Source organism: Tachypleus tridentatus, chromosome 10 (assembly GCF_004210375.1).
Source record: "Tachypleus tridentatus isolate NWPU-2018 chromosome 10, ASM421037v1, whole genome shotgun sequence".
In the NCBI taxonomy this organism is placed as follows: Eukaryota; Metazoa; Arthropoda; class Merostomata; order Xiphosura; family Limulidae; genus Tachypleus; species Tachypleus tridentatus.
Genome location: NC_134834.1, coordinates 121,858,186 through 121,930,274, shown reverse-complemented (window position 1 = coordinate 121,930,274; position 72,089 = coordinate 121,858,186). Strand labels below are relative to the sequence as shown.

The 72,089-nt window shown below is 34.0% G+C and overlaps 3 protein-coding genes across 3 annotated transcripts; 2 read left to right on the top strand and 1 right to left on the bottom strand.

Moving 5' to 3' along the window:
* Positions 1-31,015: 31,015 nt before the first annotated feature.
* Positions 31,016-33,380, top strand: LOC143228199 (uncharacterized). The gene is made up of 2 exons (XM_076459507.1): positions 31,016-31,361; positions 31,817-33,380. The coding sequence occupies exons 1-2, from the start codon at positions 31,347-31,349 to the stop codon at positions 32,933-32,935; spliced, it is 1,134 nt and encodes a 377-aa protein (XP_076315622.1). The 5' UTR covers positions 31,016-31,346; the 3' UTR covers positions 32,936-33,380.
* A 2,332-nt stretch (positions 33,381-35,712) lies between these two features.
* LOC143228198 (uncharacterized) lies at positions 35,713-40,155 on the top strand. Its single transcript, XM_076459506.1, has 2 exons — positions 35,713-35,886; positions 38,683-40,155. The coding sequence occupies exons 1-2, from the start codon at positions 35,851-35,853 to the stop codon at positions 39,487-39,489; spliced, it is 843 nt and encodes a 280-aa protein (XP_076315621.1). The 5' UTR covers positions 35,713-35,850; the 3' UTR covers positions 39,490-40,155.
* A 23,102-nt stretch (positions 40,156-63,257) lies between these two features.
* Positions 63,258-64,750, bottom strand: LOC143228197 (uncharacterized). Its single transcript, XM_076459505.1, has 3 exons — positions 64,712-64,750; positions 63,983-64,584; positions 63,258-63,583 (listed from the first exon to the last, which is right to left on the bottom strand). Exons 1-2 carry the CDS (start codon positions 64,739-64,741, stop codon positions 63,991-63,993), a joined length of 624 nt encoding a protein of 207 aa, XP_076315620.1. The 5' UTR covers positions 64,742-64,750; the 3' UTR covers positions 63,258-63,583; positions 63,983-63,990.
* Positions 64,751-72,089: the final 7,339 nt, after the last annotated feature.

The window sequence follows — 72,089 nt, the reverse complement described above, 5'->3', positions numbered from 1 at the left end:
TAATGTATGCATGTCATCCTGATAGACACTACAAGTGAAGGTATTTTAGTAATGTATGCATGTCATCCTGATAGACACTACAAGTGAAGGTATTTTAGTAATGTATGCATGTCATCCTGATAGACACTACAAGTGAAGGTATTTTAGTAATGTATGCATGTCATCCTGATAGACACTACAAGTGAAGGTATTTTAGTAATGTATGCATGTCATCCTGATAGACACTACAAGTGAAGGTATTTTAGTAATGTATGCATGTCATCCTGATAGACACTACAAGTGAAGGTATTTTAGTAATGTATGCATGTCATCCTGATAGACACTACAAGTGAAGGTATTTTAGTAATGTATGCATGTCATCCTGATAGACACTACAAGTGAAGGTATTTTAGTAATGTATGCATGTCATCCTGATAGACACTACAAGTGAAGGTATTTTAGTAATGTATGCATGTCATCCTGATAGACACTACAAGAAGGTATTTTGAAGGTATTTTAGTAATGTATGCATGTCATCCTGATAGACACTACAAGTGAAGGTATTTTAGTAATGTATGCATGTCATCCTGATAGACACTACAAGTGAAGGTATTTTAGTAATGTATACATGTCATCCTGATAGACACTACAAGTGAAGGTATTTTAGTAATGTATGCATGTCATCCTGATAGACACTACAAGTGAAGGTATTTTAGTAATGTATGCATGTCATCCTGATAGACACTACAAGTGAAGGTATTTTAGTAATGTATGCATGTCATCCTGATAGACACTACAAGTGAAGGTATTTTAGTAATGTATGCATGTCATCCTGATAGACACTACAAGTGAAGGTATTTTAGTAATGTATGCATGTCATCCTGATAGACACTACAAGTGAAGGTATTTTAGTAATGTATGCATGTCATCCTGATAGACACTACAAGTGAAGGTATTTTAGTAATGTATACATGTCATCCTGATAGACACTACAAGTGAAGGTATTTTAGTAATGTATGCATGTCATCCTGATAGACACTACAAGTGAAGGTATTTTAGTAATGTATACATGTCATCCTGATAGACACTACAAGTGAAGGTATTTTAGTAATGTATGCATGTCATCCTGATAGACACTACAAGTGAAGGTATTTTAGTAATGTATACATGTCATCCTGATAGACACTACAAGTGAAGGTATTTTAGTAATGTATGCATGTCATCCTGATAGACACTACAAGTGAAGGTATTTTAGTAATGTATGCATGTCATCCTGATAGACACTACAAGTGAAGGTATTTTAGTAATGTATGCATGTCATCCTGATAGACACTACAAGTGAAGGTATTTTAGTAATGTATACATGTCATCCTGATAGACACTACAAGTGAAGGTATTTTAGTAATGTATGCATGTCATCCTGATAGACACTACAAGTGAAGGTATTTTAGTAATGTATGCATGTCATCCTGATAGACACTACAAGTGAAGGTATTTTAGTAATGTATGCATGTCATCCTGATAGACACTACAAGTGAAGGTATTTTAGTAATGTATTTTAGTAATGTATGTCATCCTGATAGACACTACAAGTGAAGGTATTTTAGTAATGTATGCATGTCATCCTGATAGACACTACAAGTGAAGGTATTTTAGTAATGTATGCATGTCATCCTGATAGACACTACAACAAGTGAAGGTATTTTAGTAATGTATGCATGTCATCCTGATAGACACTACAAGTGAAGGTATTTTAGTAATGTATGCATGTCATCCTGATAGACACTACAAGTGAAGGTATTTTAGTAATGTATGCATGTCATCCTGATAGACACTACAAGTGAAGGTATTTTAGTAATGTATGCATGTCATCCTGATAGACACTACAAGTGAAGGTATTTTAGTAATGTATGCATGTCATCCTGATAGACACTACAAGTGAAGGTATTTTAGTAATGTATGCATGTCATCCTGATAGACACTACAAGTGAAGGTATTTTAGTAATGTATGCATGTCATCCTGATAGACACTACAAGTGAAGGTATTTTAGTAATGTATGCATGTCATCCTGATAGACACTACAAGTGAAGGTATTTTAGTAATGTATGCATGTCATCCTGATAGACACTACAAGTGAAGGTATTTTAGTAATGTATGCATGTCATCCTGATAGACACTACAAGTGAAGGTATTTTAGTAATGTATACATGTCATCCTGATAGACACTACAAGTGAAGGTATTTTAGTAATGTATGCATGTCATCCTGATAGACACTACAAGTGAAGGTATTTTAGTAATGTATACATGTCATCCTGATAGACACTACAAGTGAAGGTATTTTAGTAATGTATGCATGTCATCCTGATAGACACTACAAGTGAAGGTATTTTAGTAATGTATGCATGTCATCCTGATAGACACTACAAGTGAAGGTATTTTAGTAATGTATGCATGTCATCCTGATAGACACTACAAGTGAAGGTATTTTAGTAATGTATGCATGTCATCCTGATAGACACTACAAGTGAAGGTATTTTAGTAATGTATACATGTCATCCTGATAGACACTACAAGTGAAGGTATTTTAGTAATGTATGCATGTCATCCTGATAGACACTACAAGTGAAGGTATTTTAGTAATGTATGCATGTCATCCTGATAGACACTACAAGTGAAGGTATTTTAGTAATGTATGCATGTCATCCTGATAGACACTACAAGTGAAGGTATTTTAGTAATGTATACATGTCATCCTGATAGACACTACAAGTGAAGGTATTTTAGTAATGTATGCATGTCATCCTGATAGACACTACAAGTGAAGGTATTTTAGTAATGTATACATGTCATCCTGATAGACACTACAAGTGAAGGTATTTTAGTAATGTATGCATGTCATCCTGATAGACACTACAAGTGAAGGTATTTTAGTAATGTATACATGTCATCCTGATAGACACTACAAGTGAAGGTATTTTAGTAATGTATGCATGTCATCCTGATAGACACTACAAGTGAAGGTATTTTAGTAATGTATGCATGTCATCCTGATAGACACTACAAGTGAAGGTATTTTAGTAATGTATGCATGTCATCCTGATAGACACTACAAGTGAAGGTATTTTATCATGTCATCCTGATAGACACTACAAGTGAAGGTATTTTAGTATGTATGCATGTCATCCTGATAGACACTACAAGTGAAGGTATTTTAGTAATGTATGCATGTCATCCTGATAGACACTACAAGTGAAGGTATTTTAGTAATGTATGCATGTCATCCTGATAGACACTACAAGTGAAGGTATTTTAGTAATGTATGCATGTCATCCTGATAGACACTACAAGTGAAGGTATTTTAGTAATGTATGCATGTCATCCTGATAGACACTACAAGTGAAGGTATTTTAGTAATGTATGCATGTCATCCTGATAGACACTACAAGTGAAGGTATTTTAGTAATGTATGCATGTCATCCTGATAGACACTACAAGTGAAGGTATTTTAGTAATGTATGCATGTCATCCTGATAGACACTACAAGTGAAGGTATTTTAGTAATGTATGTCATCCTGATAGACACTAGTGAAGGTATTTTAGTAATGCATGTCATCCTGATAGACACTACAAGTGAAGGTATTTTAGTAATGTATGCATGTCATCCTGATAGACACTACAAGTGAAGGTATTTTAGTAATGTATACATGTCATCCTGATAGACACTACAAGTGAAGGTATTTTAGTAATGTATGCATGTCATCCTGATAGACACTACAAGTGAAGGTATTTTAGTAATGTATGCATGTCATCCTGATAGACACTACAAGTGAAGGTATTTTAGTAATGTATACATGTCATCCTGATAGACACTACAAGTGAAGGTATTTTAGTAATGTATGCATGTCATCCTGATAGACACTACAAGTGAAGGTATTTTAGTAATGTATGCATGTCATCCTGATAGACACTACAAGTGAAGGTATTTTAGTAATGTATGCATGTCATCCTGATAGACACTACAAGTGAAGGTATTTTAGTAATGTATACATGTCATCCTGATAGACACTACAAGTGAAGGTATTTTAGTAATGTATACATGTCATCCTGATAGACACTACAAGTGAAGGTATTTTAGTAATGTATGCATGTCATCCTGATAGACACTACAAGTGAAGGTATTTTAGTAATGTATGCATGTCATCCTGATAGACACTACAAGTGAAGGTATTTTAGTAATGTATGCATGTCATCCTGATAGACACTACAAGTGAAGGTATTTTAGTAATGTATACATGTCATCCTGATAGACACTACAAGTGAAGGTATTTTAGTAATGTATGCATGTCATCCTGATAGACACTACAAGTGAAGGTATTTTAGTAATGTATGCATGTCATCCTGATAGACACTACAAGTGAAGGTATTTTAGTAATGTATGCATGTCATCCTGATAGACACTACAAGTGAAGGTATTTTAGTAATGTATGCATGTCATCCTGATAGACACTACAAGTGAAGGTATTTTAGTAATGTATGCATGTCATCCTGATAGACACTACAAGTGAAGGTATTTTAGTAATGTATGCATGTCATCCTGATAGACACTACAAGTGAAGGTATTTTAGTAATGTATGCATGTCATCCTGATAGACACTACAAGTGAAGGTATTTTAGTAATGTATGCATGTCATCCTGATAGACACTACAAGTGAAGGTATTTTAGTAATGTATGCATGTCATCCTGATAGACACTACAAGTGAAGGTATTTTAGTAATGTATGCATGTCATCCTGATAGACACTACAAGTGAAGGTATTTTAGTAATGTATACATGTCATCCTGATAGACACTACAAGTGAAGGTATTTTAGTAATGTATGCATGTCATCCTGATAGACACTACAAGTGAAGGTATTTTAGTAATGTATGCATGTCATCCTGATAGACACTACAAGTGAAGGTATTTTAGTAATGTATGCATGTCATCCTGATAGACACTACAAGTGAAGGTATTTTAGTAATGTATGCATGTCATCCTGATAGACACTACAAGTGAAGTGAAGGTATTTTAGTAATGTATACATGTCATCCTGATAGACACTACAAGTGAAGGTATTTTAGTAATGTATACATGTCATCCTGATAGACACTACAAGTGAAGGTATTTTAGTAATGTATGCATGTCATCCTGATAGACACTACAAGTGAAGGTATTTTAGTAATGTATGCATGTCATCCTGATAGACACTACAAGTGAAGGTATTTTAGTAATGTATGCATGTCATCCTGATAGACACTACAAGTGAAGGTATTTTAGTAAGTATGCATGTCATCCTGATAGACACTACAAGTGAAGGTATTTTAGTAATGTATGCATGTCATCCTGATAGACACTACAAGTGAAGGTATTTTAGTAATGTATGCATGTCATCCTGATAGACACTACAAGTGAAGGTATTTTAGTAATGTATGCATGTCATCCTGATAGACACTACAAGTGAAGGTATTTTAGTAATGTATGCATGTCATCCTGATAGACACTACAAGTGAAGGTATTTTAGTAATGTATGCATGTCATCCTGATAGACACTACAAGTGAAGGTATTTTAGTAATGTATACATGTCATCCTGATAGACACTACAAGTGAAGGTATTTTAGTAATGTATGCATGTCATCCTGATAGACACTACAAGTGAAGGTATTTTAGTAATGTATGCATGTCATCCTGATAGACACTACAAGTGAAGGTATTTTAGTAATGTATGCATGTCATCCTGATAGACACTACAAGTGAAGGTATTTTAGTAATGTATACATGTCATCCTGATAGACACTACAAGTGAAGGTATTTTAGTAATGTATGCATGTCATCCTGATAGACACTACAAGTGAAGGTATTTTAGTAATGTATGCATGTCATCCTGATAGACACTACAAGTGAAGGTATTTTAGTAATGTATGCATGTCATCCTGATAGACACTACAAGTGAAGGTATTTTAGTAATGTATGCATGTCATCCTGATAGACACTACAAGTGAAGGTATTTTAGTAATGTATGCATGTCATCCTGATAGACACTACAAGTGAAGGTATTTTAGTAATGTATGCATGTCATCCTGATAGACACTACAAGTGAAGTGAATGTATGCATGTCATCCTGATAGACACTACAAGTGAAGGTATTTTAGTAATGTATACATGTCATCCTGATAGACACTACAAGTGAAGGTATTTTAGTATGCATGTCATCCTGATAGACACTACAAGTGAAGGTATTTTAGTAATGTGTACATGTCATCCTGATAGACACTACAAGTGAAGGTATTTTAGTAATGTATGCATGTCATCCTGATAGACACTACAAGTGAAGGTATTTTAGTAATGTATGCATGTCATCCTGATAGACACTACAAGTGAAGGTATTTTAGTAATGTATACATGTCATCCTGATAGACACTACAAGTGAAGGTATTTTAGTAATGTAATGTATGCATGTCATCCTGATAGACACTACAAGTGAAGGTATTTTAGTAATGTATGCATGTCATCCTGATAGACACTACAAGTGAAGGTATTTTAGTAATGTATACATGTCATCCTGATAGACACTACAAGTGAAGGTATTTTTTACATGTCATCCTGATAGACACTACAAGTGAAGGTATTTTAGTAATGTATGCATGTCATCCTGATAGACACTACAAGTGAAGGTATTTTAGTAATGTATGCATGTCATCCTGATAGACACTACAAGTGAAGGTATTTTAGTAATGTATGCATGTCATCCTGATAGACACTACAAGTGAAGGTATTTTAGTAATGTATGCATGTCATCCTGATAGACACTACAAGTGAAGGTATTTTAGTAATGTATGCATGTCATCCTGATAGACACTACAAGTGAAGGTATTTTAGTAATGTAGCATGTCATCCTGATTACAAGTGAAGGTATTTTAGTAATGTATGCATGTCATCCTGATAGACACTACAAGTGAAGGTATTTTAGTAATGTATGACACTACATGTCATCCTGATAGACACTACAAGTGAAGGTATTTTAGTAATGTATGCATGTCATCCTGATAGACACTACAAGTGAAGGTATTTTAGTAATGTATGCATGTCATCCTGATAGACACTACAAGTGAAGGTATTTTAGTAATGTATGCATGTCATCCTGATAGACACTACAAGTGAAGGTATTTTAGTAATGTATGCATGTCATCCTGATAGACACTACAAGTGAAGGTATTTTAGTAATGTATACATGTCATCCTGATAGACACTACAAGTGAAGGTATTTTAGTAATGTATACATGTCATCCTGATAGACACTACAAGTGAAGGTATTTTAGTAATGTATGCATGTCATCCTGATAGACACTACAAGTGAAGGTATTTTAGTAATGTATGCATGTCATCCTGATAGACACTACAAGTGAAGGTATTTTAGTAATGTATACATGTCATCCTGATAGACACTACAAGTGAAGGTATTTTAGTAATGTATGCATGTCATCCTGATAGACACTACAAGTGAAGGTATTTTAGTAATGTATGCATGTCATCCTGATAGACACTACAAGTGAAGGTATTTTAGTAATGTATGCATGTCATCCTGATAGACACTACAAGTGAAGGTATTTTAGTAATGTATACATGTCATCCTGATAGACACTACAAGTGAAGGTATTTTAGTAATGTATGCATGTCATCCTGATAGACACTACAAGTGAAGGTATTTTAGTAATGTATGCATGTCATCCTGATAGACACTACAAGTGAAGGTATTTTAGTAATGTATGCATGTCATCCTGATAGACACTACAAGTGAAGGTATTTTAGTAATGTATGCATGTCATCCTGATAGACACTACAAGTGAAGGTATTTTAGTAATGTATGCATGTCATCCTGATAGACACTACAAGTGAAGGTATTTTAGTAATGTATGCATGTCATCCTGATAGACACTACAAGTGAAGGTATTTTAGTAATGTATGCATGTCATCCTGATAGACACTACAAGTGAAGGTATTTTAGTAATGTATGCATGTCATCCTGATAGACACTACAAGTGAAGGTATTTTAGTAATGTATGCATGTCATCCTGATAGACACTACAAGTGAAGGTATTTTAGTAATGTATGCATGTCATCCTGATAGACACTACAAGTGAAGGTATTTTAGTAATGTATGCATGTCATCCTGATAGACACTACAAGTGAAGGTATTTTAGTAATGTATGCATGTCATCCTGATAGACACTACAAGTGAAGGTATTTTAGTAATGTATGCATGTCATGTCATCCTGATAGACACTACAAGTGAAGGTATTTTTAAGTAATGTAGTAATGTATGCATGTCATCCTGATAGACACTACAAGTGAAGGTATTTTAGTAATGTATGCATGTCATCCTGATAGACACTACAAGTGAAGGTATTTTAGTAATGTATACATGTCATCCTGATAGACACTACAAGTGAAGGTATTTTAGTAATGTATGCATGTCATCCTGATAGACACTACAAGTGAAGGTATTTTAGTAATGTATGCATGTCATCCTGATAGACACTACAAGTGAAGGTATTTTAGTAATGTATGCATGTCATCCTGATAGACACTACAAGTGAAGGTATTTTAGTAATGTATACATGTCATCCTGATAGACACTACAAGTGAAGGTATTTTAGTAATGTATACATGTCATCCTGATAGACACTACAAGTGAAGGTATTTTAGTAATGTATACATGTCATCCTGATAGACACTACAAGTGAAGGTATTTTAGTAATGTATGCATGTCATCCTGATAGACACTACAAGTGAAGGTATTTTAGTAATGTATGCATGTCATCCTGATAGACACTACAAGTGAAGGTATTTTAGTAATGTATGCATGTCATCCTGATAGACACTACAAGTGAAGGTATTTTAGTAATGTATACATGTCATCCTGATAGACACTACAAGTGAAGGTATTTTAGTAATGTATACATGTCATCCTGATAGACACTACAAGTGAAGGTATTTTAGTAATGTATGCATGTCATCCTGATAGACACTACAAGTGAAGGTATTTTAGTAATGTATACATGTCATCCTGATAGACACTACAAGTGAAGGTATTTTAGTAATGTATGCATGTCATCCTGATAGACACTACAAGTGAAGGTATTTTAGTAATGTATAACATGTCATCCTGATAGACACTACAAGTGAAGGTATTTTAGTAATGTATGCATGTCATCCTGATAGACACTACAAGTGAAGGTATTTTAGTAATGTATGCATGTCATCCTGATAGACACTACAAGTGAAGGTATTTTAGTAATGTATGCATGTCATCCTGATAGACACTACAAGTGAAGGTATTTTAGTAATGTATGCATGTCATCCTGATAGACACTACAAGTGAAGGTATTTTAGTAATGTATGCATGTCATCCTGATAGACACTACAAGTGAAGGTATTTTAGTAATGTATGCATGTCATCCTGATAGACACTACAAGTGAAGGTATTTTAGTAATGTATACATGTCATCCTGATAGACACTACAAGTGAAGGTATTTTAGTAATGTATACATGTCATCCTGATAGACACTACAAGTGAAGGTATTTTAGTAATGTATACATGTCATCCTGATAGACACTACAAGTGAAGGTATTTTAGTAATGTATGCATGTCATCCTGATAGACACTACAAGTGAAGGTATTTTAGTAATGTATGCATGTCATCCTGATAGACACTACAAGTGAAGGTATTTTAGTAATGTATGCATGTCATCCTGATAGACACTACAAGTGAAGGTATTTTAGTAATGTATGCATGTCATCCTGATAGACACTACAAGTGAAGGTATTTTAGTAATGTATGCATGTCATCCTGATAGACACTACAAGTGAAGGTATTTTAGTAATGTATGCATGTCATCCTGATAGACACTACAAGTGAAGGTATTTTAGTAATGTATGCATGTCATCCTGATAGACACTACAAGTGAAGGTATTTTAGTAATGTATGCATGTCATCCTGATAGACACTACAAGTGAAGGTATTTTAGTAATGTATGCATGTCATCCTGATAGACACTACAAGTGAAGGTATTTTAGTAATGTATACATGTCATCCTGATAGACACTACAAGTGAAGGTATTTTAGTAATGTATGCATGTCATCCTGATAGACACTACAAGTGAAGGTATTTTAGTAATGTATGCATGTCATCCTGATAGACACTACAAGTGAAGGTATTTTAGTAATGTATGCATGTCATCCTGATAGACACTACAAGTGAAGGTATTTTAGTAATGTATGCATGTCATCCTGATAGACACTACAAGTGAAGGTATTTTAGTAATGTATGCATGTCATCCTGATAGACACTACAAGTGAAGGTATTTTAGTAATGTATGCATGTCATCCTGATAGACACTACAAGTGAAGGTATTTTAGTAATGTATGCATGTCATCCTGATAGACACTACAAGTGAAGGTATTTTAGTAATGTATGCATGTCATCCTGATAGACACTACAAGTGAAGGTATTTTAGTAATGTATGCATGTCATCCTGATAGACACTACAAGTGAAGGTATTTTAGTAATGTATGCATGTCATCCTGATAGACACTACAAGTGAAGGTATTTTAGTAATGTATACATGTCATCCTGATAGACACTACAAGTGAAGGTATTTTAGTAATGTATGCATGTCATCCTGATAGACACTACAAGTGAAGGTATTTTAGTAATGTATGCATGTCATCCTGATAGACACTACAAGTGAAGGTATTTTAGTAATGTATGCATGTCATCCTGATAGACACTACAAGTGAAGGTATTTTAGTAATGTATGCATGTCATCCTGATAGACACTACAAGTGAAGGTATTTTAGTAATGTATGCATGTCATCCTGATAGACACTACAAGTGAAGGTATTTTAGTAATGTATGCATGTCATCCTGATAGACACTACAAGTGAAGGTATTTTAGTAATGTATGCATGTCATCCTGATAGACACTACAAGTGAAGGTATTTTAGTAATGTATGCATGTCATCCTGATAGACACTACAAGTGAAGGTATTTTAGTAATGTATGCATGTCATCCTGATAGACACTACAAGTGAAGGTATTTTAGTAATGTATACATGTCATCCTGATAGACACTACAAGTGAAGGTATTTTAGTAATGTATGCATGTCATCCTGATAGACACTACAAGTGAAGGTATTTTAGTAATGTATGCATGTCATCCTGATAGACACTACAAGTGAAGGTATTTTAGTAATGTATGCATGTCATCCTGATAGACACTACAAGTGAAGGTATTTTAGTAATGTATGCATGTCATCCTGATAGACACTACAAGTGAAGGTATTTTAGTAATGTATGCATGTCATCCTGATAGACACTACAAGTGAAGGTATTTTAGTAATGTATACATGTCATCCTGATAGACACTACAAGTGAAGGTATTTTAGTAATGTATACATGTCATCCTGATAGACACTACAAGTGAAGGTATTTTAGTAATGACATGTCATCCTGATAGACACTACAAGTGAAGGTATTTTAGTAATGTATGCATGTCATCCTGATAGACACTACAAGTGAAGGTATTTTAGTAATGTATGCATGTCATCCTGATAGACACTACAAGTGAAGGTATTTTAGTAATGTATGCATGTCATCCTGATAGACACTACAAGTGAAGGTATTTTAGTAATGTATGCATGTCATCCTGATAGACACTACAAGTGAAGGTATTTTAGTAATGTATGCATGTCATCCTGATAGACACTACAAGTGAAGGTATTTTAGTAATGCATGTCATCCTGATAGACACTACAAGTGAAGGTATTTTAGTAATGTATGCATGTCATCCTGATAGACACTACAAGTGAAGGTATTTTAGTAATGTATGCATGTCATCCTGATAGACACTACAAGTGAAGGTATTTTAGTAATGTATGCATGTCATCCTGATAGACACTACAAGTGAAGGTATTTTAGTAATGTATACATGTCATCCTGATAGACACTACAAGTGAAGGTATTTTAGTAATGTATGCATGTCATCCTGATAGACACTACAAGTGAAGGTATTTTAGTAATGTATACATGTCATCCTGATAGACACTACAAGTGAAGGTATTTTAGTAATGTATGCATGTCATCCTGATAGACACTACAAGTGAAGGTATTTTAGTAATGTATGCATGTCATCCTGATAGACACTACAAGTGAAGGTATTTTAGTAATGTATGCATGTCATCCTGATAGACACTACAAGTGAAGGTATTTTAGTAATGTATGCATGTCATCCTGATAGACACTACAAGTGAAGGTATTTTAGTAATGTATGCATGTCATCCTGATAGACACTACAAGTGAAGGTATTTTAGTAATGTATGCATGTCATCCTGATAGACACTACAAGTGAAGGTATTTTAGTAATGTATGCATGTCATCCTGATAGACACTACAAGTGAAGGTATTTTAGTAATGTATGCATGTCATCCTGATAGACACTACAAGTGAAGGTATTTTGTAAGGTCATTTTACAAGTGAAGGTATTTTAGTAATGCATGTCATCCTGATAGACACTACAAGTGAAGGTATTTTAGTAATGTATGCATGTCATCCTGATAGACACTACAAGTGAAGGTATTTTAGTAATGTATGCATGTCATCCTGATAGACACTACAAGTGAAGGTATTTTAGTAATGTATGCATGTCATCCTGATAGACACTACAAGTGAAGGTATTTTAGTAATGTATACATGTCATCCTGATAGACACTACAAGTGAAGGTATTTTAGTAATGTATGCATGTCATCCTGATAGACACTACAAGTGAAGGTATTTTAGTAATGTATGCATGTCATCCTGATAGACACTACAAGTGAAGGTATTTTAGTAATGTATGCATGTCATCCTGATAGACACTACAAGTGAAGGTATTTTAGTAATGTATGCATGTCATCCTGATAGACACTACAAGTGAAGGTATTTTAGTAATGTATGCATGTCATCCTGATAGACACAAGTGAAGGTATTTTAGTAATGTATACATGTCATCCTGATAGACACTACAAGTGAAGGTATTTTAGTAATGTATGCATGTCATCCTGATAGACACTACAAGTGAAGGTATTTTAGTAATGTATACATGTCATCCTGATAGACACTACAAGTGAAGGTATTTTAGTAATGTATGCATGTCATCCTGATAGACACTACAAGTGAAGGTATTTTAGTAATGTATGCATGTCATCCTGATAGACACTACAAGTGAAGGTATTTTAGTAATGTATGCATGTCATCCTGATAGACACTACAAGTGAAGGTATTTTAGTAATGTATGCATGTCATCCTGATAGACACTACAAGTGAAGGTATTTTAGTAATGTATGCATGTCATCCTGATAGACACTACAAGTGAAGGTATTTTAGTAATGTATGCATGTCATCCTGATAGACACTACAAGTGAAGGTATTTTAGTAATGTATGCATGTCATCCTGATAGACACTACAAGTGAAGGTATTTTAGTAATGTATGCATGTCATCCTGATAGACACTACAAGTGAAGGTATTTTAGTAATGTATGCATGTCATCCTGATAGACACTACAAGTGAAGGTATTTTAGTAATGTATGCATGTCATCCTGATAGACACTACAAGTGAAGGTATTTTAGTAATGTATGCATGTCATCCTGATAGACACTACAAGTGAAGGTATTTTAGTAATGTATGCATGTCATCCTGATAGACACTACAAGTGAAGGTATTTTAGTAATGTATGCATGTCATCCTGATAGACACTACAAGTGAAGGTATTTTAGTAATGTATGCATGTCATCCTGATAGACACTACAAGTGAAGGTATTTTAGTAATGTATGCATGTCATCCTGATAGACACTACAAGTGAAGGTATTTTAGTAATGTATGCATGTCATCCTGATAGACACTACAAGTGAAGGTATTTTAGTAATGTATGCATGTCATCCTGATAGACACTACAAGTGAAGGTATTTTAGTAATGTATACATGTCATCCTGATAGACACTACAAGTGAAGGTATTTTAGTAATGTATGCATGTCATCCTGATAGACACTACAAGTGAAGGTATTTTAGTAATGTATACATGTCATCCTGATAGACACTACAAGTGAAGGTATTTTAGTAATGTATGCATGTCATCCTGATAGACACTACAAGTGAAGGTATTTTAGTAATGTATGCATGTCATCCTGATAGACACTACAAGTGAAGGTATTTTAGTAATGTATGCATGTCATCCTGATAGACACTACAAGTGAAGGTATTTTAGTAATGTATACATGTCATCCTGATAGACACTACAAGTGAAGGTATTTTAGTAATGTATGCATGTCATCCTGATAGACACTACAAGTGAAGGTATTTTAGTAATGTATGCATGTCATCCTGATAGACACTACAAGTGAAGGTATTTTAGTAATGTATGCATGTCATCCTGATAGACACTACAAGTGAAGGTATTTTAGTAATGTATGCATGTCATCCTGATAGACACTACAAGTGAAGGTATTTTAGTAATGTATACATGTCATCCTGATAGACACTACAAGTGAAGGTATTTTAGTAATGTATACATGTCATCCTGATAGACACTACAAGTGAAGGTATTTTAGTAATGTATGCATGTCATCCTGATAGACACTACAAGTGAAGGTATTTTAGTAATGTATGCATGTCATCCTGATAGACACTACAAGTGAAGGTATTTTAGTAATGTATGCATGTCATCCTGATAGACACTACAAGTGAAGGTATTTTAGTAATGTATGCATGTCATCCTGATAGACACTACAAGTGAAGGTATTTTAGTAATGTATGCATGTCATCCTGATAGACACTACAAGTGAAGGTATTTTAGTAATGTATGCATGTCATCCTGATAGACACTACAAGTGAAGGTATTTTAGTAATGTATGCATGTCATCCTGATAGACACTACAAGTGAAGGTATTTTAGTAATGTATGCATGTCATCCTGATAGACACTACAAGTGAAGGTATTTTAGTAATGTATGCATGTCATCCTGATAGACACTACAAGTGAAGGTATTTTAGTAATGTATGCATGTCATCCTGATAGACACTACAAGTGAAGGTATTTTAGTAATGTATACATGTCATCCTGATAGACACTACAAGTGAAGGTATTTTAGTAATGTATGCATGTCATCCTGATAGACACTACAAGTGAAGGTATTTTAGTAATGTATGCATGTCATCCTGATAGACACTACAAGTGAAGGTATTTTAGTAATGTATGCATGTCATCCTGATAGACACTACAAGTGAAGGTATTTTAGTAATGTATGCATGTCATCCTGATAGACACTACAAGTGAAGGTATTTTAGTAATGTATGCATGTCATCCTGATAGACACTACAAGTGAAGGTATTTTAGTAATGTATGCATGTCATCCTGATAGACACTACAAGTGAAGGTATTTTAGTAATGTATACATGTCATCCTGATAGACACTACAAGTGAAGGTATTTTAGTAATGTATGCATGTCATCCTGATAGACACTACAAGTGAAGGTATTTTAGTAATGTATACATGTCATCCTGATAGACACTACAAGTGAAGGTATTTTAGTAATGTATGCATGTCATCCTGATAGACACTACAAGTGAAGGTATTTTAGTAATGTATGCATGTCATCCTGATAGACACTACAAGTGAAGGTATTTTAGTAATGTATGCATGTCATCCTGATAGACACTACAAGTGAAGGTATTTTAGTAATGTATGCATGTCATCCTGATAGACACTACAAGTGAAGGTATTTTAGTAATGTATGCATGTCATCCTGATAGACACTACAAGTGAAGGTATTTTAGTAATGTATGCATGTCATCCTGATAGACACTACAAGTGAAGGTATTTTAGTAATGTATGCATGTCATCCTGATAGACACTACAAGTGAAGGTATTTTAGTAATGTATGCATGTCATCCTGATAGACACTACAAGTGAAGGTATTTTAGTAATGTATGCATGTCATCCTGATAGACACTACAAGTGAAGGTATTTTAGTAATGTATACATGTCATCCTGATAGACACTACAAGTGAAGGTATTTTAGTAATGTATGCATGTCATCCTGATAGACACTACAAGTGAAGGTATTTTAGTAATGTATGCATGTCATCCTGATAGACACTACAAGTGAAGGTATTTTAGTAATGTATGCATGTCATCCTGATAGACACTACAAGTGAAGGTATTTTAGTAATGTATGCATGTCATCCTGATAGACACTACAAGTGAAGGTATTTTAGTAATGTATGCATGTCATCCTGATAGACACTACAAGTGAAGGTATTTTAGTAATGTATGCATGTCATCCTGATAGACACTACAAGTGAAGGTATTTTAGTAATGTATGCATGTCATCCTGATAGACACTACAAGTGAAGGTATTTTAGTAATGTATGCATGTCATCCTGATAGACACTACAAGTGAAGGTATTTTAGTAATGTATGCATGTCATCCTGATAGACACTACAAGTGAAGGTATTTTAGTAATGTATACATGTCATCCTGATAGACACTACAAGTGAAGGTATTTTAGTAATGTATGCATGTCATCCTGATAGACACTACAAGTGAAGGTATTTTAGTAATGTATGCATGTCATCCTGATAGACACTACAAGTGAAGGTATTTTAGTAATGTATGCATGTCATCCTGATAGACACTACAAGTGAAGGTATTTTAGTAATGTATGCATGTCATCCTGATAGACACTACAAGTGAAGGTATTTTAGTAATGTATGCATGTCATCCTGATAGACACTACAAGTGAAGGTATTTTAGTAATGTATGCATGTCATCCTGATAGACACTACAAGTGAAGGTATTTTAGTAATGTATGCATGTCATCCTGATAGACACTACAAGTGAAGGTATTTTAGTAATGTATGCATGTCATCCTGATAGACACTACAAGTGAAGGTATTTTAGTAATGTATGCATGTCATCCTGATAGACACTACAAGTGAAGGTATTTTAGTAATGTATGCATGTCATCCTGATAGACACTACAAGTGAAGGTATTTTAGTAATGTATGCATGTCATCCTGATAGACACTACAAGTGAAGGTATTTTAGTAATGTATGCATGTCATCCTGATAGACACTACAAGTGAAGGTATTTTAGTAATGTATACATGTCATCCTGATAGACACTACAAGTGAAGGTATTTTAGTAATGTATGCATGTCATCCTGATAGACACTACAAGTGAAGGTATTTTAGTAATGTATGCATGTCATCCTGATAGACACTACAAGTGAAGGTATTTTAGTAATGTATGCATGTCATCCTGATAGACACTACAAGTGAAGGTATTTTAGTAATGTATGCATGTCATCCTGATAGACACTACAAGTGAAGTAATGTATGCATGTCATCCTGATAGACACTACAAGTGAAATTTTAGTATGTGCATGTCATCCTGATAGACACTACAAGTGAAGGTATTTTAGTAATGTATGCATGTCATCCTGATAGACACTACAAGTGAAGGTATTTTAGTAATGTATGCATGTCATCCTGATAGACACTACAAGTGAAGGTATTTTAGTAATGTATGCATGTCATCCTGATAGACACTACAAGTGAAGGTATTTTAGTAATGTATGCATGTCATCCTGATAGACACTACAAGTGAAGGTATTTTAGTAATGTATGCATGTCATCCTGATAGACACTACAAGTGAAGGTATTTTAGTAATGTATACATGTCATCCTGATAGACACTACAAGTGAAGGTATTTTAGTAATGTATACATGTCATCCTGATAGACACTACAAGTGAAGGTATTTTAGTAATGTATGCATGTCATCCTGATAGACACTACAAGTGAAGGTATTTTAGTAATGTATGCATGTCATCCTGATAGACACTACAAGTGAAGGTATTTTAGTAATGTATGCATGTCATCCTGATAGACACTACAAGTGAAGGTATTTTAGTAATGTATGCATGTCATCCTGATAGACACTACAAGTGAAGGTATTTTAGTAATGTATGCATGTCATCCTGATAGACACTACAAGTGAAGGTATTTTAGTAATGTATGCATGTCATCCTGATAGACACTACAAGTGAAGGTATTTTAGTAATGTATACATGTCATCCTGATAGACACTACAAGTGAAGGTATTTTAGTAATGTATGCATGTCATCCTGATAGACACTACAAGTGAAGGTATTTTAGTAATGTATGCATGTCATCCTGATAGACACTACAAGTGAAGGTATTTTAGTATGTGCATGTCATCCTGATAGACACTACAAGTGAAGGTATTTTAGTAATGTATGCATGTCATCCTGATAGACACTACAAGTGAAGGTATTTCAGTAATGTGTACGTCATCCTGATAGACACTACAAGTGAAGGTATTTTAGTAATGTATGCATGTCATCCTGATAGACACTACAAGTGAAGGTATTTTAGTAATGTATGCATGTCATCCTGATAGACACTACAAGTGAAGGTATTTTAGTAATGTATGCATGTCATCCTGATAGACACTACAAGTGAAGGTATTTTAGTAATGTATGCATGTCATCCTGATAGACACTACAAGTGAAGGTATTTTAGTAATGTATGCATGTCATCCTGATAGACACTACAAGTGAAGGTATTTTAGTAATGTATGCATGTCATCCTGATAGACACTACAAGTGAAGGTATTTTAGTAATGTATACATGTCATCCTGATAGACACTACAAGTGAAGGTATTTTAGTAATGTATGCATGTCATCCTGATAGACACTACAAGTGAAGGTATTTTAGTAATGTATACATGTCATCCTGATAGACACTACAAGTGAAGGTATTTTAGTAATGTATGCATGTCATCCTGATAGACACTACAAGTGAAGGTATTTTAGTAATGTATGCATGTCATCCTGATAGACACTACAAGTGAAGGTATTTTAGTAATGTATGCATGTCATCCTGATAGACACTACAAGTGAAGGTATTTTAGTAATGTATGCATGTCATCCTGATAGACACTACAAGTGAAGGTATTTTAGTAATGTATGCATGTCATCCTGATAGACACTACAAGTGAAGGTATTTTAGTAATGTATACATGTCATCCTGATAGACACTACAAGTGAAGGTATTTTAGTAATGTATGCATGTCATCCTGATAGACACTACAAGTGAAGGTATTTTAGTAATGTATGCATGTCATCCTGATAGACACTACAAGTGAAGGTATTTTAGTAATGTATGCATGTCATCCTGATAGACACTACAAGTGAAGGTATTTTAGTAATGTATACATGTCATCCTGATAGACACTACAAGTGAAGGTATTTTAGTAATGTATAGCATGTCATCCTGATAGACACTACAAGTGAAGGTATTTTAGTAATGTATGCATGTCATCCTGATAGACACTACAAGTGAAGGTATTTTAGTAATGTATGCATGTCATCCTGATAGACACTACAAGTGAAGGTATTTTAGTAATGTATGCATGTCATCCTGATAGACACTACAAGTGAAGGTATTTTAGTAATGTATGCATGTCATCCTGATAGACACTACAAGTGAAGGTATTTTAGTAATGTATGCATGTCATCCTGATAGACACTACAAGTGAAGGTATTTTAGTAATGTATACATGTCATCCTGATAGACACTACAAGTGAAGGTATTTTAGTAATGTATGCATGTCATCCTGATAGACACTACAAGTGAAGGTATTTTAGTAATGTATGCATGTCATCCTGATAGACACTACAAGTGAAGGTATTTTAGTAATGTATGCATGTCATCCTGATAGACACTACAAGTGAAGGTATTTTAGTAATGTATGCATGTCATCCTGATAGACACTACAAGTGAAGGTATTTTAGTAATGTATGCATGTCATCCTGATAGACACTACAAGTGAAGGTATTTTAGTAATGTATGCATGTCATCCTGATAGACACTACAAGTGAAGGTATTTTAGTAATGTATGCATGTCATCCTGATAGACACTACAAGTGAAGGTATTTTAGTAATGTATACATGTCATCCTGATAGACACTACAAGTGAAGGTATTTTAGTAATGTATGCATGTCATCCTGATAGACACTACAAGTGAAGGTATTTTAGTAATGTATGCATGTCATCCTGATAGACACTACAAGTGAAGGTATTTTAGTAATGTATGCATGTCATCCTGATAGACACTACAAGTGAAGGTATTTTAGTAATGTATGCATGTCATCCTGATAGACACTACAAGTGAAGGTATTTTAGTAATGTATGCATGTCATCCTGATAGACACTACAAGTGAAGGTATTTTAGTAATGTATGCATGTCATCCTGATAGACACTACAAGTGAAGGTATTTTAGTAATGTATGCATGTCATCCTGATAGACACTACAAGTGAAGGTATTTTAGTAATGTATGCATGTCATCCTGATAGACACTACAAGTGAAGGTATTTTAGTAATGTATGCATGTCATCCTGATAGACACTACAAGTGAAGGTATTTTAGTAATGTATGCATGTCATCCTGATAGACACTACAAGTGAAGGTATTTTAGTAATGTATACATGTCATCCTGATAGACACTACAAGTGAAGGTATTTTAGTAATGTATGCATGTCATCCTGATAGACACTACAAGTGAAGGTATTTTAGTAAATGTCATCCTGATGACACTACATGTCATCCTGATAGACACTACAAGTGAAGGTATTTTAGTAATGTATGCATGTCATCCTGATAGACACTACAAGTGAAGGTATTTTAGTAATGTATGCATGTCATCCTGATAGACACTACAAGTGAAGGTATTTTAGTAATGTATGCATGTCATCCTGATAGACACTACAAGTGAAGGTATTTTAGTAATGTATGCATGTCATCCTGATAGACACTACAAGTGAAGGTATTTTAGTAATGTATGCATGTCATCCTGATAGACACTACAAGTGAAGGTATTTTAGTAATGTATGCATGTCATCCTGATAGACACTACAAGTGAAGGTATTTTAGTAATGTATGCATGTCATCCTGATAGACACTACAAGTGAAGGTATTTTAGTAATGTATGCATGTCATCCTGATAGACACTACAAGTGAAGGTATTTTAGTAATGTATACATGTCATCCTGATAGACACTACAAGTGAAGGTATTTTAGTAATGTATGCATGTCATCCTGATAGACACTACAAGTGAAGGTATTTTAGTAATGTATGCATGTCATCCTGATAGACACTACAAGTGAAGGTATTTTAGTAATGTATGCATGTCATCCTGATAGACACTACAAGTGAAGGTATTTTAGTAATGTATGCATGTCATCCTGATAGACACTACAAGTGAAGGTATTTTAGTAATGTATGCATGTCATCCTGATAGACACTACAAGTGAAGGTATTTTAGTAATGTATGCATGTCATCCTGATAGACACTACAAGTGAAGGTATTTTAGTAATGTATGCATGTCATCCTGATAGACACTACAAGTGAAGGTATTTTAGTAATGTATGCATGTCATCCTGATAGACACTACAAGTGAAGGTATTTTAGTAATGTATGCATGTCATCCTGATAGACACTACAAGTGAAGGTATTTTAGTAATGTATGCATGTCATCCTGATAGACACTACAAGTGAAGGTATTTTAGTAATTTTAGTAATGTATACATGTCATCCTGATAGACACTACAAGTGAAGGTATTTTAGTAATGTATGCATGTCATCCTGATAGACACTACAAGTGAAGGTATTTTAGTAATGTATGCATGTCATCCTGATAGACACTACAAGTGAAGGTATTTTAGTAATGTATGCATGTCATCCTGATAGACACTACAAGTGAAGGTATTTTAGTAATGTATGCATGTCATCCTGATAGACACTACAAGTGAAGGTATTTTAGTAATGTATGCATGTCATCCTGATAGACACTACAAGTGAAGGTATTTTAGTAATGTATGCATGTCATCCTGATAGACACTACAAGTGAAGGTATTTTAGTAATGTATGCATGTCATCCTGATAGACACTACAAGTGAAGGTATTTTAGTAATGTATGCATGTCATCCTGATAGACACTACAAGTGAAGGTATTTTAGTAATGTATGCATGTCATCCTGATAGACACTACAAGTGAAGGTATTTTAGTAATGTATGCATGTCATCCTGATAGACACTACAAGTGAAGGTATTTTAGTAATGTATGCATGTCATCCTGATAGACACTACAAGTGAAGGTATTTTAGTAATGTATGCATGTCATCCTGATAGACACTACAAGTGAAGGTATTTTAGTAATGTATGCATGTCATCCTGATAGACACTACAAGTGAAGGTATTTTAGTAATGTATGCATGTCATCCTGATAGACACTACAAGTGAAGGTATTTTAGTAATGTATGCATGTCATCCTGATAGACACTACAAGTGAAGGTATTTTAGTAATGTATGCATGTCATCCTGATAGACACTACAAGTGAAGGTATTTTAGTAATGTATGCATGTCATCCTGATAGACACTACAAGTGAAGGTATTTTAGTAATGTATACATGTCATCCTGATAGACACTACAAGTGAAGGTATTTTAGTAATGTATGACACTACAAGTGAAGGTATTTTAGTAATGTATTACATGTCATCCTGATAGACACTACAAGTGAAGGTATTTTAGTAATGTATGCATGTCATCCTGATAGACACTACAAGTGAAGGTATTTTAGTAATGTATGCATGTCATCCTGATAGACACTACAAGTGAAGGTATTTTAGTAATGTATACATGTCATCCTGATAGACACTACAAGTGAAGGTATTTTAGTAATGTATGCATGTCATCCTGATAGACACTACAAGTGAAGGTATTTTAGTAATGTATGCATGTCATCCTGATAGACACTACAAGTGAAGGTATTTTAGTAATGTATGCATGTCATCCTGATAGACACTACAAGTGAAGGTATTTTAGTAATGTATGCATGTCATCCTGATAGACACTACAAGTGAAGGTATTTTAGTAATGTATGCATGTCATCCTGATAGACACTACAAGTGAAGGTATTTTAGTAATGTATGCATGTCATCCTGATAGACACTACAAGTGAAGGTATTTTAGTAATGTATGCATGTCATCCTGATAGACACTACAAGTGAAGGTATTTTAGTAATGTAATATGCATGTCATCCTGATAGACACTACAAGTGAAGGTATTTTAGTAATGTATACATGTCATCCTGATAGACACTACAAGTGAAGGTATTTTAGTAATGTATGCATGTCATCCTGATAGACACTACAAGTGAAGGTATTTTAGTAATGTATGCATGTCATCCTGATAGACACTACAAGTGAAGGTATTTTAGTAATGTATGCATGTCATCCTGATAGACACTACAAGTGAAGGTATTTTAGTAATGTATGCATGTCATCCTGATAGACACTACAAGTGAAGGTATTTTAGTAATGTATGCATGTCATCCTGATAGACACTACAAGTGAAGGTATTTTAGTAATGTATGCATGTCATCCTGATAGACACTACAAGTGAAGGTATTTTAGTAATGTATGCATGTCATCCTGATAGACACTACAAGTGAAGGTATTTTAGTAATGTATACATGTCATCCTGATAGACACTACAAGTGAAGGTATTTTAGTAATGTATGCATGTCATCCTGATAGACACTACAAGTGAAGGTATTTTAGTAATGTATGCATGTCATCCTGATAGACACTACAAGTGAAGGTATTTTAGTAATGTATGCATGTCATCCTGATAGACACTACAAGTGAAGGTATTTTAGTAATGTATGCATGTCATCCTGATAGACACTACAAGTGAAGGTATTTTAGTAATGTATGCATGTCATCCTGATAGACACTACAAGTGAAGGTATTTTAGTAATGTATGCATGTCATCCTGATAGACACTACAAGTGAAGGTATTTTAGTAATGTATGCATGTCATCCTGATAGACACTACAAGTGAAGGTATTTTAGTAATGTATGCATGTCATCCTGATAGACACTACAAGTGAAGGTATTTTAGTAATGTATGCATGTCATCCTGATAGACACTACAAGTGAAGGTATTTTAGTAATGTATGCATGTCATCCTGATAGACACTACAAGTGAAGGTATTTTAGTAATGTATGCATGTCATCCTGATAGACACTACAAGTGAAGGTATTTTAGTAATGTATACATGTCATCCTGATAGACACTACAAGTGAAGGTATTTTAGTAATGTATGCATGTCATCCTGATAGACACTACAAGTGAAGGTATTTTAGTAATGTATGCATGTCATCCTGATAGACACTACAAGTGAAGGTATTTTAGTAATGTATGCATGTCATCCTGATAGACACTACAAGTGAAGGTATTTTAGTAATGTATACATGTCATCCTGATAGACACTACAAGTGAAGGTATTTTAGTAATGTATGCATGTCATCCTGATAGACACTACAAGTGAAGGTATTTTAGTAATGTATGCATGTCATCCTGATAGACACTACAAGTGAAGGTATTTTAGTAATGTATGCATGTCATCCTGATAGACACTACAAGTGAAGGTATTTTAGTAATGTATGCATGTCATCCTGATAGACACTACAAGTGAAGGTATTTTAGTAATGTATGCATGTCATCCTGATAGACACTACAAGTGAAGGTATTTTAGTAATGTATGCATGTCATCCTGATAGACACTACAAGTGAAGGTATTTTAGTAATGTATGCATGTCATCCTGATAGACACTACAAGTGAAGGTATTTTAGTAATGTATGCATGTCATCCTGATAGACACTACAAGTGAAGGTATTTTAGTAATGTATGCATGTCATCCTGATAGACACTACAAGTGAAGGTATTTTAGTAATGTATGCATGTCATCCTGATAGACACTACAAGTGAAGGTATTTTAGTAATGTATACATGTCATCCTGATAGACACTACAAGTGAAGGTATTTTAGTAATGTATACATGTCATCCTGATAGACACTACAAGTGAAGGTATTTTAGTAATGTATGCATGTCATCCTGATAAATATACATGTCACGCTGATACACACTACAAGTGAAGGTATTTTAGTAATGTATGCATGTCATCCTGATAGACACTACAAGTGAAGGTATTTTAGTAATGTATACATGTCATCCTGATAGACACTACAAGTGAAGGTATTTTAGTAATGTATGCATGTCATCCTGATAGACACTACAAGTGAAGGTATTTTAGTAATGTATACATGTCATCCTGATAGACACTACAAGTGAAGGTATTTTAGTAATGTATGCATGTCATCCTGATAGACACTACAAGTGAAGGTATTTTAGTAATGTATGCATGTCATCCTGATAGACACTACAAGTGAAGGTATTTTAGTAATGTATGCATGTCATCCTGATAGACACTACAAGTGAAGGTATTTTAGTAATGTATGCATGTCATCCTGATAGACACTACAAGTGAAGGTATTTTAGTAATGTATACATGTCATCCTGATAGACACTACAAGTGAAGGTATTTTAGTAATGTATGCATGTCATCCTGATAGACACTACAAGTGAAGGTATTTTAGTAATGTATACATGTCATCCTGATAGACACTACAAGTGAAGGTATTTTAGTAATGTATGCATGTCATCCTGATAGACACTACAAGTGAAGGTATTTTAGTAATGTATGCATGTCATCCTGATAGACACTACAAGTGAAGGTATTTTAGTAATGTCATGTCATCCTGATAGACACTACAAGTGAAGGTATTTTAGTAATGTATGCATGTCATCCTGATAGACACTACAAGTGAAGGTATTTTAGTAATGTATGCATGTCATCCTGATAGACACTACAAGTGAAGGTATTTTAGTAATGTATGCATGTCATCCTGATAGACACTACAAGTGAAGGTATTTTAGTAATGTATGCATGTCATCCTGATAGACACTACAAGTGAAGGTATTTTAGTAATGTATGCATGTCATCCTGATAGACACTACAAGTGAAGGTATTTTAGTAATGTATGCATGTCATCCTGATAGACACTACAAGTGAAGGTATTTTAGTAATGTATGTCATGTCATCCTGATAGACACTACAAGTGAAGGTATTTTAGTAATGTATACATGTCATCCTGATAGACACTACAAGTGAAGGTATTTTAGTAATGTATGCATGTCATCCTGATAGACACTACAAGTGAAGGTATTTTAGTAATGTATGCATGTCATCCTGATAGACACACAAGTGAAGGTATTTTAGTAATGTATGCATGTCATCCTGATAGACACTACAAGTGAAGGTATTTTAGTAATGCATGTCATCCTGATAGACACTACAAGTGAAGGTATTTTAGTAATGTATGCATGTCATCCTGATAGACACTACAAGTGAAGGTATTTTAGTAATGTATGCATGTCATCCTGATAGACACTACAAGTGAAGGTATTTTAGTAATGTATGCATGTCATCCTGATAGACACTACAAGTGAAGGTATTTTAGTAATGTATGCATGTCATCCTGATAGACACTACAAGTGAAGGTATTTTAGTAATGTATGCATGTCATCCTGATAGACACTACAAGTGAAGGTATTTTAGTAATGTATGCATGTCATCCTGATAGACACTACAAGTGAAGGTATTTTAGTAATGTATGCATGTCATCCTGATAGACACTACAAGTGAAGGTATTTTAGTAATGTATGCATGTCATCCTGATAGACACTACAAGTGAAGGTATTTTAGTAATGTATGCATGTCATCCTGATAGACACTACAAGTGAAGGTATTTTAGTAATGTATGCATGTCATCCTGATAGACACTACAAGTGAAGGTATTTTAGTAATGTATGCATGTCATCCTGATAGACACTACAAGTGAAGGTATTTTAGTAATGTATGCATGTCATCCTGATAGACACTACAAGTGAAGGTATTTTAGTAATCATGTCATCCTGATAGACACTACAAGTGAAGGTATTTTAGTAATGTATACATGTCATCCTGATAGACACTACAAGTGAAGGTATTTTAGTAATGTATGCATGTCATCCTGATAGACACTACAAGTGAAGGTATTTTAGTAATGTATGCATGTCATCCTGATAGACACTACAAGTGAAGTAATGTATCATCCTGATAGACACTACAAGTAAGGTATTTTAGTAATGCATGTCATCCTGATAGACACTACAAGTGAAGGTATTTTAGTAATGTATGCATGTCATCCTGATAGACACTACAAGTGAAGGTATTTTAGTAATGTATGCATGTCATCCTGATAGACACTACAAGTGAAGGTATTTTAGTAATGTATGCATGTCATCCTGATAGACACTACAAGTGAAGGTATTTTAGTAATGTATGCATGTCATCCTGATAGACACTACAAGTGAAGGTATTTTAGTAATGTATGCATGTCATCCTGATAGACACTACAAGTGAAGGTATTTTAGTAATGTATGCATGTCATCCTGATAGACACTACAAGTGAAGGTATTTTAGTAATGTATGCATGTCATCCTGATAGACACTACAAGTGAAGGTATTTTAGTAATGTATGCATGTCATCCTGATAGACACTACAAGTGAAGGTATTTTAGTAATGTATACATGTCATCCTGATAGACACTACAAGTGAAGGTATTTTAGTAATGTATGCATGTCATCCTGATAGACACTACAAGTGAAGGTATTTTAGTAATGTATGCATGTCATCCTGATAGACACTACAAGTGAAGGTATTTTAGTAATGTATGCATGTCATCCTGATAGACACTACAAGTGAAGGTATTTTAGTAATGTATGCATGTCATCCTGATAGACACTACAAGTGAAGGTATTTTAGTAATGTATGCATGTCATCCTGATAGACACTACAAGTGAAGGTATTTTAGTAATGTATACATGTCATCCTGATAGACACTACAAGTGAAGGTATTTTAGTAATGTATGCATGTCATCCTGATAGACACTACAAGTGAAGGTATTTTAGTAATGTATGCATGTCATCCTGATAGACACTACAAGTGAAGGTATTTTAGTAATGTATGCATGTCATCCTGATAGACACTACAAGTGAAGGTATTTTAGTAATGTATGCATGTCATCCTGATAGACACTACAAGTGAAGGTATTTTAGTAATGTATGTCATGTCATCCTGATAGACACTACAAGTGAAGGTATTTTAGTAATGTATGCATGTCATCCTGATAGACACTACAAGTGAAGGTATTTTAGTAATGTATGCATGTCATCCTGATAGACACTACAAGTGAAGGTATTTTAGTAATGTATGCATGTCATCCTGATAGACACTACAAGTGAAGGTATTTTAGTAATGTATGCATGTCATCCTGATAGACACTACAAGTGAAGGTATTTTAGTAATGTATGCATGTCATCCTGATAGACACTACAAGTGAAGGTATTTTAGTAATGTATGCATGTCATCCTGATAGACACTACAAGTGAAGGTATTTTAGTAATGTATGCATGTCATCCTGATAGACACTACAAGTGAAGGTATTTTAGTAATGTATGCATGTCATCCTGATAGACACTACAAGTGAAGGTATTTTAGTAATGTATGCATGTCATCCTGATAGACACTACAAGTGAAGGTATTTTAGTAATGTATGCATGTCATCCTGATAGACACTACAAGTGAAGGTATTTTAGTAATGTATGCATGTCATCCTGATAGACACTACAAGTGAAGGTATTTTAGTAATGTATGCATGTCATCCTGATAGACACTACAAGTGAAGGTATTTTAGTAATGTATGCATGTCATCCTGATAGACACTACAAGTGAAGGTATTTTAGTAATGTATGCATGTCATCCTGATAGACACTACAAGTGAAGGTATTTTAGTAATGTATGCATGTCATCCTGATAGACACTACAAGTGAAGGTATTTTAGTAATGTATGCATGTCATCCTGATAGACACTACAAGTGAAGGTATTTTAGTAATGTATACATGTCATCCTGATAGACACTACAAGTGAAGGTATTTTAGTAATGTATGCATGTCATCCTGATAGACACTACAAGTGAAGGTATTTTAGTAATGTATGCATGTCATCCTGATAGACACTACAAGTGAAGGTATTTTAGTAATGTATGCATGTCATCCTGATAGACACTACAAGTGAAGGTATTTTAGTAATGTATGCATGTCATCCTGATAGACACTACAAGTGAAGGTATTTTAGTAATGTATGCATGTCATCCTGATAGACACTACAAGTGAAGGTATTTTAGTAATGTATGCATGTCATCCTGATAGACACTACAAGTGAAGGTATTTTAGTAATGTATGCATGTCATCCTGATAGACACTACAAGTGAAGGTATTTTAGTAATGTATGCATGTCATCCTGATAGACACTACAAGTGAAGGTATTTTAGTAATGTATGCATGTCATCCTGATAGACACTACAAGTGAAGGTATTTTAGTAATGTATGCATGTCATCCTGATAGACACTACAAGTGAAGGTATTTTAGTAATGTATGATAGACACTACATGTCATCCTGATAGACACTACAAGTGAAGGTATTTTAGTAATGTATGCATGTCATCCTGATAGACACTACAAGTGAAGGTATTTTAGTAATGTATGCATGTCATCCTGATAGACACTACAAGTGAAGGTATTTTAGTAATGTATGCATGTCATCCTGATAGACACTACAAGTGAAGGTATTTTAGTAATGTATGCATGTCATCCTGATAGACACTACAAGTGAAGGTATTTTAGTAATGTATGCATGTCATCCTGATAGACACTACAAGTGAAGGTATTTTAGTAATGTATACATGTCATCCTGATAGACACTACAAGTGAAGGTATTTTAGTAATGTATGCATGTCACGTTGATAGACACTACAAGTGAAGGTATTTTAGTAATGTATGCATGTCACGCTGATAGACACTACAAGTGAAGGTATTTTAGTAATGTATACATGTCATCCTGATAAACACTACAAGTGAAGGTATTTTAGTAATGTATACATGTCATCCTGATAGTAATGTATGCATTACTAAAATACCTTCACTTGTAGTGTCTATCAACGTCACATGCATACATTAATAAAATACCTTCACCTATAGTGTCTATCAGGATGACATGTATACATTACTAAAATACCTTCACTTGTAGTGTCTATCAACGTCACATGCATACATTAATAAAATACCTTCACTTGTTCACGTCAGCTTGAGAGACCTTTAAAAAATGTTGCCATTAGATGTTTCATTCGGAACTGAACGATAAGTAGGCTTGACATCTGGCTTCCATTTTATGTTATCTGTGTATTTTATATGTATTTATTGTTTTTCCTTGTTATGAATTATGATTTTCTTACTTTTACACATGTCTCTAACACTATTTCACGTTGATAAGCATAGCACTTGCATTTCTTTACAAATTTTTGTTTCAATTTGTTTTGAGCAAAAAACGTATATTTTGTTATTAAAGAAACCTGGTGACGGTTTTATTACTTTTTGTGTTGTTATAAATAGTTTTATAGTGTAGACCTCAACAATTGGATAACTTTATTTTCGTCTTGGGTTACGTCAAATAGCTATTTGTAATTAGATCATGGTGTTCAACACTCTGGAACACATAGTAAACTGAAGCCATTAGTCAGAAATATGATGGAAAAAACGAACAAATATCCAAATCTTCTTATTAAATTCATTTTCTGATTGTCACTTCCAGAGGGCAGTGATCGCTTGCAATTATTGAACACAGAGTTTTGCGGCTCTAGGCCAATGCGTTTTTCGAACAAGAATGAAACTTGAAGGTGTATTTGGCACGGGATATCGGAAGGACGCTAGAGGTAATCTATTTTCTATTGTAAACGACCTAATTTTCCCGAGAAGTTCCTCGTGTGAGTTCGAAACAAAACCAGTGTTTCTATCAAGCATTCACGCCATAACTCGAGTGTTACAGTTTCCTGCTAGATATTCAACAACCGATTTTTGACTCTTACCCGAATTAAAGCGAACGTCGACTGTAGCTTCTAATCAGGCCTTTATAAAAAAAATAACGTTAGTACTTAATATGTTCCTAATTTAACGACAAATGTGTCCTAGACCTCTAAGGGCCTACTGACCTGATTCTTTGTACAATCAGACGTAACAAAGTGCAATATCCTAAAGACGAAGGGTAAGCCTACACTATATAAGTACAGGAAGAACAGGGTCTTCCAAATTTCTGTCAGTTGAACGTGGACAAAAGAAGACAGAATGATATCTTGGAAAGTAAGTCCTGCTTTGGAAAGAAACTATATTCCTTTGTAGATTCGAATATAAAGATCGTTATATTAGCAGTATGAACTATTCACAGGGCTTATTGCGTTTCATTTCGCGAAGAAAGATCATAGTGAGCTTTCCTATGTATTCAGGCCTAAATTGTTCTACTTTGATTACAAGCCATAGAAAGCATATAAGTTTGTTAGCCTTAGTTTACATAGATGAATTTTTGTTTTAAATTAAACACTTATACGAAATAGAGAAAAATATCATAACAACTAATTGCATGATATCTTTGGCTTTCTTTGTTTCCTTCCAGAATTATCACAAAACTATGAGATTTACAAAGTTAGTTTACTGTAAGATATAATAATGAAACTTTCATGAATTCTAGCTGTGTTTAAATTTGTAGTACAAGAAATCTCTTTCGCCTGCTATTAATAAATATTTAATTCGGTCCACAGGTGGTAATCGTTTCGACACTGTTCCTTTCACAAACAGTCAGAACGGTAAGAGTAGAAGACAAAGTTTCTGGAATCAAACCTGAATCTTCTGAGAATGTCAAAACAACCTCTGAAAAACGAGGGTATGGCGGATCTCAGATATCACCAAATTACGGAGGGGTTGGACAAGTTCGGTCCTACTTTGTTTTAGGACAACAATCAAATGGATATGGTGAAGGATTGAAGTCCAAACCCCTAACTCCAGGTAAGACCTCAGCTGCAGCTCAGACTCCAAGACGTCCATTATCTGCAACTAGCTACTTACCTGCTCCACCTCCACCACCCAGCTACCCCTCTGCTCCACCTCCACCACCCAGCTACCCCTCTGCTCCACTTCCAGCTGGTTACTCTTATGCACCAACTTCACCTGGCTATTCACCTGTCCCTGCTCAACCTGGTTACTTACCTGCTCCAGCTAAGCCTGGTTACTCTTCTGCTCCAGCATCATCTGCTTCATTCAATCCACCATCTCCGCCAAACTACCCAACATCCACAGTTCCAGCTGGCTACCTTCCTCGTGGTCAGGGGTATCGCACTGTAGTGTTGGTGCCAGTGCAATCACCTAGACCTTACAGAGGTCAACAAGATTTCGGACCCTCTTATCTTTCCCAACTTCCCCGCCCTACGGTACAGTTTCCAGGATACGGGGCACCAGAACCTCAATCTTTGTCTAAGTCAGGGTATAAACCTCCACGGACCATCTCCCAGCCATTACTTTCATATTCTGGAATTAGTGGTTCAAATGAGGCAAATGATAACTTATATGGTGGACCTCCTGAGCCGATTCAAGGTGGAAAGTCACAATTCCCTATAAGAACATCTCCTAACCTTTCAACCTCGTCTAAAGAAACAAAAGCTCCTTCCACCAAATCAGATTACACCCTTTTTACCCAAAATAATAATCAATACGGACGAGGAAATGGTCCCTTCTTTCCAAGAAGACCACAGTTTTTTCAAAGTAGCCCAACCAACAGTCCTTTCTCCTCAGTAAGATATAGAGGAGCCCAGAGGTTTCCCGGCATTCAGTATGATGATGAAGATGGTAACCAAAGTTATTCACAGAGATCACCTTACTTTTGAAACATCAAAACATAAAATAGCCAGAGGATAGCTTGATTTGTTCTGAAAGGTGTTTTGTTTGTTGTTATCCTGTCATGGAACAAATCAAATGTATTTATAAACAGGCTAAGGAATAATTTAGTTTTTTTATAGTAATCAACAGCTCGTAACTTAGGGCGTGAATAATAATTTCAATGATTTCCAGATGGTGAAAAGTATTTTGGTTTCAACTGTGAATCATATTTAATATATATATACATTTCTGAAGTTATCTCACTGCATGCTTGTATTTTGTTGCAATGACGGAAGGGTTCGATTCAGTACATCCTGTCCTGTATTATATTTGAAGGCCATATGTAAATAATAAAAAATACTTTTTATCATTTTGATTGTAGATATTCGATTTCCTACTTTCTACTTTACAGAAATATTTAGATTTACAACAATATTTGTATCCTACGCAATTAATGAAACCGTCTGGAGATGTGGATTCGTTGTAGGAAAATTCTGTAAACTTTTTTTTTTAACTCATGGTTCTCGAATAAAAATTAAAAACATAAAAACGAGTATTCTTCAATGATTATATAACTAATAAGATGCGACAAGAATAAAAATTACGACAGTTTACGCTTGAGGCCCGACATGGCCAGGTGGGTTAAGGCGTTCCACTCGTAATCCGAGGGTCGCGGGTTCGAATTCCCGTTGCACCAAACATGCTCGCCCTTTCAGCCGTGGGGGGCGTCATAATGTGACGGTCAATCCCATTATTCGTTGGTAAAAGAGTAGTCCAAGAGTTGGCGGTGGGTGATGACGACTAGCTGTCTTCCCTCTAGCCTTACACTGCTAAATTAGGGACGGCTAGCGCAGATAGCCCTTGAATAGCTTTGAGGGAAATTCAAAAACAAATAAACAAGTTTATACTTGGTGTGGACCTAACGGAAAATTCTTGCTGTATACACCAAACTTACTATATCATTAAGTCATTTCAGGAGGGTAAACTGTTTGTTTTCTGTTCACAATTTTCGACAAGAAAGAAGATAGGTAGACAACAACAGTTATAGCTTGAACATTTGGTTTATAACACACCCGCGGTTCCAAAGTGTGAAACATGTTTGTGTGTGTGTGTGTGTGTCTGAGACAATGGGACGTGGATCATATACTCTTGGAATGAGCCACAATCCGGTCACGCTAGCCGTTGGGTTACACCCTTAACTGGCCGAAATCTTGTACTTTGGAATTTGCTCCGTGTATTTAACTTAACACTGAGTACGGTACACTATTTATTATGGGAGTCACGTCTCTGTATCATAACAGACCAACACTAGTTTTCTATGGACGCGAGTAAAAGACATGTTTTTGGAAATATGAAACAAATGTTTATTAAGTATATTTCAAAAGGCCATTTGTTTATTTAGTAAACCACTTTCTGCATAGAGTTCCACATGTATCGCGTCTGTAAAAGACAGTAACAGTTATTGAGAGGTGAAGGGCACATATTATATGTCAGTTTCTACCCTACACTGTTTACCATAAGTACATTTACAACGTGTTTTGTTTTAGTGACCATCACGATATCGAGTTGATATTCCATTTTTTTTCACGTATTAGCCAGTATATCAGACTTCACATGGGCTATTGGATTGGTCAACCCAGTGTCCCCAGATCGATCACCTTTGTCATGTAGATGACACATTCACACAACCGCAGAATAAAAAACAAAAGTCTAAAAACGTGATGTCTAGCGCCCCTGCTGGCCTGAAAGACGGTCTTTCACGGCTGCTTTTGGTTAACATAACTATCTTGAAACCACGAAAAGCTATTACAAATATTAACTTGCGGACGTTTTATATACACTTAGATATTATATTTCCTATAGAATTGGTTATTTTATCTCTTTATTATAAAACATCGTTCAGCCACGGTAAACTCCACGTTAGTGATGTTGTGGTTTCAGTTCGTAATGATTCGCGCAACTTTCAAGTCACCGAAATCGACACAATTTTATTCAACCTGACGTTAAAGGCTAAAGAAGATATACGTTTGTAAGTCTTTGTAAATAAGATGTTTGTGTGTCCCACAATCACTATTATATCAGATTCTACGGTCATCATAATTAGTTGTACATTTTTCGTCACGGGTTCTACGGTTGTAATTGGTTGTATATTGTTTTTATCAATTATTAAATGTCCACAGTTGTTTGAATCTTATTTGTTAGATATTTTATATTCACTGTTGTCCCTTCTTTATCAGAGATATAAATAAGAACATAAATGATAATACTAACATTGTTGTTCGATATTCACAATTTATTTTCGAGCTTTGCTATTCTGTCTTTGTTCTTAGGTTTCACGTTATAACATAAACTTTTCATTCATCACTCAATCTTACGTAACTCAACAACAAATGTTGTTTAGGTTTCAGATCCTAACCTGACACGACAACCTCTCTTCCCTTGTTTTTTGTATTTATGGTTAAATATCAACTTAGAATCAAATACATATCTTGTTAAAGAGTCGAACAAGTTCTAATGCGTTATAAATATAAGAGTTGAGAAACTAGGTTCTCCAGCTTGGTATCTCTGGCTCGTGATTAGGTTGGTGTCTTGTACTCGCTGACCCGGATTATCAGCCGGATTGGAAACTTGTTTTACACAAAGCTTGTTTGGCAAGTGACAGGCACTGGTAGGGGTATCGAAACGTAAATCCTAAATTCGGCTCATGAGAGGCTAACCAGGAAAGTTTAACAAAAATAAAAAAGTCCTTTCGTGTGCCTTATCATTCTGTATCTAAAAAAATACAAGTCTCTCACACCGCCAGAGAATACATAGCCTTTGTATATTGTAGCCCGTGGCTATCTGTACACACCGAGAGAGAAACCAGAGTGGCCACTATAAATATAAGTGTAGTGCGGTGGTTTGAGAACAAAGCGAATTAAATATGAAGCCAACAACTATGCTGTATCTGAAATCAATTGTGAGTATTTAAACTTGGTAGAAGACAGTTAGTGGACGTTATCAAAAACTTTGTTTTTTATTTGGTGGGGTTGGTGTTTATACAATTAGTGGATAATTGGAAAATGATTCGATTTTTGCTATGAACCAATCAGTTTTCTTTTATTGATTAAACAGTCACTTCCGTCTGCTATTAGCTGTCTCTCCATCTTTAACGCTTCTATAATCAGTATTAGCTATCCCTTCTTCTTTAACGTTTCTATAATCAGTATTAGCTATCCCTTCTTCTTTAACGTTTCTACAATCAGCATTAGCTGTTCATTCTTCTTTAACGTTTCTATAATCAGTATTAGCTATCCCTTCTTCTTTAACGTTTCTACAATCAGTATTAGCTATCCCTTCTTCTTTAACGTTTCTACAATCAGCATTAGCTGTTCATTCTTCTTTAACGTTTCTATAATCAGTATTAGCTATCCCTTCTTCTTTAACGTTTCTACAATCAGTATTAGCTGTTCATTCTTCTTTAACGTTTCTATAATCAGTATTAGCTGTTCATTCTTCTTTAACGTTTCTATAATCAGTATTAGCTATCCCTTCTTCTTTAACGTTTCTATAATCAGTATTAGCTGTTCATTCTTCTTTAACGTTTCTATAATCAGTATTAGCTATCCCTTCTTCTTTAACGTTTCTATAATCAGTATTAGCTGTTCATTCTTCTTTAACGTTTCTATAATCAGTATTAGCTATCCCTTCTTCTTTAACGTTTCTATAATCAGTATTAGCTATCCCTTCTTCTTTAACGTTTCTATAATCAGTATTAGCTGTTCATTCTTCTTTAACGTTTCTATAATCAGTATTAGCTATCCCTTCTTCTTTAACGTTTCTATAATCAGTATTAGCTATCCCTTCTTCTTTAACGTTTCTATAATCAGTATTAGCTATCCTTCTTCTTTAACGTTTCTATAATCAGTATTAGCTATCCCTTCTTCTTTAACGTTTCTATAATCAGTATTAGCTATCCCTTCTTCTTTAACGTTTCTATAATCAGTATTAGCTATCCTTCTTCTTTTAACGTTTCTATAATCAGTATTAGCTATCCCTTCTTCTTTAACGTTTCTATAATCAGTATTAGCTGTTCATTCTTCTTTAACGTTTCTATAATCAGTATTAGCTATCCCTTCTTCTTTAACGTTTCTACAATCAGTATTAGCTGTTCATTCTTCTTTAACGTTTCTATAATCAGTATTAGCTATCCCTTCTTCTTTAACGTTTCTACAATCAGTATTAGCTGTTCATTCTTCTTTAACGTTTCTATAATCAGTATTAGCTGTTCCTTCTTCTTTAACGTTTCTATAATCAGTATTAGCTATCCCTTCTTCTTTAACGTTTCTACAATCAGTATTAGCTGTTCATTCTTCTTTAACGTTTCTATAATCAGTATTAGCTGTTCCTTCTTCTTTAACGTTTCTACAATCAGTATTAGCTATCCCTTCTTCTTTAACGTTTCTATAATCAGTATTAGCTATCCCTTCTTCTTTAACGTTTCTATAATCAGTATTAGCTATCCCTTCTTCTTTAACGTTTCTATAATCAGTATTAGCTATCCCTTCTTCTTTAACGTTTCTATAATCAGTATTAGCTATCCCTTCTTCTTTAACGTTTCTATAATCAGTATTAGCTATCCCTTCTTCTTTAACGTTTCTATAATCAGTATTAGCTATCCCTTCTTCTTTAACGTTTCTATAATCAGTATTAGCTATCCCTTCTTCTTTAACGTTTCTATAATCAGTATTAGCTATCCCTTCTTCTTTAACGTTTCTATAATCAGTATTAGCTGTTCATTCTTCTTTAACGTTTCTATAATCAGTATTAGCTATCCCTTCTTCTTTAACGTTTCTACAATCAGTATTAGCTGTTCATTCTTCTTTAACGTTTCTATAATCAGTATTAGCTATCCCTTCTTCTTTAACGTTTCTACAATCAGTATTAGCTGTTCATTCTTCTTTAACGTTTCTATAATCAGTATTAGCTGTTCCTTCTTCTTTAACATTTCTATAATCAGTATTAGCTGTTCCTTCTTCTTTAACGTTTCTACAATCAGTATTAGCTATCCTTCTTCTTTAACGTTTCTATAATCAGTATTAGCTATCCCTTCTTCTTTAACGTTTCTATAATCAGTATTAGCTATCCCTTCTTCTTTAACGTTTCTATAATCAGTATTAGCTATCCTTCTTCTTTAACGTTTCTATAATCAGTATTAGCTATCCCTTCTTCTTTAACGTTTCTATAATCAGTATTAGCTATCCCTTCTTCTTTAACGTTTCTATAATCAGTATTAGCTATCCCTTCTTCTTTAACGTTTCTATAATCAGTATTAGCTGTTCATTCTTCTTTAACGTTTCTATAATCAGTATTAGCTATCCCTTCTTCTTTAACGTTTCTATAATCAGTATTAGCTATCCCTTCTTCTTTAACGTTTCTATAATCAGTATTAGCTATCCCTTCTTCTTTAACGTTTCTATAATCAGTATTAGCTATCCCTTCTTCTTTAACGTTTCTATAATCAGTATTATTAGTTGTCGCTTCTTCTTCATTAAGTTATTTATATACCCAATCATTTGTAAAATAAATCCGTGATGACGAGAACCTTTCTTCGTGAACCTGACGATGACCGAAGAAGGTCGAAACGTTGTTCGCTCTTCTTCATAGTGCTTTCTCTACCCATACCAGCCGTTGTTACATATACATTTGTAAAATAGTCGTATGAAACCAATATGTTTCAATCTGAGTGTATTTTATCGACTGTTTTTACTGACAGGTTCTCACAGTTCTGCTGGCTGGTCTCATCAGGGGAGGGGACGTGGAAGAACCCGTAGCTTCAGCTCCTAAACCACCATCACCTGGGTTTTTAAGGTTCTATTTTGCCCAACCAAAGTTTAAACACGGATATGGATACGGAAAACAACCGGAAGGATTCCAAAGTCGGTTGAACCTAGGATCTGACGGCAGACCAAAAAATTTAAACTTTGGGCAACCATTTCAAGGAGGCCAGAAACCCGATGGTCAACCTCCATATGGTGATGCAGAAGGGGGACTTCCACAAGATATACAAAAGCAGTTACAAAGGAATGCCCCTTACTTAGGACCAGGTGCAAGTGTTAGCAGTGATCAACTTCCAAGAGGTCCGCCTGGTGGCGGCAGGCCAGATGTGGCATCTTTGTATGGTGGAGGACAGCAAGATGGCCCACTTCAAAGGCCTCCAGCCTCGTTTCCAAAGCAGGCTTCACCATACTCAGCCGCTATTCAAGGGTTACGTGGTGTATCACTGGGTGCCATTCCCCGTGAAAGTGGACCACAAGGTCGTGGTCCAGGAGCACAGTTTTCGCCAGCAGGCATATCGCTGGCAGCTTTGAAAGGTAGCGCCGAGGACTTTGAAGGCAAAATCAGTTCAGCAGGTGAAGGTGGTAACGGACAACAAAGAGGTTATGGACCACCTCCAAGAGGATTTCCACCAGTAGTTGGACCTCCATCAGACTATTTTAGAGCCCAAGGGCCTGAAAATGGCGTGAAAAATAGAGGTGCAGCCAATCTGCCTATAGGAGTAGCTGGTGTGTACGGAAAATAGCATTTGAAACTCGAATGCTTGTTGTACTAGCAGCTGCAAAAGAAAAAAAAAGAACCGTAAACGCATGAAACTATGCTGTAACTTAAAAGCAAACTATGATTTCATCTGGCATCAGCATTCTTTTCTCAATTTATACGGGCTCCAAGGCTTGAAATTTGTATCTTTATTTAAAATATCTGAAGTCGACAAATCTTTGACACTTCGTTTAAAACAGAAATTTGGTCAACCATAAATATTTTTTTTATTTAAAGAAGAGCTGTGAACTCGGATTGGTAAATAATAATCATAAGAGTGTAATTTGTGATTCAGGCTTTGAGGGTATTGGAAATTGTTGAAAGCCTCATAGTGGATGAAGGAACTGGCACACAACGTGTGTTCCCTTGGAAACGATGACGTAGATGGAGTCAGAGTGAAAATAACTGAACAGCTACTTTGTATAAATGCTCAAGTACAAACATTGTTTGCTCGAACTTCGAAACCATATTGTAAATGATAAAAATATAAATGTTTTACCCATATTGTTTTTACAAATAAGTAAAAACCTATACTCAAAATCAGTGAGTTCTCTCATCTTATTTTTTCCTGACTTGTAATAAGAAAATAATTTTAAAATAGTATAAACCACAGAAAAATATTATTACTGGATGAGTGATAAAACTGTACTTTCCATTGAGAATGTGTTCAAGTTATTAAAGCTATATGTATATTTGACTGTGAACATAAATAAAAATTGTGTTCAATTGATCTATTGCTTAAAATAATGAAAAACTCACAAAAGACAATAAATAGTACGAGTAGACCTAAACCTAAATAGTACTAGTTAGATCTAAGCCTAAAAATACTAGTTATACCTGAACCTAAACAGTACTAATTAGGCTTAATTTTTGGTAGTAAACCTCGTTTTTTCATTAAGTATTCGATGTTTGAGTAAACACTTACATCACTGTCTCAACTGAATCCTTAATTAAGATTTATTATTTTGTATGATATGTCTGAAGTTACGATTTTTCACAGGTAATGCATGCATAATAATAATTTAACTTGTTGCAATCAATATGGTGCAACATGCTGAAAACAATCATACGATAAAAAAACAAGAAACAGTTGTTGATAGATATGCCTATGAATACTAACCAGGAAAATGACTCCTTTTGTTTTCATGAACGCTTGCTCGTCAGAGTGACGTATTTCTCCATAGTCCTGTTATTTAAAAAAAATTAGTGTGTCTGGGTTATCTTTTCAGACATTTTAAACTTGTAGAATTTAGATTTTTTAAAATTGCAACAATATATTTTTTTATAAGTTTAATTTATTCAGAGCAACAGTACAAACTTTTAAACTCGATACGAATACTCTGCAACTTAACAACGGAATGTTTAATCTCTAGTATTTCTTACGGTTGTTGTTTTAAATATCATTTCGTTAATTTTACTATCTGGGTGGGTGGGTTTGACATTTTATGGCGCAAAGCAACAAGGCTATCTGCGCCTTTTACTATTTGTATGACCATTATAAAGTAGAAACAATTTGATAATTATTTTAATTTTGATAAATTTTTGCAGTATCACCTTGCGGTCATTTTGATATTTGATATATAAGGGTCATATTTTCAATGTACCTCGCTGGTACAGCGGCAAGTCTACGGATTTACAATGTTAAAATCAGGCGGTTCGATTTCAATCGGTGGTCTTACCGTATAGCCCGCTGTGGATTTACTATAAGGAAAACACACATACATTCAGTATAAATATCAACCTCCTAATAATACAAGTAAAACTTATTTTTAAACGCAAAGCTTCATAAAAAGCTCTTTGAGCTGTGCCAACCGCATGAAATGAACAATGAATTTGAACGTTATAAAACTTCAAGCTAATCAGTAAACCACCAGAAGCACAAATTTGCCTCCTTTATATACATGTATTCTATTTTCCGTTCTTAAACGGTTAACTTGTGAATTATAAACTTACATTTTACAGTGCTCCAGTGTTAAAGCAAGATCAATATTTTAGCCTATAATATATGTCTAATATAAAATATCTTTTAAATATGGAATTGACTGAAAAACATTCCTCATTTATTTAAATAAAATATGAGAATCTATGAGTTAATTCGTTTCACATAATTATTTACACTGCCAAAATTCTGACTTTTATAAATAAAAATGTTATTTTGACGACTGGAGTTAGTTATTAATATAACACTGATCAGATCAGTTTATTTTCCTAATTCCATACATTAAAACCATTTACTTTCATAAAGGGGTCTCCAATAGCCCGATTATTTCTCATTGTATAAAATGTTCATTTTTATTCAAATAATTCTGTATATTTTAAAAGTAAAAACCAGGTTTATTTGTAAATGTTTTCACCATGCTCGTTATCACAAACATGTTTTATTTATTTTTGTCTAATTCGTCTAATCGGCCTCTGCAAAATGACGAAATTATTCAACACGTGCGAAATGCCACAATATGGTGTTTTACGTCGTCTGCGTCCTTCTCCAAGTTGCGGCCTGTACCTTATTGTCATCAATCAAAAGTGTAGGGTGTAAATTAGAAGTGTGGGAGGAAGTGCGAATTTGTTCGACAGGTATACCCATCACTGCCGTGGTCCTGGTTTCGTCTTAAAATTCTGGAATATCTTGGGCTCTTGATTAAATCTTATAGGTTCTCCTGTTTTTCCTGAGAATAATTTTCCCTTATTCTGATGCATTTTTACTAGGGCAATGTGAAAGCAGGGGCTATCTTTCGCCTCTTCCTGTGCTACGTATTTTAATAGTATCATTTAATGTCAACTTTTGAGACGATAAATCAAAATCTTATTCTATACCTGCAGAACGTGAAAATTTACCAAATCTTGTGTGGTCTAAACACGAAACATATAAAATTGAAACGTTACAAAGTTTTAACCCACATGAAAATAATGTGTCTTTGAATAAGTATAAATTGTCTTTTATTTATGTAGCTTAGATATGACAATAATATTAAAAAATTAGTTGTTTTTTGCTATTAGCAATACACGTAATATAGAATAAGTAATGTTATTTTTCTCTAGTAGATGACAGCACCTCTCATATATGGATTTTGTTGTTGATAAAAATTTTTAAATATCGTTAATGACATTTTTATGTCTTTAATTAAAAACAACTATAAAAATGATATATAAATACAGTTTGTGTAGACTTAATATAAAATAAAATGAGTGACGAAGTGTGAAAATGTATATAGTTATATACATTTAAACTCAGCAATTACTTTTGCTGTAAATAACCCAACAGATGATAGTCCTACAGTAACACGTATGAATCTTTTATTTTTAACAAACATAATAGCTGTGAAATATACAGGTGATGTTTGTTCATTGTATTACTTTTTAGACTTTTTGTCAAACTATGAGACTTTTAATGATATAAGATATTTATTTACAGAGAGATCTATAAGATATATAAGAGATATATAAGCTTTGTTTCTCTCTCTCTCTGTTTTTATCTTTTTGTTGTTGTTGTTTCCGAACGTGAGTCATTTTTCTTCTGAGAGAGACTTATATCATTTTAACTTTCAAAATGATCAAAATAAAACAATTTCGATAATATCGTTAAAAGATGTCGCTGCTAAATAAGGTTGAAAATATTTTTCGCCAATCATGACTAGCTAAATTGGTAATAGACTACTGAAATGAAATAATTCGATGATAGAAGAAGACACATATTCCTAATAGGCATATTTCATAAATGATTAAAATTAAATAACATTAAACTTGATACTTTCTAGAAATAATAGCCGTATATATTGAAGAATATTATATTCCGAGTCTCAGCAACTGGAGTGAAAAGAACATTTAAATACATTCTATTACACTACATAACAAAGTTTTTGCTTCTTGAACACTGTTATGTCTTCCTTCTGTTGGGTATTCCTTATAGATGTTTGGCTGCTGATCATGAAACTCGCATCCAGATTTACCCATCACGTACCGTTTCATCGAAATCTTCAGTTTCACCAGGACATTGCTACAATGGAAAAATGATATCAGGGTAACTGGAATCCATCAATGGTTGCAGACTACTGTTGGATACTGCAACATGATGCACCGGACATTGAATAGAAACGAAAATCAGGAGCAAAACACTTTTAATTATGTTGAACTTAATAGCGTATTAGAAACATAAACGCAATTAATTACGTTATTGCCGGTAAACAGTTAATTGTCTATTTTTCAGAGTTCCTACATGATGAAGCAAAACCAAAACTATATTTGTGCATACCAACCAAGTACCTGTCACAATCAGCAAAAACTTTTCAGGAAGCAAAACGTTTCAAAAAATTGTTGTGCAGTGGTATTTGTCAAAATAATGCTATATAAATACTTGATATTTCTATTAAGGAGTTAAAATTCAGAAGTGGAATATTCCTTGATTTGCTGAAACGCTACTATGGGGCACTACAAGCAGAAAGTTTATGAAACAACGAGCGAGCTATTATATTTTTTCGCAAGTTTAGGTAAATAATGTATCAGGCTAAAAGCAGGCTAGACTTCATATTTATGTTTGTTTGCAATTAAGCAGTAAGATACACAATGGGCTATCTGTGCTCTGCCCACGTTCCTCTTGTTTTCTACTCTCATAGGAGAGTCAATGTCGTCTTATTGATTGGCTAAAGAAGAAATAAAAAACCTGGATTATAATGAATACATAAAAAGTCCTCGAAGATTTTAGAATACTGATATTTTCTAAATTACTTTAAATAAATTTTAGGATTTAATATTTCAATTTACCCTGACCAGTAGGAAACCTAGATAAACTTTCAGTTATCACTACAGGTAGGAAGCCTAGATGAACTTTCAGTTATCACTACAGGTAGGAAGCCTAGATGAACTTTCAGTTATCACTACAGGTAGGAAACCTAGATAAACTTTCAGTTATCACCACAGGTAGGAAACCTAGATAAACTTTCAGTTATCACTACAGGTAGGAAACCTAGATAAACTTTCAGTTATCACCACAGGTAGGAAACCTAGATAAACTTTCAGTTATCACTACAGGTAGGAAACCTAGATAAACTTTAAGTTATCACCACAGGTAGGAAACCTAGATAAACTTTCAGTTATCACTACAGGTAGAAAACCTAGATAAACTTTCAGTTATCACCACAGGTAGGAAACCTAGATAAACTTTCAGTTATCACTACAGGTAGAAAACCTAGATAAACTTTCAGTTATCACTACAGGTAGGAAGCCTAGATAAACTTTCAGTTATCACCACAGGTAGGAAACCTAGATAAACTTTCAGTCATCACTACAGGTAGAAAACCTAGATAAACGTTACGATCTCTACAGTGTATTCTGTATGTTGATCTAGTATTGACAGTAATTTACATGAAACATTTCCAGAACAACTTTATAAATTTCATGTCACCTAAAACATGATTTAAAACATAAGACTTTGAAACCCATGTTTCACTCCAACTAGTTATGGAAAACATTGGAAACACTGGACCACGTTAAGGCATATCACAGTCTATACACCTACAATAACATACCAACCAACAATATAACTACAAAACCAGATCTAATAGCCTATATAATACGTAATAACAATTTAATGATAACCATAGCTATGATATGGGAGAGCATATCCGTAACCATGGGTTCCATAGCCATATCCGTGAATGCCATATCCGGCTCCCAGACTATCGTACGAACTGTAACCATAGGCAGCAGACAGGTCACGAGCACCATAGGCACTGTGTCCGTGGCGTTCGTAGGCACCAAGGCTGGCATGTCCGTTATTTTTCTGGAGACCGTAACGAGCTTCCGAACATCACAAGCAACACCACGGTTGTGGTAACTGGTCTGCTTGTCGTGGGCCTATGTTCTGGTGAATCCAGCTCCCTTGTTACGGGCGTAATCACAATCACAAATGTCTCTGTAGGATCCAGCCGCGGGCGCAGTAGGCGTTTAGCTTTCTGTCTGCGGAGTTAGCATGGAGTCAGTGGACACCGAGTCCGTGGGCTCCATAGCGGGAGTGGGCACCGATGACGTATTAAGTGATGTTAATATGTTTACCAAACGCTACACAAGATATAGAAGTTTTTTTTTGTGACGTCAACAAGAACTTGTTGATAGTTTTGTTGTTCGGTAACATTTGAACATTATTTAGATTTTGTTGTCCGGTGACATTTGAACATTATTTAGATTGCTGTTTCTTAGATTACCTACATCTTGTTTGACTATTAGAGGTTCGATTCCTTGTGTTTAAAACAGCAGATAGCATAATATGGCTTTATTCTAAAACAAACAATACCTACTCTCTCTACTATAACACTCATAGTTTCATACTTGACCCGTTTCTATATAAAGTATTCCAGACTCGGATATGAACTTCTCTCAAGTTTTAAGTGGTATTTGTATTAAATAGAATAAAGACAGATCTACTTTGTAGAAATCGTGTGATGTGATTGGACATCTTATAGGTGTGATGTGATTGGACATCTTATAGGTGAGATGTGATTAGACGTTTTATAGGTGAGATGTGATTGAACATCTTATAGGTGTGATGAGATTGGACATCTTATAGGCGAGATGTGATCCTGACGTTCACCAGTACCTAGAATTTGCTGACCTTAAAGAGGAATGTTGTTCGAGAAAGTTCCAAACTCAACAGTGTCCTTAGGTAATACAACCTTGGGGGTCAATAAAGTGACTGACAAAAAAAGTGGGAGTTATGCGATTCGAGGGTCCACATTGGTTAATCAGATACTAGGCGTGACTTTTCTACCAAAGTGTAGTGTTATAATACCTATACCTACTTCGATATAGGTAGAATATAGACATTTTCTGTATACGACTATATCGTAGATATACGTATGTGCTGTGTAAACTACAGTGACGATAAGGAGATGGAACAACTAGGCCTAACTATATGTGTAATTATAAGGAACTAGGCCTAACTATATGTGTAATTATAATTTAAAAAATAAATATTATAAAAAAACTACCGTCAAAGGTTACTACTGTTAAGTAATATTTTAACAACAGTTAACGTGGAAAAATAATACGTATATTTTATGTACAAATATGTTACAGGACGTGCAAAATGGGGTAGAGTGTAAAAATTCATATTTAGAAAGCTATAACAAAAAACAAACACACACAAAACATTGAATACCACTGCTATAAATCACTCGAATGAGAAGCAGTTCAGGTTGTAAATTAGAGGACAGTTGTTTACAACAAACAAGTGTAACACTTCCTCGAATGGTTACTAAAGGTGTAAATATATTTCAACAATTTTTTGATAGACCTTGAGAATCGTTTCACTCAAAGATAAATTTATATTTCAAAATTATATATGACTATTTCAAAGATATATATGACTATTTCAAAGATATATCACTACTTCAAAGATATATCTCTTTCTCAAAGATATATCTCTATTTCAAAATTATATATGACTATTTCAAAGATATATCTCTATTTCAAAAATATATACGACTATTTCAAAGATATATCTCTATTTCAAAAATATGTTTCACTATTTCAAAGATACATCACTACTTCAAAGATATATCTCTTTCTCAAAGATATAGAAAATATCTTTTTAAAATATCTCTATTTTAAATATATATGACTATTTCAAAGATATATCTTTATTTCAAATATATATATGACTATTTCAAAGATATATCTCTATTTCAAAATATATATGACTATTTCAAAGATATATATCACTATCTCAAAGATATATCACTACTTCAAAGATATATCTCTTTCTCAAAGATATATCTCTACTTTAAATATATACATGGTTATTTCAAAGATATATAATTATTTCAAAGATATATCTCTATTTCAAATATATATATGTAACTATTTCAAAAATATACGACTATTTCAAATATATATGACTATTTCAAAGATATATATCACTATTTCAGAGATATACGACTATTTCAAAGATATATCTGTATTTCAAATATATATATGACTATTTCAAAGATATATCACTATTTCAAATATATATATGACTATTTCAAAGATATATCTCTATTTCAAATATATATATGACTATTTCAAAGATATATCTCTATTTTCTTCAGTTATTTTGACATCTCTAGAACAACACTTTTGTTTTTCTCGTGAAGCTTTCTTAGCTTATGTAAACTAATATCCAGCCATATCTTTACTAGGTTAGCTTACTACAATGTAAATTAATATCCAGCCATATCTTTACTAGGTTAGCTTACTACAATGTAAATTAATATCCAGCCATATCTTTACTGGGTTAGCTTACTACAATGTAAATTAATATCCAGCCATATCTTTACTAGGTTAGCTTACTACAATGTAAACTAATATCCAGCCATATCTTTACTAGGTTAGCTTACTACAATGTAAATTAATATCCAGCCATATCTTTACTAGGTTAGCTTACTACAATGTAAATTAATATCCAGCCATATCTTTACTAGGTTAGCTTACTACAATGTAAATTAATATCCAGCCATCTCTTTGCTAGGTTAGCTTACTACAATGTAAATTAATATCCAGCCATATCTTTACTAGGTTAGCTTACTACAATGTAAATTAATATCCAGCCATATCTTTACTAGGTTAGCTTACTACAATGTAAATTAATATCCAGCCATATCTTTACTAGGTTAGCTTACTACAATGTAAATTAATATCCAGCCATATCTTTACTAGGTTAGCTTACTACAATGTAAATTAATATCCAGCCATATCTTTGCTAGGTTAGCTTACTACAATGTAAATTAATATCCAGCCATATCTTTACTAGGTTAGCTTACTACAATGTAAATTAATATCCAGCCATATCTTTACTAGGTTAGCTTACTACAATGTAAATTCACTGTAATGAATAATTAAATATTTATGTTAATTTTAAAAACATGTAACATGTATTGTTGGTTATTATAATGAATAATTTAATAATTGTAAGTTTAGTAAATAATTTCATTAGTATTTTTTATAAAGACGGAGTCTTTATAGAAAGGGTGAATTTTCGTCGTTGCTGTTTTAGATAAGTGTTTAACACTGATAATATGATTCACCAGTTTAATTGTGTTATATATACCATATTGTAGGTACGGTATTGAATATATCATGGTATATTTCGTGGTTTTGTTTATTCTTAGATGATATAAAGTAATAAATATACGAATAAGTAACTTTGTAATTATAATTATTTACCCAGCATCACTTCGGTACTTCATTTCTGTTTACAATTATGACGGAATAAAGCCTATTCAACTACTTCGGAACAGTAATTCCAAGGAAATCATTACATTATTGTCAATAATTCATACTCATTGTTAAAATGAGTCACAATTTACATTTCTTCTAATAAGTGTTTGTTCCGTTTAATGTCTCCTATTTCATAAGCCTAACGTTTCTAAACGAAACTCATTGTTATCAGTTTTTATTTCTCCTGTTTTTTTTTGGTTCTTTTAAAGAAACCTTTTTTGAATTTTGTCTTTTTCTCTTGAGTGTTAGAGATGTAACAGTCAATCACGCTATTCGTTATCGGAAGAGATGTATTTTCGACTCTAACTTAGTAGTAAAACAATCGAGCCCGTGTCGTTTTGTGGCTATGGTTGTCATGGAGATTGTAACGAGACCCGAAACACGTGCCTGTCACGAACTTCCTCACTGCAGGCTCAGGCGGCGATGTCTCTATTGGATCTGCTTTAGGTACTGTTAACAATTGGTACTTTAAAAAGTATATCTAAGTGCGAGTTCAGAGAAAGTATGTTAAAAATAGAGTTCTTTCTGTCAGACGCTTGAATCAGTTAATCCCTCAGAAACCTGTTTAAGTGAGATTGTTTTACATATTGTATTACTCTTGAGGACTTAGAAGTTTAAAAACCCGATTTGTTAAACGTGGGAGTGAAAATGCTAAACTAACTGTCGTAACGACGTCCGCCACTCGCGGCCTGAAACAATTTTGGTACCAAACTTTAGAAATAATAACAAAATCGAACGCCTATAAAACATTAAGTCCTGCTGAGATAATACAAGAACGGACCATTTTTATCCAATCAGACACGAGAACATGCGTATATTTCTTTAGTTTTAAGTCATTACACAGTATATACTATTCCCTATATAGTATTTTATTTCAGTTAATTTATGTAGTTCTTTAGCTTAAGGTTAATTATTTGATGAAGTTTGTCAGCCTTTGTCAGTCTTTGAAGTATGTAGTTCATTAGCTTCATCTCAGTTAATGTATGTAGTTCTTAAACTTTAGGTCAACTAATTATGTACTTCTATAGCTTTAAGCCAGATAAATTATGTAATTCCTTAGTTTTATGGAAGGTAATATGTGGAGTTTTTTAGCCTTAGGTCAGTTGATATATGTAGTTCTTTAGCCTTAGGTCAGTTGATACATATAGTTCTTTAGCCTTAGGTCAGTTGATATGTGTAGTTCTTTAGTTTTAGGTCTGTTAATGCATGTAGTTCGTTAGTTTTAAGTCAGTTGTGTACGTAGTTCTTTAGTTTTAGGTCAGACCCTGAAGTAAATTATGGAAGTTGGGATAAATTATGGTTCAACCCAGTAAGATGTGAAATGTTTAGATTAATTTATGGTTAGACCCAGTAGTAAGATGTGAAATGTTTAGATTATTTTTTGGTTAGACCCAGTAGTAAGATGTGAAATGTTTGGATTAATTTATGGTTAGACCCAGTAGTAAGATGTGAAATGTTTAGATTAATTTATGGTTAGACCCAGTAGTAAGATGTGAAATGTTTGGATTAATTTATGGTTAGACCCAGTAGTAAGATGTGAAATGTTTATATTAATTTATGGTTAGACCCAGTAGTAAGATGTGAAATGTTTGGATTAATTTATGGTTAAACCCAGTAGTAAGATGTGAAATGTTTATATTAATTTATGGTTAGACCCAGTAATAAGATGTGAAATGTTTAGATTAATTTTTGGTTAGACCCAGTAGTAAGATGTGAAATGTTTGGATTAATTTATGGTTAGACCCAGTAGTAAGATGTGAAATGTTTGGATTAATTTATGGTTAGACCCAGTAGTAAGATGTGAAATGTTTAGATTAATTTATGGTTAGACCCAGTAGTAAGATGTGAAATGTTTAGATTAATTTTTGGTTAGACCCAGTAGTAAGATGTGAAATGTTTGGATTAATTTATGGTTAGACCCAGTAGTAAGATGTGAAATGTTTGGATTAATTTATGGTTAGACCCAGTAGTAAGATGTGGAATGTTTATATTAATTTATGGTTAGACCCAGTAGTAAGATGTGAAATGTTTGGATTAATTTATGGTTAGACCCAGTAGTAAGATGTGAAATGTTTGGATTAATTTATGGTTAGACCCAGTAGTAAGATGTGAAATGTTTGGATTAATTTATGGTTAGACCCAGTAGTAAGATGTGAAATGTTAAGATTAATTTATGGTTAGACCCAGTAGTAAGATGTGAAATGTTTGGATTAATTTATGGTTAAACCCAGTAGTAAGATGTGAAATGTTTGGATTAATTTATGGTTAGACCCAGTAGTAAGATGTGAAATGTTTGGATTAATTTATGGTTAGACCCAGTAGTAAGATGTGAAATGTTTGGATTAATTTATGGTTAGACCCAGTAGTAAGATGTGAAATGTTTGGATTAATTTATGGTTAGACCCAGTAGTAAGATGTGAAATGTTTGGATTAATTTATGGTTAGACCCAGTAGTAAGATGTGAAATGTTAAGATTAATTTATGGTTAGACCCAGTAGTAAGATGTGAAATGTTTAGATTAATTTTTGGTTAGACCCAGTAGTAAGATGTGAAATGTTTGGATTAATTTATGGTTAGACCCAGTAGTAAGATGTGAAATGTTTGGATTAATTTATGGTTAGACCCAGTAGTAAGATGTGAAATGTTAAGATTAATTGCTAATGCGATCCAGTACTCAAAGAGAAAAACTCAAGAAGATATGATTTTGAAAAATATTATTTTGTAAAAAAATAAAAAAGTAGCAGGTGAACACTCCATACATTCAAAATTTACCGGTATAAATCATTATGTCTACAATACATTCAAAATTTACCGGTATAAATCATTACAAGAGGAAGACACAAATAGAGAGAAACAATTGGTCACTTCAACAGCTCGACACCTGAGTGTTAAAAGACAAGAGTTAGATAATTATTCTGTTAGGTTGTGTCAAGGATCTACATAGGAATGGTTTAAATCATATATACAATGCTGTGAGTGAAACGGTAACTAAAGGAAACAGCAGATTGTTTTGGTGAAACACTTGTTGTCCAGATTGTTTTGGTGAAACACTTGTTGTCGGGAATGTTCGTTCTTTACTGCACTGTTACAGTGGGAACAAAAACATTTTGGTTGGGATGGACTAGTTTACCAAATGTGGTGTTCCTAACTAAAAAGGAGAAACTCTCACTAGAAGACTCATGAGTAAATTTGTTTTAAGACTTGGAATGCCGCTGGAATATCCTTTAGTTGTTTGTTTGCCATTTTATGGTAAAAAGTAACTCTGAAGAGGCAACAAGCCCCTTTACTCCATTCTGAATAAAAAAGGGAAACATGTGTCCTCAAGTGTATGACCTGAAAGTTTGCACACGTGCAAAATGGTGGGAGTCTTCTAAATGTGGTCACTTACTAATTAGCTCTCTTTTTATTACTATCTTTTCAAGGATTGGGAATCCATAATGAAATGAAAATGGTTGAATCCCCACCGAACATACGGAGCGGACTCACTATAATGTCAAACCAAACCACTAGAGAAACGTCGGGGTTTCATGAGCACTATACCTTTTACGTGTCACTAAATAAAGCAAACACGTGGGTGGATATTCAAAAAATACTGAATCTAATCTGGGAGGTTCCCTCACCACGTACAGGAATCCACCTCGAGGGGCTAAACTATAAAGAATAAATGCTATTTGATTACACGTTAGAGATTGTACAGTAAGGAAGCTAATTTTACAAAAGTTTGTTTGTTTGTAATTAAGCAAAAAGCTACACAATAGGCTGTCTGTGGTATGCCCACCGCGGGTATCGAAACCCGGGTTTTAGTAATATAAGTCCGCAGACACTGTGCCAATGATTTATATATATATATATAAACAAGTACGATATTTTGGTCATTAAACTTGTTTACTTTAGATTTAACAGGGGTGTGCAACAGGCGGCCCGCGGGCCACAACCCGGCCCGCCAAGCCATTTAGTGTGGCCCCAGTTGTTGTAATCTAACCATGTGGCCTGATCTGTAATCCAACGCAAATGGAATATTTTTAAAAGCATCGATCCTACGGGATTCCCAGGCTTCGACTCGACAAACTTCTAAAATTATCTTTGCTAGAGAGGAGCAGGCCGAATTTGATTGGTCGGCCTCCTTAGGGCATGAATAGGTGACGTGCACTAGCACTATTGTCTACGACTCAACGTCATGTCCTGAACCTCGCCTTCGCCCGCTGGCGACAATTTTCCCTAACCTCTGCTGTCCGTCATTCATTATTGGTGAAAATTTTATTATCTTTTACAGTTACTACAAGAGATTGAAGGTAAATTGATTATTATTTAGCATATTGTTGTGACTTTACTGAATTTATTAAAATTTTTGCTTTCAGATGCATCTGATTCTATGTACAGTGTGACCTCGTTATTCGCGGGGTTACGTTCTTTACCCTCCCGCGAATAGCGAAAACCGCGAATATTGGACGCAGTTTTAAAACGTATATGTATGCGATTATATACTATATGAAATGCTTCCCAAACACTAATGATACTTATACTCATTGATGCAGTAATAATGTAGCAATATTGCATACTGTTATGTATTTCACTAAATTGTACCGTGCGTTACCGGGCTGTGCTTTGCCGTTTGCGTTGTTGGGGAAGCTGAGGCAGTCAGCCAATAGCAGTCCAATCTTGTTTGGTGAAGACGACAATTGATAAAACGGCTTGATTGAGTAAATACAACAGAAATCTCCTCGAAAAGCCCTTTCAGTCTCTGTGACCTACAAAACGCAGTTCGCGCATAACCCGCGAATATGCGGGGCCGCGAATGGCGAACCGCGAATAGGCGAGGTCACACTGTATTTTGCTATTCTCAATTAATTTAAGTACCGGAAGGCTATGATCGGGATGCCAATTTAGAAACATGTGTTTCTGTCCATAAGAGGTTCCATGTGTAAATAAATTCTATGTTTTTTCTACTTTGCTATTTTCGTGAGAATAATTTTTGTTTTGATTTCAGGGCTAGTAAAATGTCAGCAGTTAAGAAACGAAAAATTGATGATGAGGGAAGGTTATTCAACAGTGAATGGTGCACAAAATATCTTGTTGTCCCACATAATCAAGGTGTTGTATGCCTCGTCTGTCAAACTACAATTGCAGTCATGAAAGAGTACAATATTAAGCGACATTACGCAACTAAGCACTCCTACCAGTTTGATGAAATTGTTGGTCAGGCACGAAAGGACAAAATTGAACATTTAAAACATCCATTGAAAAGCAACAAGGTGTTTTACCACTTTCAAGAAAAATTCAGAACTGGTGACAAAACTGAGTTTTAAGCTTTGTGAATGTATGGCAGAAAAGAGAAAGCCTTTCAGTGATGGAGAATTTATTAAAAATTGTTTAACAATATTCACAGAATATGCATGTCCAGAGAAAAAATATTTGGTGGAGCAAACTAGCCTTTTCCGCTTTACTGTCTCACGCAGGACAAAAGATCTTTCAGAGGACATCAAAGAAACTTTGAAAGAGAGATTGAATTCGTGTGAAGCATTCAGTCTGGCTTTGGATGAAAGCACTGATATCAATGACACATCCCAACTTGTCATTTTCATCAGAGCTGTTACTGCAGGCTTTGATGTTTTCGAAGAGTTTTTAGATATGGCAAGCCTTTCCTCCACAACCACAGGACAGGATATTTGTGAACAAGTGCTTAAGGTTGTAGAAAAGTTTGAACTGAATCCTTATAAATTATGTGGTGTTACAACAGATGGTGCTCCTTCCATGACAGGTAGGACAAATGGATTCACCAAGAAATTTCTAACTGCAATTGGAGCACAAGACGTAGTTGTAAGCCATTGCATTATTCACCAAGAGAGCTTGTGCACCAAAGTTCTGGATTTTGCAGAAGTCATGAAAAATGTCGTCCAATGCGTAAATTATATTCGAACACGAGGATTAAATCATCGACAATTTAAAACTTTTTAGATGAGCTGGACAGTGAGTATTCAGATGTTTTGTACTTCTCTGCTGTACGTTGGCTTAGTAGAGCTGCTACTTTGAAGAGATTCTGGAATCTGCGAGAGGAGATTAAGTTCTTCATGGAGAGCAAACGTCAGAATGTGGACTTCTTGAGCAATGAGAACTGGCTGAATGACTTAGCATTCCTCACAGACATTACACAGCATCTGTCTGATTTAAACTTAAAACTACAAGGGAAAAGTCAACTTGTGAATAAGTTGTTTGAGCATATTTGTGCTTTTGAGAAGAAATTGGAACTTTTCCAGGTTCAGTTGAGAAGAGCCATATTGACCCATTTTACATGTCTTGCAACCAGGAAACTGGAATTTCCTAATCTGGATTGCACCAAATATGGAACCAGTGTACAAAAGCTGCGTGATGAGTTTGCAAACAGATTTCCAGATTTCAGACAAACTGAAATTAGATTGAAATTGTTCGCTCAACCTTTTGATTTGGCAGTGGAAGACAGTCCTGATGATTGCCAAATGGAACTCATTGAACTGCAGGCTGACATGGACACTAAAAGGAAATTCTCTGAAAACAGTTTGCTAGACTTTTACAAACTCTGTGTACGTGAAAAGTTTCCCAATTTGTCCCGTCATGCACAAAGAATTGCCTCCCTTTTTGGTAGCACCTACTGCTGTGAGCAATTTTTCTCCAAAATGAAGCTCATCAAAACCAAATGTAGAAGTCAGCTGACTGATGAACATTTGACCAGTCAGTTAAGAGTGGCAACCACTTCTGTCAAAGCTGATATTGACAAGCTCTGCAAGGACTCTAAATTTCAAGTGTCGCACTAAAATGATCACTCATGCAAAAATATAAAATATTATTGCTTGCATTTTGAGAATTTTTTTAATTTATTGTGCATGTACACGAATAAGCTTGTTTTTTAAGTGGCCCCGCTTGATTGATGAAGTTGGTTATATGGCCCACCGACGAAAAATGTTGCACACCCCTGCTTTAGAATGATCGCACCGGTGGCCGAAACAATATAACTGTTTACAAAATATTCTCCATCATATAAAAGCTGTAACTTGTAATAAATTAATATTTCTATTTAGTAACTAAACTCAAACGAAACTATTTTAATAACGTAGCAGTCACTCAGCTTTAGTTATTAATAGTTCGAACCTTTTGTCCAGAAAATTTAAATCGTTGTTTTCAGGTTATTTTTCCTTTGTTGAAAACCTTTTTGTTTCAACATTAGTTTTTAGATTAGTTTAAAATTTGACTGCTTATGAGAAACAAACTTTACCACAAAAGCTGTTTGTTTAACCCCTGAGAAACCTCATCACAACAGCTGTTTGTTTAACTACTGAGAAACTTCATCACAACAGCTGTTTGTTTAACCCCTGAGAAACTTCATCACAATAGCTGTTTGTTTATCCCCTGAGAGTCTTCATCACAACAGCTGTTTGTTTATCCCCTGAGAGTCTTCATCACAACAGCTGTTTGTTTAACCACTGAGAAACTTCATCACAATAGCTGTTTGTTTATCCCCTGAGAGTCTTCATCACAACAGCTGTTTGTTTAACCACTGAGAAACTTCATCACAATAGTTGTTTGTTTAACCCCTGAGAATCTTCATCACAACAGCTGTTTGTTTAACTACTGAGAAACTTCATCACAATAGCTGTTTGTTTATCCCCTGAGAGTCTTCATCACAACAGCTGTTTGTTTAACCACTGAGAAACTTCATCACAATAGCTGTTTGTTTAACCCCTGAGAAACTTCATCACAATAGCTGTTTGTTTAACCCCTGAGAATCTTCATCACAACAGCTGTTTGTTTAACCCTGAGAATTGTTATCACAACAGCTGTTTGTTTAACCCCTGAGAATCTTCATCACAACAGCTGTTTGTTTAACCCCTGAGAATTTTCATCACAACAGCTGTTTGTTTAACCCCTGACTTATTTCATTCTGTCAAACTTTCAGATTTATTCATCAAGTTATTCGGACATTTTAAATTGGCAAAACGTATCGTAGGCCAGAGAGAACTCACTGAAACACAAAAACAAAGGTCGCACTCAGCAGACAGCCCGATGTGGCTTTGTTATAAGAAAACACACACTAAAGTAAATTAAAAAACTTCTCTGTTGGTTTTGGATTAACAAAACAGTTTATTTCTTAAACAATTTTTACAACAACAAAAGTTCAACAGAAGTCATCATGAAGATTATAAAAATGGTTTGAGTTTTACTGAAAGTGAAAGTTAATAAAAAGAAAATTGAGTCGAAAGTCAAAGGATAAAAGTAAGGAAAGTAAGAATGACTGTTACTATCAAGATAACAGATGGCGCGCTGTCTTGAAAAGAAAGATGGCGAAGACTCAAAGTCTCAGTACTTTGTACCTGAAACAAAGCAGAGCGAACATCATCTTTAAGAACTAGTTCTGGTTGTGAATAACAGAAGTAATGAAAAATAACAATTAAAATTTACTGCAGAAAGATAAGTTATTCAAATATTTATTAAATATTAATACATTTTACAGCTACCACAGTTATTCAAATATTTAATAAATATTAATACACTCTACAGATACCACAACAGGTTTATCATTGGCTGGTTTAACTCTGAGGTTTGACTGTTATTTTCGTTAAGTATTTATGGTCTCTAAATATGGAGTGCGATTTTGTGGTCTTGTGATCCAGAATTATGGAACCTTACCTGCACAGTCAGCAACAGGGGTATATAAACGGTATCGTGTTTCACAAGTGTACTAGCGACTTCATAAATACATGTATATATATATATCTGAAGTATAGGTGTTTTACTATTATCAGTTCAATTAAAACAACACAGACAGATTACTCTGAAAGTATTGATAAGTGAGCACAAGTTAAGTCTAACATAACTACACAATGTTACATATCATTTTCATGTTATGTTTATATTACCTTATGAATTAGTGGTAGTAACCAGGGTGATATCCGTGGCCATAAAGACCAGCACCGTGTCCATAGCGGCCATAACCAGCTCCCAGATGACCGTAGGCGCCATGGCCATAAAGAGCAGCGAGGTTTCTCGCACCATAGGCACCGTGTCCGTAACGGCCGTAGGCACCAAGATTAGCGTGACCATATCTGTCATGTAGACCGTAAAGGCCTCCATAGGCACCGTGAGCTCCACCACGGTTGTGGTAACCAGCCTGTTTGTCGTAGGCGTAAGCCCTGGTGTATCCGGCTCCTCTGTTACGGGCGTAGGCACCGATATCTCTGTAGTGTCCACCATAGCCTCCGTGAGCACCATAGGCATTCAGGTTTCGGTGGGCAAGGTTGGCATGGAGACCGTGGGCACCGTGCCCGTAGGCTCCATAGCGGGAGTGAGCACCAAGAGCACCATAGCCGTGGGCACCATAGCCAGCTCCCAGATATCCGTGGCCTCCGTATCCATGTCCGTAGGCACCGTAACCGACTGGATAAGCGTAGGTCTCAGACTTCTCTAATTCTTTATCCTCGGCGAGGACAACAGCGACGAAGATGGCGGCCACCAGAATCAGCTGTAGGGTTAGAAATTAAGAATAATTTTAAAAATAAGTTACTAATATCTAACTAATACAAGACATAAGATTGAAAACAGAGTCTAATAAAACACTCACGGACTTCATGTTGATTTTAATTTATGTTGTGGTTTAATCTATTCTAAATTTCACTATTTATACTTTATTGGAAAGGCGAGAGGGTGGTAATTTTCCGGGTTGGTTTGACAGTAACACCCATGAACCGGACCCTGTAGACTTTCACTACATGTTACCAAATTATCTATAGGAAGTCCTGTTAACCAGGGCAAAGTAACAAACAGTACTTGTTAGTCGCTATACACAAAGTTTTTCCGTCAAAAATTCTTTCTTTCCGTATCACAAACGTTAGATATGCTAGCGAATACTAGAAAGTCTGGTTTCTTCTAAGCCTACTATTCGAATGTCGTGAAAAATCACTGTATTTACACCAGGTCTTTTGGCATTCTTTACTTCAGATTACTCATAAAATCAACTTATTTCAGATTTGTGGATGTAGGAAAAATAGTATAATGCACCTGTTTTGTAATATTATATGTATTTATAACATTGCAAAGTGCTCGTATTTCAGAGCTGTTATTTCTATAAATGAAAATATCTCAACTCCATATATCTGTCACAAGACATATCCGAGTCGACAAATTCCACGAGACAAAGAACCACGTCTGGCCTCCATCAGTTCGAACATAATGAATATAATACTTAAATGGAACATATTTAATAATTATCACCAGTAGCGAGAAATTTATTCGTCTACTTAAACCAGTTCTTTGTGTAATTTGAAATAACTTTACATCTTTAAGTCAGTTTTAATGTAACCAGGAATATTTTGACACATTTAAATCAGTTATAATGTAATTAGTAAAATATTCATATATTTAGATTAATTATAGTGCAACTAGTAATATCTTCATATATTTAGACCATTTTTAGTGTAACTAGTAATATCTTCATGCATTTAGACCATTTTTAGTGTAACTAGTAATATCTTCATATATTTAAATCAATTTTAGTGTAACCAGTAATATCTTCATATATTTAAACCATTTTTAGTATAACTAGTAATATCTTCATATATTCAAACCAGTTTTAGTGTAACTAGTAATATCTTCATATATTTAAATCAATTTTAGTGTAACCAGTAATATCTTCATATATTTAAACCATTTTTAGTATAACTAGTAATATCTTCATATATTCAAACCAGTTTTAGTGTAACTAGTAATATCTTCATATATTCAAACAAGTTTTAGTGTAACTAGTAATATATTCATATATTTAGATCAGTTTTAGTGTAACTAGTAATATCTTCATATATTCAAACAAGTTTTAGTGTAACTAGTAATATATTCATATATTTAGATCAGTTTTAGTGTAACTAGTAATATCTTCATATATTCAAACAAGTTTTAGTGTAACTAGTAATATCTTCATATATTCAAACAAGTTTTAGTGTAACTAGTAATATATTCATATTTTAGATCAGTTTTAGTGTAACTAGTAATATCTTCATATATTCAAACAAGTTTTAGTGTAACTAGTAATATATTAATATATTTAGATCAGTTTTAGTGTAACTAGTAATATCTTCATATATTTAGATCAGTTTTAGTGTTACTAGTAATGTCTTCATATATTTAATTCAGTTTTAGTTTAATTAGTAATATCATCATCTATTTATATCAGTTTTGGTGTAACTAGTTATATCTTCATATATTTAGTCCTGTTTTAGTGTAGCTACTAATATCTTCATGCATTTAGACCATTTTTAGTGTAATTAGTAATATCTTCATGCATTTAGACCAGTTTTAGTGTAACTAGTAACATCTTCATATATTGATACCAGTTTTAGTGTAACTAGTAATATCTTCATATATTTACTTCAGTTTTAGTTTAACTAGTAATATCTTGATACATTCAAACCAGTTTTAGTGTAACTAGTAATATCTTGATATATTCAAACCAGTTTTAGTGTAACTAGTAATATCTTGATATATTCAAACCAGTTTTAGTGTAACTAGTAATATCTTCATATATTCAAATCAGTTTTAGTGTAACTAGTAATATCTTCATATATACAGACCAGTTTTAGTGTAACTAGTAATATCTTTATATATTCAAACTAGTTTTAGTGTAACTAGTAATATCTTTATATATTCAAACCAGTTTTAGTGTAACTAGTAATATCTTGATATATTCAAACCAGTTTTAGTGTAACTAGTAATATCTTGATATATTCAAACCAGTTTTAGTGTAACTAGTAATATCTTGATATATTCAAACCAGTTTTAGTGTAGCTAGTAATATCTTCATATATTTAGATCAGTTTTAGTGTTACTAGTAATATCTTCATATATTTAATTCAGTTTTAGTTTAACTAGTAATATCATCATCTATTTATATCAGTTTTGGTGTAACTAGTAATATCTTCATATATTTAGATCAGTTTTAGTGTAACTAGTAATATCTTCATGCATTTAGACCATTTTTAACGTAACTAGTAATATATTCATATATTTAGATCAGTTTTAGTGTTACCAGTAATATCTTTATATATTCAAACCATTTTTAACGTAACTAGTAATATCTTCATATATTCAAATCAGTTTTAGTGTAACTAGTAATATCTTCATATATACAGACCAGTTTTAGTGTAACTAGTAATATCTTCATATATTTTAACCATTTTTAGTGTAACTAGTAATATCTTCATACATTCAAACCAGTTTTAGTGTAACTAGTAATATCTTCATATATTCAAATCAGTTTTAGTGTAACTAGTAATATCTTCATATATTCAAACCAGTTTTAGTGTAACTAGTAATATCTTCATATATTCAAACCAGTTTAGTGTAACTAGTAATATCTTCATATATTCAAACAAGTTTTAGTGTAACTAGTAATATATTCATATATTTAGATCAGTTTTAGTGTAACTAGTAATATCTTCATATATTCAAACAAGTTTTAGTGTAACTAGTAATATCTTCATATATTTAGATCAGTTTTAGTGTAACTAGTAATATCTTCATATATTTAGATCAGTTTTAGTGTTACTAGTAATGTCTTCATATATTTAATTCAGTTTTAGTTTAATTAGTAATATCATCATCTATTTATATCAGTTTTGGTGTAACTAGTTATATCTTCATATATTTAGTCCTGTTTTAGTGTAACTAGTAATATCTCATGTATTCAAACCAGTTTTAGAGTAACTAGTAATATCTTCATGTATTTAGATCAGTTTTAGTGTAACTAATAATATCTTTATATATATTTAGATCAATTTTAGTGTAGCTACTAATATCTTCATGCATTTAGACCATTTTTAGTGTAATTAGTAATATCTTCATGCATTTAGACCAGTTTTAGTGTAACTAGTAACATCTTCATATATTGATACCAGTTTTAGTGTAACTAGTAATATCTTCATATATTTACTTCAGTTTTACTTTAATTAGTAATATCTTGATATATTCAAACCAGTTTTAGTGTAAATAGTAATATCTTGATATATTCAAACCAGTTTTAGTGTAACTAGTAATATTTTGATATATTCAAACCAGTTTTAGTGTAACTAGTAATATCTTCATATATTCAAATCAGTTTTAGTGTAACTAGTAATATCTTCATATATACAGACCAGTTTTAGTGTAACTAGTAATATCTTTATATATTCAAACTAGTTTTAGTGTAACTAGTAATATCTTTATATATTCAAACCAGTTTTAGTGTAACTAGTAATATCTTGATATATTCAAACCAGTTTTAGTGTAACTAGTAATATCTTCATACATTCAAACCAGTTTTAGTGTTACTAGTAATATCTTCATATATTTAATTCAGTTTTAGTTTAACTAGTAATATCATCATCTATTTATATCAGTTTTGGTGTAACTAGTAATATCTTCATATATTTAGATCAGTTTTAGTGTAACTAGTAATATCTTCATGCATTTAGACCATTTTTAACGTAACTAGTAATATATTCATATATTTAGATCAGTTTTAGTGTTACCAGTAATATCTTTATATATTCAAACCATTTTTAACGTAACTAGTAATATCTTCATATATTCAAATCAGTTTTAGTGTAACTAGTAATATCTTCATATATACAGACCAGTTTTAGTGTAACTAGTAATATCTTTATATATTCAAACCAGTTTTAGTGTAACTAGTAATATCTTCATGCATTTAGACCATTTTAGTGTAACTAGTAATATCTTCATATATTTAGATCAGTTTTATGCAACAATTAATATCTTCATTGTTTAGTTTTGAAATGTGTTTTGTTACCACATTACTGTAACTTCAGACACGTTTTTGTTCAGTGTTCATCCACCTTGGTATATATGTTACTTCCATCATGGGAATCGATCTCTACATCTTTTCATTGGGAGTTTGTAGTCTTGCTCTTGTCCCACAAAAGGACATCGATCCCTCTTTTAGTTTATTTCGGGTCGCCTTCGTGTACTGGAATCACTTATAATTTAATTTTCTCTACTGATATCAGTTTCAGTGATTAATTGTCTTATTTCAGCTCTTTTTGTCAGAATGAAAGTCCATCTCTTACAAACTGTTTAATTGTCTTATTTCAGCTCTTCTTGTCAGAATGAAAGTCCATCTCTTACAAACTGATTAATTGTCTTATTTTAGCTCTTCTTGTCAGAATGAAAGTCCATCTCTTACAAACTGATTGTCTTATTTTAGCTCTTCTTGTCAGAATGAAAGTCCATCTCTTACAAACTGATTAATTGTCTTATTTTAGCTCTTCTTGTCAGAATGAAGTCCATCTCTTACAAACTGATTAATTGTCTTATTTTAGCTCTTCTTGTCAGAATGAAAGTCCATCTCTTACAAACTTCTGTTCCTGTAAGTCAGTGATCAGTGAACGATTTGTACATGTAACTTATTTATTTTGTGATTGGATTTATTAGTTTCTGTGAGAACTCACCAAAAATTGCAAAACTATCAGAAATAAAAATAAATAAATATCACGTTCAACTCTAAGTTCGTATTTTTATTATTTTCAAAATCAAATACAAAGAAGAATGAGGTTACAAAGACGAACAAAATCCAAATAGTCTTAAAGGACGTTACAAACAAGGTGGAACAAAAATTTCCCTGAGTGGAAGGTACAGTAAGTCAAATTTTTGTAAAATAAGAAAAGAGATAGCAGAAATGGTCAATAAATAACAATTCATCAAACATAATGACGATATTGTCTGACTTAAGATCATCGGACCACAACTGTATAGTTCCAGGTAAGTGCTAATAGATGTCGCTTCAGTTGACGGTGATAAATCCTGTAGATGGTGTACTGCAGAAAAAAATATTATTTAAAAAAAATAAATATTTATATTTCTGAACCTGTTTGAATTTATTACACTTGTTGTTATTTAGTCGGTGGATACCTACCAATTAAGTATAATTATTTGATTTCTGAGTATTTCTCAAACATTATATTATGTACAATAACCACATTTGGATCACCCTAAAAGTATTGGTAAGTGGGCGTAAGTTAAATCTAACTAAATCCCAAATCATGGAATCTTACCTGCACATTCAGCAACAGGGGTATATAAACGGTATCGTGTTTCACAAGTGTACTAGCGACTTCATAAATACACGTATATATATCTGAAGTATAGGTGTGTAATTTTTATAAGTTCGACTAAAACAACACAGATAGGTTACTCTAATGTTATATTCATATTACCTTATGAGTTAGTGGTAGTAACCAGGGTGATATCCGTGGCCATAAAGACCAGCACCATATCCATAGCGGCCATAACCAGCTCCCAGATGACCGTAGGCGCCATGGCCATACAGAGCAGCGAGGTTTCTCGCACCATAGGCACCGTGTCCGTAACGGCCGTAGGCACCAAGATTAGCGTGACCATATCTGTCATGTAGACCGTAAAGGCCTCCATAGGCACCGTGAGCTCCACCACGGTTGTGGTAACCAGCCTGTTTGTCGTAGGCGTAAGCCCTGGTGTATCCGGCTCCTCTGTTACGGGCGTAGGCACCGATATCTCTGTAGTGTCCACCATAGCCTCCGTAAGCACCATAGGCATTCAGGTTTCGGTGGGCAAGGTTGGCATGGAGACCGTGGGCACCGTGCCCGTAGGCTCCATAGCGGGAGTGAGCACCAAGAGCACCATAACCGTGGGCACCATAGCCAGCTCCCAGATATCCGTGGCCTCCGTATCCATGTCCGTAGGCACCGTAACCGACTGGATAAGCGTAGGTCTCAGACTTCTCTAATTCTTTATCCTCGGCGAGGACAACAGCAACGAAGATGGCGGCCACCAGAATCAGCTGTAGGGTTAGAAATTAAGAGTAAAATGAATGCGAGGCTGTAATCTGTAATCTGCTTTATCATGTACATTCTTTATACCTAAAAAAAGACAATTCTCAGAATAAAGCAGTAAATGGGAAATCTTACGGTCTTCATGTTGAATTTTGTGTTTGACATGGACCATAACAGCTCCCTCTATTTATACTTATATTTCTTCCAAAAAAAGAAGTTCTTACTTCCGTAAGAAGTTGTCGGTTTGGTTTTTAAAACCTCGCGTATTTTTTTGTTGTTTTACTGGTGAATGCAGGTTAAAACTAAGCACCTGTACATTTCTTTGTGTCAGTATAGTTCTAACGAAATAAAGGACATTTCCGCAAGTTTTAGGTAAATATCATACTAGCAAAGAACAACGCTCTCATTATTAACCTTTAGAGGCCTGGGGCAGGGGCGCCTTAACACCTGTTAAAATCATTTGCCTGTGATGAACACAACTTAGATATTGAGTTGCATTTCTCGGAAAACAAACGACAAACAAATTAATATCGAAAGGAAAAGCTATAAGAAACTTAGTACAACGTTATATCCAAAGTAATAGTGTAGTGTATAATAAACTGTACACACCTACTGGATGTTAGTGTAATAGTGTAGTGTATAATAAACTGTACATAGCTACAAGATGTTAAAGTAATAGTGTAGTGTATAATAAACTGTACATACCTACAGGATGTTAATGTAATAGTGTAGTGTATAATAAACTGTACACACCTACAGGATGTTAATGTAATATTGTAGTGTATAATAAACTGTACACACCTACAGGATATTAAAGTAATAGTGTAGTGTATAATAAACTGTACACACCTACTGGATGTTAGTGTAATAGTGTAGTGTATAATAAACTGTACACACCTACAGGATGTTAATGTAATAGTGTAGTGTATAATAAACTGTACACACCTACAGGATGTTAAAGTAATCGTGTACATACCTACAGGATGTTAATGTAATCGTGTAGTGTATAATAAACTGTACATACCTACAGGATGTTAAAGTAATAGTGTAGTGTATAATAAACTGTACACACCTACAGGATGTTAAAGTAATAGTGTAGTGTATAATAAACTGTACACACCTACTGGATGTTAATGTAATAGTGTAGTGCATAATAAACTGTACATACCTACAGGATGTTAATGTAATAGTGTAGTGTATAATAAACTGTACACACCTACAGGATGTTAAAGTAATAGTGTAGTGTATAATAAATTGTACACACCTACTGGATGTTAATGTAATAGTGTAGTGCATAATAAACTGTACATACCTACAGGATGTTAATGTAATAGTGTAGTGTATAATAAACTGTACACACCTACAGGATGTTAATGTAATAGTGTAGTGCATAATAAACTGTACATACCTACAGGATGTTAATGTAATAGTGTAGTGCATAATAAACTGTACACACCTACAGGATGTTAATGTAATAGTGTAGTGTATAATAAACTGTACACACCTACAGGATGTTAATGTAATAGTGTAGTGCATAATAAACTGTACATACCTACAGGATGTTAATGTAGTAGTGTAGTGTATAATAAACTGTACATACCTACAGGATGTTAATGTAATAGTGTAGTGCATAATAAACTGTACATACCTACAGGATGTTAATGTAATAGTGTAGTGTATAATAAACTGTACACACCTACAGGATGTTAATGTAATAGTGTAGTGCATAATAAACTGTACACACCTACAGGATGTTAATGTAATAGTGTAGTGTATAATAAACTGTACATACCTACAGGATGTTAATGTAATAGTGTAGTGTATAATAAACTGTACATACCTACAGGATGTTAAAGTAATAGTGTAGTGTATAATAAACTGTACACACCTACAGGATGTTAAAGTAATAGTGTAGTGTATAATAAACTGTACATACCTACAGGATGTTAATGTAATAGTGTAGTGTATAATAAACTGTACATACCTACAGGATGTTAAAGTAATAGTGTAGTGTATAATAAACTGTACACACCTACAGGATGTTAATGTAATAGTGTAGTGTATAATAAACTGTACACACCTACAGGATGTTAAAGTAATAGTGTAGTGTATAATAAACTGTACACACCTACAGGATGTTAATGTAATAGTGTAGTGTATAATAAACTGTACACACCTACTGGATGTTAATGTAATAGTGTAGTGTATAATAAACTGTACACACCTACAGGATGTTAAAGTAATCGTGTACATACCTACAGGATGTTAATGTAATAGTGTAGTGCATAATAAACTGTACATACCTACAGGATGTTAATGTAATAGTGTAGTGTATAATAAAATGTACACACCTACAGGATGTTAAAGTAATAGTGTAGTGTATAATAAACTGTACACACCTACAGGATGTTAAAGTAATAGTGTAGTGTATAATAAACTGTACACACCTACTGGATGTTAATGTAATAGTGTAGTGTATAATAAACTGTACATAGCTACAGGATGTTAAAGTAATAGTGTAGTGTATAATAAACTGTACATACCTACAGGATGTTAATGTAATAGTGTAGTGTATAATAAACTGTACACACCTACAGGATGTTAATGTAATAGTGTAGTGTGTAATAAACTGTACACATTTACAGGATGTTAATGTAATAGTGTAGTGTATAATAAACTGTACATACCTACAGGATTTAATGTAATAGTGTAGTGTATAATAAACTGTACACACCTACAGGACGATAAAGTAATAGTGTAGTGTATAATAAACTGTACACACCTACAGGATGTTAATGTAATAGTGTAGTGTATAATAAACTGTACACACCTACAGGATGTTAAAGTAATCGTGTACATACCTACAGGATGTTAATGTAATAGTGTAGTGCATAATAAACTGTACATACCTACAGGATGTTAATGTAATAGTGTAGTGTATAATAAAATGTACACACCTACAGGATGTTAAAGTAATAGTGTAGTGTATAATAAACTGTACACACCTACTGGATGTTAATGTAATAGTGTAGTGCATAATAAACTGTACATACCTACAGGATGTTAATGTAATAGTGTAGTGTATAATAAAATGTACACACCTACAGGATGTTAAAGTAATAGTGTAGTGTATAATAAACTGTACACACCTACTGGATGTTAATGTAATAGTGTAGTGCATAATAAACTGTACATACCTACAGGATGTTAATGTAATAGTGTAGTGTATAATAAAATGTACACACCTACAGGATGTTAAAGTAATAGTGTAGTGTATAATAAACTGTACACACCTACTGGATGTTAATGTAATAGTGTAGTGTATAATAAACTGTACACACCTACAGGATGTTAATGTAATAGTGTAGTGTATAATAAACTGTACACACCTACAGGATGTTAATGTAGTAGTGTAGTGTATAATAAACTGTACATACCTACAGGATGTTAATGTAATAGTGTAGTGCATAATAAACTGTACATACCTACAGGATGTTAATGTAATAGTGTAGTGTATAATAAACTGTACACACCTACAGGATGTTAATGTAATAGTGTAGTGTATAATAAACTGTACACACCTACAGGATGTTAATGTAATAGTGTAGTGTATAATAAACTGTACACACCTACAGGATGTTAATGTAGTAGTGTAGTGTATAATAAACTGTACATACCTACAGGATGTTAATGTAATAGTGTAGTGCATAATAAACTGTACATACCTACAGGATGTTAATGTAATAGTGTAGTGTATAATAAACTGTACACACCTACAGGATGTTAATGTAATAGTGTAGTGTATAATAAACTGTACACACCTACAGGATGTTAATGTAGTAGTGTAGTGTATAATAAACTGTACACACCTACAGGATGTTAATGTAGTAGTGTAGTGTATAATAAACTGTACATACCTACAGGATGTTAATGTAATAGTGTAGTGCATAATAAACTGTACATACCTACAGGATGTTAATGTAATAGTGTAGTGTATAATAAACTGTACACACCTACTGGATGTTAATGTAATAGTGTAGTGCATAATAAACTGTACACACCTACAGGATGTTAATGTAATAGTGTAGTGTATAATAAACTGTACATACCTACAGGATGTTAATGTAATAGTGTAGTGTATAATAAACTGTACATACCTACAGGATGTTAAAGTAATAGTGTAGTGTATAATAAACTGTACACACCTACAGGATGTTAAAGTAATAGTGTAGTGTATAATAAACTGTACATACCTACAGGATGTTAAGGTAATAGTGTAGTGTATAATAAACTGTACATACCTACAGGATGTTAATGTAATAGTGTAGTGTATAATAAAGTGTACATACCTACAGGATGTTAAAGTAATAGTGTAGTGTATAATAAACTGTACACACCTACAGGATGTTAATGTAATAGTGTAGTGTATAATAAACTGTACACACCTACTGGATGTTAATGTAATAGTGTAGTGTATAATAAACTGAACACACCTACAGGATGTTAATGTAATAGTGTAGTGTATAATAAACTGTACACACCTACAGGATGTTAATGTAATAGTGTAGTGTATAATAAACTGTACACACCTACAGGATGTTAAAGTAATAGTGTAGTGTATAATAAACTGTACATAGCTACAGGATGTTAAAGTAATAGTGTAGTGTATAATAAACTGTACATACCTACAGGATGTTAAAGTAATAGTGTAGTGTATAATAAACTGTACATACCTACAGGATGTTAATGTATCCTTGTAATACACGGTTTAACACCGGTGTAACGATTTCAAATTCCCCCCGTTTTCAAGTTACCCCCCCCCGGTAATATGAAATCGTTTTCAGAGTATCGGGGGAGTAACATGAAATCGATTTTAAATTATCCCCCTGATTTCAAATTACCCCCTCTTTTAACGCCAAAATGACACAAATAATGATTACTTGTAATATTTGTAGTTCGTGTCGAGCACATGATAATAGGCAAAAGGTAAAATAACAGACGGGGGTTTACATAAAATAAAGATTTCATATTCGGAGGGGGGGAGTATGGACAATACGTTTTTATCCAAATAAATAACAAAGTCTTTTTCGTAAACAGCGATTTTAATTGGTCAAATCTGACACTGACACTTTCTACACCATTGAGCACTCTTTGTTCCTTTCAACGTCGATATATATACAATCGATAAGAAAACGTCACCTGCGTCCGTCCACTCGCGGTCAAAAATAATTATTAATTCCGCCAAATATATTTTATTTCTTTTATTAAAATTGATGATTTACATAAGATAAAAGGTATTTTAAGGCTCGTCCTCGCCAGACCACAAGGTCTACATACTGTCTTCATTCAATATATTGTAATTTATACATATTAATTTTTTTATATTTCTTTACGCGCACTGAAATAAAAATGAATGATTGATAGCATGAGATACAGAACATGATAAATATTTGAATTTTTACATTATTATTAATGTGTTAATTTCATTTACACACACTGAGTGAGATAAAAACATCTATCATCTTGACAAACCCTTAAAACGAGACAATCGGGAAGAGATAGTTTGAAATAACGAGGGTTAACCTGAAGTCGATTTTGTCCTAACCCCTGGTGATATGAAAATGAATTCAAATTATCGGGGGGTAACATTTACAGGGGGTAGTTTGAAATCGTTACACCGGTACAACAGTAGACCTTTATTATCTCAGTACAGGGAAGTTGTAATACAGGGTTTATTACTGGTACAACGGTAGACCTTTGTCACGTCAGTACAGGGAAGTTGTAATACATGGTTTATTACTGGTACAACGGTAGGCCTCTATCATCTCAGTAGAGTGAAGTTGTAGTACAGGGTTTATCACTGGTACAACGGTATACCTTTGAGACGTCAGTACAGGGAAGTTGTAATACAGGGTTTATCACTGGTACAACGGTAGACCTTTGTGACGTCACCACAGGAAAATTGTAATACAGGGTTTATTACTGGTACAACGGTAGACCTTTGTCACGTCAGTACAGGGAAGTTGTAATACAGGGTTTATTACTGGCACAACGGTAGACCTTTGTCACGTCACTACAGGAAATTTGTAATACAGAGTTTATCACTGGTACAACGGTAGGCTTTTGTCACGTCACTACAGGAAAGTTGTAATACATGGTTTAGTACTGGTACAACGGTAGACCTTTGTGACGTCAGTACAAGAAAGTTGTAATACATGGTTTATCACTGGTAAACGGTAGACCTCTATCATCTCAGTAGAGTGAAGTTGTAGTACAGGGTTTATCACTGGTACAACGGTATACCTTTGTGACGTCACTACAGGGAAGTTGTAATACAGGGTTTATTACTGGCACAACGGTAGACCTTTGTCACGTCAGTACAGGAAAGTTGTAATACATGGTTTATCACTGGTAAACGGTATACCTTTGAGACGTCAGTACAGGGAAGTTGTAATACAGGGTTTATCACTGGTACAACGGTATACCTTTGAGACGTCAGTAAAGGGAAGTTGTAATACAGGGTTTATCACTGGTACAACGGTAGGCCTTTGTGACGTCACCACAGGAAAATTGTAATACAGGGTTTATCACTGGTACAACGGTAGGCCTTTGTTACGTCACTACAGGAAAGTTGTAATACAGGGTTAATCACTGGTACAACGGTAGACCTTTGTCACGTCAGTACAGGGAAGTTGTAATACAGAGTTTATCACTGGTACAACGGTAGGCCTTTGTCACGTCACTACAGGAAAGTTGTAATACAGATTTTATCACTGGTACAACGGTAGACCTTTGTGACGTCAGTAGAAGAAAGTTGTAATACATAGTTTATCACTGGTACAACGGTATACCTTTGTGACGTCAGTACAGGGAAGTTGTAATACAGGGTTTAGTACTGGTACAACGGTAGACCTTTGTCACGTCAGTACAGGGAAGATTAAATGCTTTGGACCACCCTATGATCTGATCCCATCTTGTTTTTTCTATCTTTCAGTTTGATGTGTACATCTGATGGGTGTTTAGTTTATTAGAACAAGGTGACACCACGTTCTAATTATATCTTTTCAGGTTTCTTGTTATATCTACACGACTCAAGGGTGTTCCAGTTATATCGTATCTCGTATAGTGGCAAAACTTCGATATGTTAGTAGAATTTAACTGTCAATACTCAACAGTAACATTCACTACTAAACACTTCAAGTGTCAGTGAAATCCAAAACTTAATACTTTCACTAGTACCAAAACCTACTATCAAACACTTTTACTAGTAATAAAACCTACTACCAAACACTTTTACTAGTAATAAAACTTACTACTAAACACTTTCACTAGTAATAAAACTTACTACCAAACACTTTCACTAGTAATAAAACCTACTATCAAACACTTTTACTAGTAATAAAAGTTACTACCAAACACTTTTACCAGTAATAAAATCTACTACTAAACACTTTCACTAGTAATAAAACTTACTACCAAACACTTTCACTAGTACCAAAACCTACTATCAAAC

Coding starts and splice junctions, on each gene's coding strand:
- LOC143228198 (XM_076459506.1), top strand. CDS start 35,851: ATGAAGCCAACAACTATGCTGTATCTGAAATCAATT. Junction 35,887..38,682: donor TGCTGTATCTGAAATCAATT/GTGAGTATTTAA, acceptor TTTTACTGACAG/GTTCTCACAGTTCTGCTGGC.
- LOC143228197 (XM_076459505.1), bottom strand. CDS start 64,741: ATGTCAAACACAAAATTCAACATGAAGACC. Junction 64,585..64,711: donor CAAAATTCAACATGAAGACC/GTAAGATTTCCC, acceptor CTAACCCTACAG/CTGATTCTGGTGGCCGCCAT.